Source organism: Peromyscus eremicus, chromosome 1, assembly GCF_949786415.1.
Source record: "Peromyscus eremicus chromosome 1, PerEre_H2_v1, whole genome shotgun sequence".
NCBI lineage: Eukaryota > Metazoa > Chordata > Mammalia > Rodentia > Cricetidae > Peromyscus > Peromyscus eremicus.
The window spans coordinates 27,634,425-27,706,513 of NC_081416.1; the positions used below are offsets into that span (position 1 = coordinate 27,634,425).

Below are 72,089 nucleotides of genomic sequence, written 5' to 3' on the forward strand. Positions count from 1 at the left end.
TTCTAGTTTGTTGTCACATTAAGAAAAAAGCCAGCATAGCCTGACCAAAAATCTGCCCCTTCTGTTCTGTGGAATGCTCTGTCGGTTTAACTTGGGTTTTGGAGATGCTAAAATAGTTCCATTTACAGACATTGACTGAGCGGGGTCATCTACAACCACACACATAACACTGAGTCTTTACTAAATGCTGTTTTAAGCCCTGGTTTAATTGTTTTCTTGTTGTTTTTGTTTGTTTGTTTGTTTTGTTGTTTTTTTTTTTTTCAGAATATTGACAGAGTTGTATTTGTTGGGAACTTTCTCAGAATCAATATGGTCTCAATGAAGTTGCTAGCATATGCCATGGACTTTTGGTCTAAAGGACAGCTGAAAGCACTGTTTTTGGAACATGAGGTAGGTCAGGTTCACGGGGACTTAATTGTCCCATGTGTATTTTGGGTTAAATTGCCTTTTAACTTCGTATTTATTACCTTCCCCACCCCTCAAAAAAGTCATTTATATAGTGGAAGCTTTCTTCATCAACAGTGGAGATTTGAAGATGGTTACTAAAATGAAAACAAAAAGTCATTTGGAATTGTGAATTATTATTAAAACTGTTGTGGGAACAGTATGAAAAGTTCTTTGGAGAACTAAAAGTAGAATTAGATGACCCAGCAGCCACACTTCTGTGTAGTTATCCAACATATGTGAAGTCAGTATGCTGAGGAGATGTCCCCGTGATTGATGATGAAATGATTTAACACATGTAAAAAACTCAGAATAATTTCTAGCATGTGATAAGGCCTCAGCAGCTGCAGTAAAGATCCCGACATATCCGCGCCATCTCTGAGGTAACTGCTGAGCCAGGCAAACGAGGAGCTGTGTCTCCAGCCCTTTCGAGACTAGGTAGCTAGGGACTTGGTATTTGTATGTCCTAGTATCCTCCCAACCCCTTCATACACTAAAATCCTAACCCGAAGACGATTTTATGAGAAGCTGAGGGCTGAGCTCTCTGGAAAGGAATTAGCATCACTATAAAAGAGGCCCCCTTTGCAAAGCCAGGTTAAGGTGACACAGCACTCCACAAGGAGCATGACTTTGACAAACACCATGATTTTGGACTGCCCCGCCTCCAGAAAGCCAGGAAATGAAGTTCTGTTGTTTATAAGCCACCCACTCTTTGGTATTTTGTTGCATTTAGTAGTCCAATGACTAAGACACTAGTTCCTAAAACAGCTGAGTTTTAGAAATGTTCGTTTTCATAGAAATATTAGCTTCTATTGTACAGGAAGGCAGTGATACCATATGCCAGATACAGCCCTAAGTCCTTTCCTATATTAGTATAGATAAATATGCGTTCAGATAAATTATAGTTATTTGATCACTCAATCTTTTTGCAGATCAGCCTTTGTTTGTTTTGTGTTGCAGGAAGTCAACTGCATTGCCTCTGTTATGCTAACCACAGGTCCTGCTTCTAGCCCATATCCCCAGCCATGAATTCTGTTTTTAATATTATACATCTGTAAAGTTCAGGGCAGCATTCTGAGAACCAGTGACAGTAATAGTTCTTTGGCTAAAAGTCGAGAAACAATCCTACAGAGGCTCTCTGTTGTTTTGTAGGGTTATTTTGGAGCTGTTGGGGCCCTGTTGGAACTGTTCAAAATGACTGATGCGCAGTAGATGAAACAGCCTCCTATGGGGACAGGGAACTGACAGACACTGCCAGAGAAGGTGACATCTCCTTGGGACAGAAGCCAAGCCACTGTGGTGGATGAACCTGCTGTATTTGTAAATAACTTAAAATCCTAGATCTTTTGCTCTTAGGTTTCCAGCTTATGATACAAAATGGGGAATATAATAATTTTTTTCTGTATACTGTATTTTTTAAAAAAGAAATTGTGCAGCGTGGCCAAACCTACCAAGTTCATGCATTAACTTTGAAAAGTTGTGTGATGTTTAAGAGGGGCCTGAAATGAAAGCGCTGTTCACTTTTCTTCTGGGGTTTACTGATCATTGTGGTAATTTTAACTTCATTTAGTAATTACTCTAGGAGATTTTACCTTTACTTATATTTTTTCATGACGTTTCATGATTTGCTCTTGGTTTCAAATGAAACTACGAATCTGGCATGTTGCACTGTGAACACTTTGTTTGTTTGTTTACTCTCTTCTCTTATCCTTTCTGTTTCATGTCTTAGGACAAAAAAAAGTCCTTCTCCTGTTTTTGTCCCCCGTGATCTCACTCTTATCTATCTATACGCTTTCCTTGTTGTGATTGCTCATGTCAATCAAGGTGCTGACCAACTCAACACAAAGTTAAACACATAATCTGAAGTTCTAAAAATGTGACCGCAGTGAGAAGACTTTAAAGGAAAGGGTTAATGAAAGTGGCAAACATTGAACATTATATGCAATTTTATCTTTGTCTTCTTACCCCTCACAGTTATAATGTTTCATTGGATTTACTTTACACTAAGTTAAAATAGTCTGTCATAAATTATCCTCATTTATGTATGCTGTATGAATGGCAGCAAATCCCTGTGTAAAGTTTGGAGGAGCTCCCATATCTAATCTGGTCACACTAGATTTAGGGGAAGTCATGAGTTGAGGTGTCAGTTAGAAATAATGATCTGTTTTGTACATGTTTGTACCTAGGAACCATGTAACAAGACATCATGAGTAATAATGTTAAAGTTTATTTTTAAATTTCTGTGTTAGTATTTAAACTGAGATTTGTACTTTATTTCATTTCTAAACTTAAATATAATTTATGATACTCACATATACAGACATTTCCTTCTGAAAGGTTTTCATTAAGCTAGATGGGTCACTTTCAAATGAGGATGTTGTATGCACACTGTAGCCCAAGATCTAACAGTCTTTTGGATTGAGGGAACCCTCACAAGGGCTTTTTGAAAGGCAATACAGTTACTCTTTGGTCAATCTTCACCTCTCTACCTTACGGTGCACCACCTTTCATTTCCATATCCTTGAGTCTTGAAGAAGTTGATGCTAATGGAAGAATTCACTTGTCTGGTTTAAATAAAGCCCGTTTCTGTTGGGATGTTTTTAGTGTATATGTTATTTTCATTTCTTATACCTCGTCTTTATATTTATCTGCTTTATATGTAAAGTAACTGTATGTTGTTGTTGTTGTTGCTACTGTTGTCTTCTTTCTGCTGCATGGCTCATAATAGGAGGCTTTCCCACAAGCGTGGCAAGGTCCAGACAGAGTCTTCAGCTGGAGCTTTAGGCCTACGTAGGGATTTTTTAAATTTAGCTTTATTGCTCTTATATTATTGACTACTTAATGCCAAAGTACCACTGTGATATTTGGTGATTCTGAACCAGTTTCAAATGTCTCTCATCACATATACATTTTGTCAACTTCTGCTTAGCTTTAAAATAGTCAACTACAATGTTCTTGAAAGAGACTTTATCTCCATATTATCTCTCCTAGTGCCTTTTGATGATCTCTCCTCCCTTCTTTGGTGTTTCAGGGGACAGCAGACCTGAGACCTGAAGGTCATGGTTCTGCAAAGGAATCCAGGGAAGTAACCGTGCCTATGTATTTTATTAATTATCTGAAATCTCTTGATCTCTCGTTACAAACATCCAGAACGTTGGAGCTGGGTGTGGTGGTGCACACTTGTAGGCCCAGCACATGGGGCTAAGGCAAGAGGATCAGTGTGAATTCAAGGCCAGCCTGGTCTACATAGAGTTCCAGGACTGTCTGCATAACCCCTCCCACCATTGGATACATGAATAAATAAATTTTCCATTAAATTACCAACTAAGCATTGGCTACATAGAGATAAAGCTAGTATGTTTTTACAAGGAGGAACTTGGATTTTTCACATTTTCTTGAATTACAGAACTCTCCTTAGATTCGCCATCACAAAGAAACCTGGCAAGAATAAAAGAAAAAAAAAAAAAAAAAAAGAAAGAAATTCTGTGCCCTGTGCCCTAAGACTGACGAGATGGTCCAGAGTGTGGCTTGCTACAGTAAGATAGCTTTGGTTTAGATACAGCTTAGCCAGTTACTAACTGTGAAAGCAAGTGGCTAAAATCCTCTTTAAGCCCAAGTTTGCTCATCTGTAAAATACAGCAAATGGTCTTACGTTCATATTTTAATGCACACATTAAAATGTGTCACCCATTTTTTTTAAAGACGTTTTACATCAATGCATTAAATAAGTCATTCCCAACTTTCTCAGTTGTGATCAACTCCATGACAGAACATGGCCGTGATTCCAAAACCCCATGCTCTTAAAGTTTGCCATCACTGTCTGCTTGGCAGCCTGAGCTGACTTAAGCATTATTTATCACGATAACGGGACTTCTCAGATACTCTGAGCAGAACTGTTAATGTTTATGATTTCAGGGCACTTTTTAAGGGAGGTTAAGTGAGAATGATCCTGAGATTTTTGGGGTTTTTATTTTTTATTTTTTTCAAGAAAGGGTTTCTCTGTGTAGTTTTGGTGTCTATCCTGGCTCTCACTCTGTAGACCAGGCTGGCCTCGAACTCACAGAGATCTGCCTGCCTCTGCCTCCCGAATGCTGGGACTAAAGGCCTGAACCACTGCGGCCCGGCGATCCTGAGTTTTAAAGTATATATAGTGTTAAGAATTTCTAATAAGCATCAGTGGAAATACAGTTATATTCTTCAGCTTTTACAATACATAGATTCAGAATCCCTTTCTTGGGAATTGTTAGCAGGTAACTACAATTGATGTCACTCAGTCATATGAGGAGTATCACAGAGTCACTCCAGGTTACTTTAAAGAACTAGGAAGGAGTTGGAAACTAAGATGAACAGTATACATCCCTGCTGTCCAGCAGAGAAAACAGCAAAATTACAAGGCAAAGTGTGTAATGAGACACAGAGACATTCATCCATCATCTTCACCAATACAGCAATACACAAAAAGAAGTCCCATGCTCACAAACCTTACATTCTAGAAGAAAAAAAAAAAACAGATACATTATATAATACATAATAAATATATAACATCATATTACGTCACTGCTACAAAGAAAATGTCAGCTAAGGCTTATATTTCTTCTATTGAGAAGAGCAGTTCTTTTTAGGAAAATGAGAAGGGGAGGAGTTTCTTCAATCAGGGTGATCAAAGATAACCTCTCATTGGAGATGCCCTCTGAACCAAGACCTGAGTGAAGTTGGAAGCATAGTAAATAGCTGGGGAGGATGTTTTTTTACACTCATGGGAAATGGGAGTGGGAGTTTAGGGGACCTGTAAGAAGCTTTATCATAAGGGGTAAAACATGGCAAGAGGGGTGTGAAACTCAGTTTCAGGAGCAGCCCTAGACCAAGTCCTCCTGGAAGAAGGACTTGTGAGAAAGCACAGGGCTGCACTGGAGGGGACTTGGGGCTGGAGGACTCCCCTTGGTAAGGGTGCTTGGGAAGGCTTTGTGGAATTTTAACCAAGAGTGTGTCAGGAGGGGAGGGCTTCTCAGCTGAAGGAGGCTAAGTGATGAGGGGAGAAATAGCCTGCTTGCCTTCTTCAGAGTAGAGTCTGTTTGCTGGAGCCTGGTTCACACATGAGAAACTGGGTCCTGGGAGAGAAGCTGTCAGTTATATATGGAGGGGCTTTTATTCCTCGCTAAAGATTTTAGATCCCTCTGTAGTCAGCCTGGAGCCATTGAAGCATTTCAAATAAAGTGAAGCTAGAAGTAACCTGGCTTCAAAGTAACAGCAAACTGTCCTCTTGAGGGAAATCTATGAACCAGTTACTACACAAATATATAACACCGTTCCATCATCTGGCTCACAGTTCCTAGCATACCAGGCTCAATAATACCTGCACGGTCGACCATGTTTTCTCTGTAGCTACTGAGGGCTACAACTCTTACCATGAATCTAGTCAGTAAATAACAAGGTTCTGGTACCAAGGTTTACCCTAAGCTCTTAATCACTTGCAAGAGTTGTTATAAATTTTCTCCCAACCATCAGAAAATGATTCTAAATTTCCGAGAAAAATTTTATAATGTACCTTGCTTACTAGCCTAACGCAGACCGTGAGAGACCAGCTGCCACGGTCCTCTCAGGGTAAAAAAAGGAATGCCTCAGAGTAGCGAGGGGTAGGAAACTTTTTATCTGAGGGTAATTAGGAATAAAATTTAATATATCTATGACTGGTGAAATAAGGAAACACACATGCCTTCTGATGATAACGTTCTCTTTTACTTCATCTTAAGAAATGGTTTGACTTTTTCTGTCTCCACACTGCTACATATCTCCACAATACTGCACACAGCCACATGTCTTTACATACGTACATATTTCACATGGCTACACATCTCTCTTTTCACACATTTCTCCTCTGCATCTCTTTTCTACACAGGTTCATCTTCCTGGTCTTCACATAGTTACAATCTCCACACAGCCACAGGTGAACACCTTATTTACACAGCTCTCTCCCCAGACAGCCCTTTCCACAGTTCCTAGGCACAGCTCCTCTACATAGCAGCAGCTCTTTCACATAGCTCTCCCATACTTACACACACACACATACTTCTATATTATTCTCTCACTCTTTATTCATTCATTCTTTCACACACTCACTTTTTCACACTTATCTCATGCTTCTTTTTCGTACTTCTTTATCTCTCACTCAGCGCACACACACACACACACACACACACACACACACACACCACCCATTCACATTCTGCAGCAGCTCTCACATAGCTCTCCACAGCCATCTCTCTCCACACCGCTGCTACAGCTTTCAGACAAACTCTGGACAATTAAAAGTTACATTTTCAGGGCCCTACCCATTCTCACAACACAAGATAAGTCACGTAGTTTCTCTTAGGCTAATAATGTCACATTGACCCAAGCACATAGCTCTAAGTTGGTGAAGGGTCCCAGATACTAAACAATTGCTGAACCTTGAGCAGTCAGGGTACATGCAGAAAGGGAGCTACTGCAAGGACTATGTCTTGATGTAAACAGCCTGGCCTTGATTTAGCAATAAACAACACCTGGGAATTAGTCTTTGTGCATATTCTGCAGGGGCAGTTTAGTCTGTATTGAATTTGTTCTAAGGTCTTTGCAAAATGTGTAAAAGGCTGTCTTTGTGACTGAGAACCCTATGTCAGTCTGAGTAATGTAAAATATCCTAGTATTGTTTCTATATTTCAAAATTATACAGCTTAAACAGAAATCATAACCTGACCATCCACAACTGTAAGTGTGCCCAGAGATGTAAAACACACTACCAAAGGGCTGTGGAAAGCACCCCACAGCTCTTCTTATTAGGGAAGCATAGCAGTGGCACCCGAGAAAGTTAGAAAACAACCAGTTTCCACAGCCAGTGACCCCACAGCTTTGCCAGGTGGGGCTCCCCATCAGGGAGTTATACGCCTGGTGGGTCAACTTGTCAAACACTAGTTGTCACCTGCTGTATACTCCCACGGCCCTCGGCACTGGCCCTACTAGGTGCTCATTCATTGGCTTTCCATCATTTTAATGTTTACTGAAAACTCTTCACACAGGAGGCACTGGGCAACATTCAGGATGCCCTCAGCTGTGAATGAGACCGCAGACCCTGGCTTTCTTGGGTTTTCATTCTGGGAGGGTTATAGGCTTTATGTGTGTAAGCCAATACATAGGAAGCGTTCAGAGCATTAAGTGCTCTGAAGAAAGTGAGAAAGTGAGATGATGGACAAGGAGAAGGACCTCCTTGGTCAGGTATGTTCTTGGCGTGCGAGTATGATTGAATCATGGTCTCAGCTTTTGGGAATGACATCCTCAACCTTGCTTTCCTTTTTTAAAACTAATCATATCATGAGACAGTTTTATTTGAATTGTCCACTTGGATCATCACCGTCAATACTTTACCATTGGAATCACTTCATTGTTTCCAGTGTATAACTTCAGCCCTTTGTGAATTTATATGTGATACGTTGGTCTTTTCTTCCTCAGCCATCCCACACGCACCTTCTCTCATAATGAACTCGATTACTGCAGTTTCTGAAAGGTATCTACCAGCGATATGGTGTAACATTTATGTAGAGTCCTTTCAGGTCAGCCTTGGAAGGCTGCTTGTCAAGGATTCATCAATTGCAATATAAAAATAAACATTGCAGTTTAAAAGTCTTCGGCTCTTTCTTTACTCACTAATCACAGATGAACACAGACTCTTGGATCTAGAATCAGCTGCAGTGACTCAGTGTTTCCACCACGCTGTCTTCAACCAGTTGCTAAGAAGTCATCTTTTAAAGTATTTTCAAGAAAAAAAGAAGTGTTGCATACGCATGTAGTTTAATGTCAAATAGATGCACAAGACTGAAGATGAAAAGTGGGAGGAGCCAGGTTTCCCCCTTCTGTTGTTTTTGTTTGATTTAACCATTTTGAGCATACTGGCTTACCAGGAAAAGGTAAAGAGGTAGTGGCAATTTTTTTTTTTTTTGACTACTTGAATGTCTAATAAGAGTATTGGGTGTGGTGTGGTGGTGGTGGTGGGTGTGTGTGTGTGTGTGAATTAAGTGGCTTACAGGCTGTGGTCCGAGTAGTCCAATAATGGCTACTTTTGCTTGACAGAAAGGCCAAGAATCTATAATTGTTCAGACCATGAGCTGGATGTCTCAGCACTCCCAATTTGGTGTTGGAGTCCCATGGCATTTCTAGAGAATCTCCAGTCTGTTTTGGAACCTGAAGCAACAGCTTCTAATACCAGTGAAGAAATGCCTCAGCAACAGGGTAGATGGGCTTATTCTTGAGTATGAGTGCAAGCAGGCCAAAAGCAAAATCTTCCTTCTTTTATGTCCTTTTATATAGGCTGCCACCAGAAGGTGTGGCTCAGATTTAGGGTGGGTCTTTCCACTTCAAATGATCCACTTGAGAAAATCCCTCTTAGGTGTGCCCAGCTGCTTGGGTTTTAGTTGTGTCCAGATGTAGCAGTTGATAATCAAGATTAGCCATCATGCCCAGAGTACTCTGTTACTTAGATGAAGCCGAGATGGGTATGGCTTCAGGTCTCTCTACAATCTGGTCTCTTTCTTATGTTAATCTTGATGTTGGAATCTCCAGGCCCTACTCTCTTATCATATTGCTTTGAGGCTTGAGAGGCAGAGTTTGAAGGGGTGGAGATGGGGGGCACATCAGCAGTTGGCTATTTAAATAAAAATTATTTCATGCTGCATACATGGGCAATGAATGGGTTCATGGGCTGGGGCTCACTGTGTTCTCTGTGCTCTCTCAGCCTGTGAACTTAGGATCTAGACTCATCAGTGGGGAAAGCTCAGGTTTTGCCATGAGCCTGTGAGGCTGGGAGCAGATCTAGTTTAATAAATCTAGCCTCACACTAAACTCAGAGAAACATCCATCACTTGTTGCTAAGGTTTTATCTGTTTTTGTCAGGGACTCTAAAGTGCATGTCCTCCCTTGTGCTGGGTCTAGTACTCTCCTCACTAAGCTTCTTCCTTAGGTTCTCACTGACTTGAATGAGCTGCATTTTATTTAGAGCCTTAATTGTTTTACGGTTTGTCTTTGTCTTCCATGGTGTGAGAGAGAAATCCCTTTTTAATTTTGTTCACATAATAAGCTCACTTTCATCCCCCATGCCACTAGCTTGTGACACTCTCTTTACCATCCAAAATGTCTTCAATATCCTAGATTCTAGTTTGCTACAAATTCTAGATTTCTGAAAAGAAAGATCTATTACTCTAAGCTGTGACTCACACAGCTTACTAGATGAAAACAGCCAAGCATTTGCTACTCCCAAGATCACCATAGGGTTGCCATTGGGTAGAATTCTTCCCTAAACAGAACAGACAGGGAGGAAGTGGTTTCAAAATGGATTTATTTTTTTTAAAAGGGATAGAAAAGCACTAAGCCAAGATCAGAGCCTGGGATGTAGAAATCACTGTTTCTTGCCAAAGATACAGTAGGTAAAGCTAAAGTCTGGTGCTCAACCACCCATCAGTTCTCCACCATTCTTCTGTATGCAGAACTGATGTCCAGCAATTTGCTGGTTTGTGTGGGTCCTGCTGATGCTGCCAGACAACAGAGCTGAGGTGCAGCGGTCCTTTGCTACCATCACCTCCCAGACACCCACACAGCCTCAGGTGTTTCTAGGCCCTAGTCCTCCTCTAAGAGTGCTAGGCTTCAGTACTTCACTGGGAGTCTTCTAAGCTTTAACTAACTAACTCCTAATTTCTCCTTTTCCTCTTTCTATCTCTACTAAAATCCTAACAAGGACAGGTGTGCTTAGATTTCTAGACTGACCTTACACAGCTTGGAGGCCATTGAAGACGGACCCTCCCTGCAACCCCTGACCCACCTGTTATGTAGCTACTAGTGACAGGAAGGAATTGTCATAGCTGTCCCTTCAGAAGATTGAAAACACCGTAGGAAGGGGAGGGATCAGGACCAGGAGCTAAGGTCCCCCAAACCTTGACTAGGCTTTCTTGGCCATGTGGACAGTTGTGCTAGTTGATGGCTCTTCTGCTGCTGGGTGGAAGTACTTCCCATTCCCTGGTGGTATGTCTGAGGGACCTGACTTCCAGGCTGGGACTGGCTCATCTTGACCTTGGCCTCTGGGGCCACCTGATGCTGTGTCTTCTTCCACTCCTGGGATATCTGGGCATCTGCCTCCTCATATGGATCTACAGACACCATGGTTGCGTGCTTTTTCATTAGGGCAGTCAGTTTGGGGGCTACTTTCCACATTCTCCGTACCTGCCAGCATGTCAAAACTCCCAACAACTCATTCAAAGGTGGTATGCTTCTTATCCAGGTAAGCCCAAGGATGTAACATGATAAAGAACTGATATTGATGGGCGTAGGGCCCAGAATTGGCCACATTGAGCACTCCATGGTCTGTGTGTGATAGATTGGGCCAGAACTCATCTTTGAAAGGCTTGCCATAGTAGGACTCACTGCCTGTACCTGTAGGGTCACCCCCACCCTTAGATCACAAAGTTCCTGTGAAAGATGGTGCCATTATAATAGTACTTCTGGCCCAGCTTTAAGCTGTGGGATAATGTTTTTGTACACTGGTTTAATAAAACACTGATTGGCCAGTAGCCAGACAGGAAGTATAGGTGGAGTAAGCAGACAAGGAGAATTCTGGGAAGAGGAAGGCTGAGTCAGGAGTCACCAGCCAGACACAGAGGAGGCAAGATGATAAGGCAGAACTGAGAAAAGGTACCAAGCCATGTGGTTAAACATAGATAAGGATTATGGGTTAATTTAAGTGTAAGAGCTAGTCAGTAATAAGCCTGAGCTAATGACTGAGCAGTTATAATTAATATAAGCTTATGTGTGTTTACTTGGGGGACGCAAGTAGGAGAGATTTTTCCTGACTGCTGGCTGTCCGGGACACAGGAAAACTGCCAACTACTGCTTGATGAAGTTCTTTCAGGCTCTGGGGGGTCAGGTCACAGCATGGTTCTAGGCTAAGGTCTCACTTGTTGGTGGGCAACCTCATGTAGACCTTCATGACAAGCTGGTAGCTCAGTACATCTTCATCTATGACAGCTGCTTCATGTATGGCCTATGGCACTAGGGTAGTGCAGGTGAAGGATGTGCTGAGCTTTCCCTTTGAATAGGGGACAGCATTCAGCTGGTCCACCTTTCTCTTCTCAGGTGCCTTCATGGTGACTGCCAAGATTTCATTTCTCTTGAATCCCCTGTAGATATGCTGGAGTGTCTCTCAGGTCTTAGCATTGGTATATCTTAAATAATAAGATAGATCCTATCTGACCTTTGCCTCATTTGTATGTCTTACTTTTTATGCTCTTCACATGGAAGAAATTTGAGATATTGAACTTGTCCAAGTAGGTGGAGTCCGGCACGGTGGTGATTCCTTCCTTGCCTAGAAAAATGGTTCATCAGTCAACAGGCCCTTGAGTTTGTGGCCTGGATATTTGGCTGCCCCACTGATTCATAGGTGCAGCCATTGCTAGTTGTCCTGACGGCCACAATGTGGGTGTTGTCAGTGAATGCAGAGAACAGCACTTGACAGTGGTACCACCCTTCCCTAGTCTTTGCAAAGTTCAGCTTGATCAGGGACTTCCCACCACATTTCTCTTCATTACCAGGGTTGGTCCTGTACTTCTTAAATCCTGGAACAATGTTAAGCAAGTCAAAGGTGACACCTTCTAGGGTGCAGCCTGGGTAGGCAAAAGGCTACCTGCAGTGGTCAGAAGGTGAACATCAAAAACTGTCTGTGTGATATCTGGCTTCATGCCACTAGAGATGTGAGTGTATTGAGCACAGATAATGTACATCTTGTCCTTCTGGTGCTGTTGTTTTCTGAGAGTGGATGTGGGGAAATGGGCAGTGAAAGGAATTCTCACTTTCTCTCCTTTTTATTTAGTCTGTGACCACACCCTATAGAATAGTACCATATCCATGGTTAAGGCAGGGCTTTTCCCTCTCAGACTAATCAATCTAGATAATCCCTCCCTGGAATGCATAAAGCCGTCTCCTAGGTGATCTTGTCACATTTGTCTTAGTCATCTCAGCAGGATCTTGGCTGGGACTTCAATGGAGAAGCCCAGGAATCATGACCTGAAAAATATTCAGACCACAAAACAAACCACCAGAACCACAGCAGCATTGGGGACATGCTCCAAATGGGGTCACTGTATAAATGCAAGGCAGTCGCCAGCTGCCTCCATGAGGGATACGTAAGGCAATGTATTCTGGGGGGTGAGACACAAGTGAGGTGGGTTCCTTTCTCTTTAATGGGAAGTGTTCACAGGCCCTCTAAACTTGTTTTTATGAGGATCTATCTGTAGCCTGAAATATAACCTCTAACGAAACTAGTCTGTCCTGAAACCCTGGTCATAGAATTGTTTACCTTCAGACAAGGTGGGGAATGTTCCAAAAATCATCCTTTTGTGTGCCCCAGGCAGACTTAAGGCATCATGCTAAGATCTTCAGTCCTTAGGAGCCTGTTGAAAATGGAAAACATGTGGACGGAGTCAACTGTAGAAACAAGTGCGCTACATGTGTCTCTCACAGGAGCAGCCATCATTTATTGCACAGAAATCATCTTGAAACTGTTGAAGAAACACAAGCATTGGAGGGCTCCCTTGACAGGCCCGAACATGGCAAACCCGGGTCAGAGCACGGCAAACATGGCGCTGACAGGTTTTCCCTTTTCTGCTTCTCTCCCTTGCAAAAAACTATTTGGTTGCATTCCTAAAGCTAGCCCCCAAGGCTCATTCCCTTATTTGGCCACTGACTCACTCCTGGGACAAGATGCCAAGGGACAACAATCAAAGTTCATTATTTGGCTACCATGTCCAAGCAGGGTTAACCAACTCACCTAGCACAGACGTCCCCTTTTCTCCTCCAAGACCCATTCTTGCAAAAACATCTGCTGGGTGCTGCTGCTGCTGCTGCTGCTGCTGCTGCTGCTGCTGCTGCTGTCTGTATTTACAGTCTCCTCCTGCCCCCTGCTTGCCCCTCTGGGGTAATAAATCTCCTTTGTGCTAAGAATTTGGTATCTAAGTGTGTTCTGTACTGATTGGGGGTAGGTGGGTTGGGGAGGGCATCATCCTACCTTACAAGCACAGAGTCAGAAAGTTAAAAACATCCATTTTTAAAGGCAGATCATTTGTTGGAAAGCTGGTCAAAATGCCGGTAGACAAGTCGTGAGGGGGAAAACAGAAGCCGAGAGAGTCTCACCACCCAGCCTCAGATGGGCGCCGCTCTTACACACTAGGCATTAAAACAGCAAAGAGCTCATAGGCATTATGGTATGTCTGCCGCTGCACAAGCAAGTTCTGGAATATGTATGTCAAAGTGGAGATTAGTTAATTCTCCACAGAGGTAAACATTTTATTTATTCAGTTTGTTTATTTATGTGTTTGTAGGGTTTTGTTTTGTTTTGTTTTCTAGACAGGGTTTCTCTGTGTAGCTTTGCACCTTTCCTGGATCTCTCTCTGTAGGCTGGCCTTGAACTCACGGAGATCTGCCTCTGCCTCCCAGTGCTGGGATTAAAGGCGTGTGCCACCACTGCCCAGCCGTATTTGTGGTTTTTGAGGCAGGGTCTTACTATGTAGCTGTGGCTTGCCTGGAACTCACTATGGAGATCAAGCCATGCTGGCCTCAAACTCACAGTGATTTTCCTATCCCTGCTTCCCTAGTGCTGTATTTAAGGGTATGTACCACTGTACCTGGCAGAGATGAACATTTTAAAGGAGTTTCGAATAGCCCTTATTTACATGGTATGGATTTGAACTAATGGAATGAGGTCAGTATGCAGACTCCAGAGAGAACTTGAGAACTTGTTACAAAGGAAAGGGTGACAATATAATACTTAAAATACAGAATTGTTGGCTGATATATATATATATATATATATATATATATATATATATATATATATATATATATATAATGTATCCATCAATGTCTTTTATTCTTGGGGGCCAGAAAAAGCATGAGCTGCTTGGCCTTCCCTTTTTCTCATGTTTCAAAACTGGTTTACCCAGATCCTGGCTTAAGAGATAGTGACCTTTTTCTTGGGCACCGCCAGGATAACCAGAGACCAAAAAAAGAAGCAAATCTAATCTAAAGCTAAAGCTAAAGCTAATCTTTGTTGTCAAGCTGACTTCATCTGGCATCCGCTAGAATCCAAGCAGCTGGGCACAGCTCTGGGGAATTTTCTTGATTAGATCATTTGAGATGGGAAGCCCCCCCCCAGCCCCCCCTCCCCGCCCTAAATCTGGGCTACACCTTCCGGTGATAGCCCACATGAAAGGACACAAAAGAAGGACGCTTTTTGGTTTTGCCTGCTGGTCCTTACTGTCTGGAAAATTCATCCCTCTGTTGCTAAGGCAGCACTTTGCTGGAATAGTCTGAGGACCATCTGAGACATCCAGAAGAACCTACTGGATTCTTGATCTTTCTGTCACAGCACAGCCATTGTTGAACTAGCTAGACAAGCCCGTAAGCCACTCCAATAAATCATATCAGTTTTATTCCTCTAAAGAACCCTGACTAATACACCATATAAAAATGTTGCAAGTGGACCTTGAGAGACAACTTTAGGACATCAGCCCGAGTCAGGCCTGTGATTGTGGCCTGGCAGATACCTATCAAATAGTGACTTTTGAAGATGTGAAATTGGGATCAGAAGCTACAAGTGTCCCATCCCAAGGTGGTCCCTCTGAGGACCAGGGCCTCCAATTCTATAAGTGTAGAGATATAACCCCCCCCCCCCCCAGGGAATGTCTGTCCTTGTGGTCTATATCTTGCCCTGACCTCTGCCTGTATTCCTCTCCCTCTTCTTCCTGCCCACCATAATCTGGTGTGCTCTGCTTTGCCCTCCCATCATGAAGGAATCTCTGAACCTCTGAGCCAAAATTTCTCCCAGTAATTCCTTAGGCCTTTTGGTCACAGTGACATGAGAATGATGTCGTAGGATCAGTCATCAAATGGCGAACATACACTAATATGTGATACAGTGTTAACTGTAGCTAAAGACTATCCCAATTTCCACATCTTTGAAAGGTTTATATCCACAATGGAAACCTAGGAGCTGCTTTAATCGAGGTAGTATAGGTATTCTGGTGGTCCAGAGTGACTTTAAGCGTGGAGTAGCTCTTCAAGGAAATTAAAGAGGTGGGCCATAGAGATGGCTCAGAAGTTAAGAGTGCATACTGCACTTGCAGAGGACCCAAGTGCCGACAAATTAACTAGTAATATATATAAGTAATATATATATATTAACAGTAAATATATAAGGGGGACAGACTTTCAGTCTATGGGCTAAGAGACAGCATTTAACTGCAGTTCTGGCTACATTGTGTACCAAGGAATCCACACTGGTCAGAAACCTGTGGTGGTTTGAAAGAAAATGGCCCCCAAAGGGAATGGCACCACTAGGAGGTATGGCCTTGTTGAAGGAAGTGTGTCATTGGGGGGGCTGGCTTTGAGGTCTCTTTTGCTCAAGCTTCCCTCAGTGTCAGTTGACTTCCTGCAAGATGTAGGACTCTCATGTCAGCCTGCATGCTGCCACACTCCCCACCATCATGATAATGGACTGAACCTCTGAAACTGTAAGCAAGCCACCTCAATCAAATGTTTTCTTATAAGAGTTGCTGTGGTCATACTCTCTCTCTCTCTCTCTCTCTCTCTCTCTCTCTCTCTCTCTTTCTGAAGATTTATTTACTTATTATGTATACAGTGTTCTGTCTACATGTATGCCTGCACGCCAGAAGAGGGCACCAGATCTCATTACCAATGGTGTGAGCCACCATGTGGTTGCTGGGAATTGAACTCAGTACCTCTGGAAGAACAGCCTGCTCTTAACCATTGAGTCATCTCTCCAGCCCATGGTGTCTCTTCACAGCAAGAAAAACCCTAAGACAAAACCCTTCTGTAGTGATTTGAATGAAAAATTCCCCCACAGGCTCTGGCATTTGAATATAATACTTGGTCTCTAGTTGGTGGTGTTTGGGTTGTGTAGGAGATATGGCCTTCCTCCAGGAATTATAATGGTGGGGGTGGGCTTTGAAGTTTCAAACCCTCATGTCATTCCCAATGTGCTCTATTGCTCTCTCTTGCTCTGTCTCTCTGTCTCTGTCTGTCTCTGTCTCTCTGTCTCTCTCTTTCTGCTTTGTGCTTATGTTTGAAGATTTAAGCCCTCAGCTTTTGATCCTATAATCATGCCTGCCAAGATGGACTTTTATCTCTCTAGAACAGTGAGCTCAAAAAGCCCTTCTATAAAGTGCTTAAGTCATGGTGTGTGGGGAGTGGAAAAAGCCCTGAGTGAATGTGTTAGGAGAGGATGGAGTGCTGAGTGGATGCGTATAATTAACAAGGACCCCAATAGCTCAGATTCATGGGATTTGGCAAAGTCTGGCTAAGAAAATTGGCAAAGCCTTCCTCTGTTCTGTATGCAATTTCTGAGAGAGTGTACAGAAAGCATCAACATCAGCATCCTTCTCCAGGATGCTTACAGCCTGAGACTGCTCCCCTACAGAGACCTCCTAATGAGATGAGCTGAACCTGTATAAGATGTATAAAATAAATCTGGCTTCTTGAATCAGATGTTCACAACAAATATGCTTAGGTTGCTGCTGTTGTAGTTGGGGCTGCCCCATCAGGGCAAACACAGCCTACCCAACCCCAGATTTTCTGTACGTGTCTGTATGCCTGTCTTTTCTTTGTTCCCTGGCTATCTCAGTCCGGTCTCCAGGACCAAGCCACGCTGAATATGGCAATAGTGTTTTGTCATATCACAGAATAACAAATTGCCTTCTGATTTAAGGAGTGTGGGAAAACATCCCATGTCACATGCTCATTTAATTGAGCATCAGAGAAGCCACATTGGGAAAAACTTCGGCTTTACATTGACTGTATTAGACACCAGACAACCTGCATACAGAAGAAAACTTATGTGGAAAATATATGTGGGAAAGCTCTGAGGACCAGAGTTTAACATCTCTATTATGTTTAGGCTCCAATAAACTGCAGAAAAACTTTAAAATAAAACAGCCTATTCCCTTAAAAAAAATTTTTATGTGCATGAGTGTTTTACCTGCATACCCAAGGAAGTCAGAGGAGGATGCTGAGTACCCTGGAACTGGAGTTACAGATGCTTGTGAGCCGCCATGTAGGTGCTGGGAACTGAACTCTGGACTTCTGAAAGAACAGCCAGCACTCTTAACAGCTGAGCCATCTCTCCAGTGCATCTTTGAAAGGACATTGAGGTGGATAATTGAACAGAAAGGTAAGCTCAAAGAGCATAGATTATCATAAGTAATATTCTTTGAACCTGAACCTTTCTGCTCATATCCAGAAAGTCGTGTAGGAGCTAGCTCTGTGTTTCTGAGGTGGCCACAGTCCATGGACACCTTTAAAAACACTCCCATCTACTAGTTCCATGTACCAAAGCTGGAGGGACTGCCCAGACATGTGTAAGCATTTTGGGAAGTTACCAGCTATCAGTTATCAAGATGCTGGCAGACTGTGCTTAGAGTCACCCACCTAGAGCTGGGGCAGATGAAGCCCAGGAGCTACTGTTGACTGCCTCCTTTGAGCAAGCTAAATCTCAAGAGACCAGTGTAGTAAGTCCAGAAGAGACTGTCCTGTTTGGGGTGAGACAATGTGCTGTGTGTGAATTTGGGGTGTACAGATGCATGCCTAAAGTCATATCACATGTTACATCCTTCCCTCGTGGCTTATTCTGCCTGATAACCACAGGTTAAAGCATTGATTTTTACATATACAAATCTTTATCTTTTGAAAATTTCACAAATGTATATAACATACCTTGACCAAACTTACCTTTCTGTCTTCCCTTTGAACTTGTTCTAGGATGCCCACAGCAAATTTCCTTTCGAAATTCATGTCATCTTTAAAATATTTTGTTTTGTTTAACCCATTGAATCCAGTTAGTGCTCCTTATAAGGACATGACTGTTGAGTCATCTTCTGGGCCACGGGATCCTACTTTTTCAAAACAAAGTAACTGTTACTCCCCCAGCAACCATCAACTGCCAATAGTTCCTCGGCTAAGCATGGGGCCTATGATAGACTCACCATAATTCATGCTTGAATTTTTTATGACTTAATCTTGTGCAGATAATCACAGCTACTCTGAGTTCATGCACACGGTAGTAATGTTCTATGCAGAAGAAAGCATTTCACAGCACCCTTCCCCATCTTCTGGCTCTTACATTCCTCTTTTAAAATGTCCCTTTTTTTGTAGGCAGGGTTGGTTGATATAGATGTCTCACCTTTTACCTGAGCACTCCTAATCATATGTTCTGATACCCACTGCAATAAGAAGCTTCTTTGACCAAAGTTGAGAACAGCAGGAATATTTCCATTGCCAGAGCTAGGGATCAGCCTAAGGCATTGTTGGCTCATGCCACATCCATCTTGGGAGCAGGGCCTGGTCACTCCACACCTGCTTGGCTGTGTGGATGAGGCTCTGCAGGGATTGGGGACCCGGTCCTTCTCACCTGTCATGAAGACAATGTTACAGTTGATGTTTATCTCCATAGGGGTAAAGAGTATAGCTGCTTGCCCTCATGCTGCCTTCCAGTGATGGGCAGGCATCCAATGGCCTTGGTCTCAGTGAGGTCCTTAAAGTTCATGGGCACATGCTAGGTGTGGTGGCACAGGTCTTTAATGCCAGCACTCAGAAAGCAGAGGCAGGTGGATCTCTATGAGTCTGAGGCCAGCCTGGTCTACAAAGCGAGTTCCAGGACAGCCAGAGTGACACATAGAAGCCCTGTCTCAAAAAAAAAAAAAAAAAAAAAAAAGTCTTGGGCACAGACCTGACAGCCACACCAGTGTCTGTCCCTCTGTGCCATGTTTCCAGTCACATGGTGGCCCTGAATGGCCTTATTCTAGAAGACCTTTCTCTGCTCTGTGTAGGTGAGATAGGATATGTTCTCTCTTGCATCTGGCTGCATACAAGCACCAATATTGGAGGACACAGCCCTATTCATGAGATCAAGTGCTCTCTTAACTTGTGCCTGACAGATGAGTGTGTCAGCGCCAGGTCTAAGAACATGGACTTCCAGCCCAGATTGTGATCTCCCCATAATTGAGGCTATCACTGAGCCAAGAGTGCACCATCCAAAGCAAGTGGGGAAAGATGTGCTCTTCAAGGAGCCCAATTAGGCTGGAGACAGAGTCCATTCCTTCTCAGTCTATCACCCAGGAGAAGTCATCCGTGGGCTGCAGTTAGGAGTGGATGATTAGCTCACCCAAGCACAGGCCCAGTGACTTACTCAGTGTTCTATTGCTGTCAGGAGACACCACGACCATGGCAACTCTTATAAAAGAAAGCATTTAACTGGGGTTTGTTTACAGTTTCAGAAGTTGAGTTCACTACCCTCATGGCAGGGGCGTGGCAGCACGCAGGCAGACACGGTAGCTGAGAATTCTACATCCGGATCTGAAGGTAGCAGGAAGAGAGAGACTCTGGGCTTGGGATGGGCTTCTAAAACCTCAAAGCCCACCCTCAGTGGCACACTTGCTCCAACAAAGCCACACCTCCTAATCCTTTCAAATAGTGTCACTCCCTAGTGACCAAGCATTCAAATCTATGAGCCTATGGGGAGCATTCTTATCCAAACCACCCCACCCAGCTTGAGCAAGATATTCTTGACCCTAAAAGCCCCCAGGATTCTGGCATGACAGCTGCTTTCCAGGGCTGCAAGATGAGCTTTGCGGAGGCATCTCTGGAATGTCATTTCTGAAGGGCATTGGACAGTTTGATATAGATTCAGAAGTAGAGTGGCTCCAGGCCATATGAGAGACCTCCAAGGCATGCTACAAGTGGATGGGAATGATATCTATCACAGGATTCCAGCTGTTTACCTCCTTCTGCAGCCTGGGTAGATGTGACCATTCAGGTTGTTTTCCAGGATCCACACAGAGAGGATGTGCACCAGCTGTTCAGGAAACCCACCACAGTATCACAATTTCTGGGCTGCCACTGGGTGGGGACCTTCTGAACAAAAGGCACCTAGATCTCCTACGGAAGTCTGAGAAAGGTATGTGAGGACTGGTTGTCATGGGGCTGTAGCTGGTCATTTTCCAGGAGGCTCTTCTACCTGGAAATGACTTGGGTGCCATAGACAGTGTTCTCAAGAGGTCCCACCCTTTGAAGTACTCCTTCAGTGGAGAATAAACAATGGCCTTGGCAAGGTCATCCAGGGATCATTCCTTGTATTTCTTGGCTGAGTCTAGAAGATGCAGAAGTACTCATCCAGTGTGGAGGGTAGGTGCTACAGAGCCAGCACCTTGCTGAGATTGGATATGACACAGCTCATGGGAAAGGCTAACCACCATATGGTGCTGGTGCTGCACCTGCTGGGCCCTCTGGATGAACTGTTGCTCAATAAGCAGCTGTAGGTAGTATTCTAGCTCGTGGATGGGTGATGTTTGCAGCTTTGACACCAACTTCCACCCTATTGAGCCCTGGGTACTTGTCTTAGTAACTCCTATTGCTGTGAAGAGACACCATGGCCAAGGAACTCTTATAAAAGAAAGCATTTAATTGGAGTTTTGCTTACAGTTTCAGAGGTTGGTCCATTATTATCATGGTGGGGAGTGTGGCTGCATGAGTGGAGCTGGGAAAGCAGCTGAGAGCTTTACGTCCTGATCCTGATTTTGAAATCTCAAAGGCCATCTCCAGTGATACACTTGCTCCAACAAGGCCACATCTCCCAAATTCTTTCAAACATTTCTACTCCCTGGAGACTAAACATCCAAATACACGAGTCTATAGGGTCCATTCTTATTTAAACCACCATTTGCTTGTGACTGACTTGGCTGTAGTTGTTGTAGACATTGATCCTGACCTGTCAAGTCAATCACACTAATCTGACACAGCTTCTTTTTATTTAGTTCAGGACCACACACCATGGCAAGGCACCACCCACAGTTAAGATGTATATTTCTCTTCAGCTAAGCCAATCAATCCACAGATTTTCTCCCAAGAATGCCCAGAGGTTGTCTGCTAGGTGATTTTGGATTTAGTCATATTCACAATGTTAGCCATTTTAGCTGCACACAAGCCTATGACTAGAAACAATGGCAGCTGAAGTGCTCTGAGGAAAGCCAAGAGGCCGGAGGGTGATACAGACAGAGGTCTTGATAGTCTAGAGGAGCATGTTTGGATTTTATTCTGCAGGAAGGCATCTGTACAAACATACCTTCCAATGGTTGGTTGCCTCTAAATTAAACTTAAAATCAAGATGTCATCCAGATGGCTCAGGAGGTATGGAAGCCCTGGTGATCTTTGTGTAGGATCCCTGCCCCTGTCATTTAGAGAGGATATAGATGGAAGGTGGATTCTCAGAGACAAGACTCACCTGGCTAGAAGGATAAGCTAAACTTCAAATTGATTACAGTTTAGTTCTGATTCTCTGGGGGAGAGAGAGAGAGAGAGAGAGAGAGAGAGAGAGAGAGAGAGAGAGAGAGAGAAAGGAAGGAGGAAAGAAAGAAAAGAAAGAAAGAAAGAAAGAAAGAAAGAAAGAAAGAAAGAAAGAAAGGAAGGAAGGAAGGAAGGAAGGAAGAAAGGAAGAAAGAAAGATGTTAAGATCAATCCACGTGAGTCTATTTAATGGGTAATTGGGATTTACTAGGATATAAATTGGGGAAATACACTCACAAATAGAGAACTGAGTAAACAGCTGAAGTTGTCCTCTTTTCTGTCTGGGAGAAAATACACCTGGCCCGCCAGTGTCTGATCATGCCAAGAAAAATGTGACCCCTCTCTCTTTCCTTTTAAGAGGTCATGTGAGAAGGCAAGAAGCATTGCCTCTTTTGGGCTTTATAGCCCAAGGTCATGGGTGGAGCAGATACCATTACACTTACCCTTTTTGTCTAAATAAGAAAGTTCTAAACCTAATACAAACTATATACAGTAAGAATGATTATTAAGTATTGTCCAGGAGAAATAAAGAGTAATAACATAAACAAAAATGGAAATACAACCAATAAGAACATCATCAAACAAGAAACACATACTAAATGTCCAGAAATGTCCACACCATAGGTAGATGGCAAATTACAGAAATTACTCCAATAGCTATCCTATCTTGAAGAATCTAACTCTAGTACCTAATATGTTCTTAGCTAAGATATGAGAGGAATGTGACTGTAACTATGTAGTCTTCAACCTCATCAAAGACCTGAGAAGGAAAATAATATTCCTTGAGTAAACAGGAAGTGCAAGCAAGCAACTTCCAAAAAAAATTGCAAGAATTGACAGAGACAGCTGGCAGCTTGGACAGTCACCTAATGTTTCTCAGCACCATTGGGGCATCCATTTTTGGCTACAGGCCTAGAATATCTGACAGATCATTTTCAAAAGCAGGAATTTTAAAAGACCATCTTACCATGTCTTGGCAAAGTTCAGCAGTTGCTTTTCCTTGTGTCCTGCTCATCCAGGAAGGACAGTGTACATACTGTCAGCAGCCAAGGCAAGGGCAGTTCTTTGCTCAGCAGGCCAATTTTTTTTTTTTGCCAAGAACACAAACTTCCATGTAAGATGAATTGCTGAATGGTCTTATTAATAAAAACAAAAAACAAAAAAACCCAGAGCCAGATATTGGGGTGAAAGCCGAGAGATCAGAGGAACAGAACAAGCCACCGCCACAATTTCTTACCCTAGGAAATCCTCAGCCCAAGAGAGAGCTACTTGCTGTATATTCATGCCTATATCCTTTCTGTGTCCTGCCATCTCACTTCCTCTCTATGCCCAGCCACATCACTTCTTCATTCTGCCCAGCTCTATCACTTCCCGTCTGTCTGTACAGACCTCCAGACCTCTATGGTTAACTAGCGCTGGGAATAAAGACATGTGCCACCACACCTGGCTCTGTTCCCAGTGTGGCCTTGAACTCACAGAGATCTGGATGGATCTTTGCCTCCCAAATGCTAGAATTAAAGGCATGTGCTACCATTGCCTGCCCTCTATATTTAATATAGTGGCTGGCTTTTCTCTCTGATCTCCATGCAAGCTTTATTCATTAGAGCACAAATAAAATATCACCACACTTCCATTTGGAGAGTCTACAAAGTCCAATATTCTCTCAAGAATATATCGGTGCTGCCAGGAGCAATTGCATCTCGTGTCCACAGAATTCTAAGTTATCAAAATTTTTAAATGCTATATTCTCTAGGTCTATGAAGTGTTTGAAGATTACTTATCCATCTGACACACATTTCTGTATATCTGGAAAACCTGACTACATGACTATGATTATTACAAGCATGAGTGACTATAAATCTGTAGTTCTTAACAACATAAATAACTTGACTAAGGCTTCACATTATAAAAGTAAATAACCTGTGAACAGACACACAATACAGGAACAATGACCTCGAAGTTGTGACAATATACAAAATATCTTAATCAGAGGTAGAAATGTATAGTGCAATATGACAACAATATCCTTAATATGTATCAATATACAAAACACTCTAAACAGAGGTAGAATATACATACAGTATGACAAATATAATTTTACATTTGTATCAATATACAAAATATTTCAAACAGGAGTAGGAACATATGTACAATATGACAAATAGTTTTTATTTGTATCAATATACAAATTATCTTAAACAGAAATAGAAAAATAATTTTATATTTTTATCAATATATAAGATTCTATACCACTGCAAATTATCTAAAGCTGATAGTAACTGATTTAGTTTACAAGTAGATACAATAATCTACCTTATTATCCTATCCTATCTATTCCCCATTTCTTCTTTTCCAAAAGAGAATTCTGAGTCTAAACTTTATTGTTCCATCCCCCAACCTTATTACAACTTATAAGCAACTCCTAACAGATGACAATTGTCCATAACCCTGAGAAAACAAAACCTTTGGGAGAGGGGGCATCATTTTCTTAAAATTACTTCCTGTTGTCTAGAGGGCAGTGGTATCTCTGTGGGATGCTGTAAGAAAGCTAAAACAATGGTTAAGTCTCATAAGGAGCTGTAACATTAGCCAGTCTCAGAGCAATGGGTAAGATTTATCTGAAGTTCTGGCTAGAAGTATAATATGATGGACCATCTCATCTTGGAACTATCATGAAGATTTTGCACTCCAAAGCTGATCATAGAGTGGTGTTTATCAGCTGAATGGCATCATTATGGACTGGGAAGAGTCACTGTTATGGGGCCCCATCTTCCTTCTGGAAACTTCAGAGATTGCTACTGGGAAGACTTATTTTTTTCACTGAGGAAAACTTGAACATTATTAATATCAATTGTTAATATCCCACTTCTGACACCAAGTGCTGTGGGAATGGTCTTTCTGTATGCTGTGAATATGTGTTGTTACCATTGATTAATAAAGAAGCTGCTATGGCCTATGGCAAGGCAGAATAGAGCCAGTCAGGGAATCCAAGCATAAAGACAAGAAGAAGGTGGAGTCAGAGGATTAATTTAAGATATAAGAGCTAGCTAACAAGACGCCTGCCATGGCCATAATTTAAAAATAATATGAGCCTGTGTGTTTATTTGGGTCTGAGCGGGCACAGGACCAGTGGGTGAGAGAGATTTGTCCTGACAGTGGGCCAGGTGGGACACAGGAAAACTTATGGCTACAAAGACAGAAGCACAGGATAGCTTCAGGAGGGCCTGGATCAATACCCAACAGCCTCAAAGATTTATTCAAAAGGCTTTTAATAACATGCCAACGGGAGAGGCAGAAGTCTTCCCCTTGCAATATCAAAGCACACTGTATAGCTAAGTGTAGATCCTTCCAAACACATGGTAAACATACCCATGGTCAAATCATCTCCTTAATGCAGCCCTGCTGGGTAAAGCAAGCTCAGATTCTCTGACCCTGAGTGAGTTCGCACTAGGAAATCTCTGTGGGCCCCCATAAAACTTTAGACTCACAAATATAGGATAGATAGTAGAATATTTTCTTTAATATAAATAGACTAGATATTGTAACTGTAATTCTTGCTTGATAACTGTCTTGTTACATGTAATTTTACCATATTAAAATGAAAACCTTCCTTTTTGATTAGACAGAAAAGGGGAAGTGCTGTGGGATGTCTTTCTGCATGCTGTGAATATATGTTGTTTCCACTGGTTAATAAATAAACTGCTTTGGCCTATAGCAAGGCAGAATAGAGCCAGGTGGGGAATCCAAGCAGAGAGACAAGGAGAAGAAGGTGGAGTCAGAGGAGACACTGAACATTTCTGAGACAGCAAGATGTTATGGAACACGGGAAAGCCACAAACCATGTGGCAAAACATAGATTAATAGAAATGGGTTGAATTAAGGTGTAAGAGCTAGTTAGTGATAAGCCTGAGCCATAGGCCAAATAGTTTGTAATTATATAAGCTTCTGTATGTTTATTTGGGACTGAACAGTTGTGGGACACGGTGGTACAGAAACTTCCATCTATAGAAAAAAGAAAGAAAGAAAGAAAGAAAGAAAGAAAGAAAGAAAGAAAGAAAGAAAGAAAGAAAGAAAGGAAGGAAGGAAGGAAGGAAGGAAGGAAGGAAAAAAGAAAAGGAAATCCTGGGAAAGCAGATTTTTCTATCTTCCCAGATTTCCAGCTCAGCTTTTTAAATGAAGCAGTTTTGACACAGGTCACTAAGAATTTGACTTTTTTCTACTCCCCACCCCCACCCCACCCCCCGCTGCACCAGTATAGAAGACTTGAATATGGGGCATTTTGCACACATGGCACATCTGGAATCAAAACTATCTTTGACACTATTAATGATATTGAGCTTGTGACCCTGTACCATGGGTAATTATAGGCAACTTGAGAAGTCTAAAAACTAGAAGATTCTGGTCTATCTGCATGGAAAACATTGATGCTTTGTGGCTTCAGAACTGGCACAGGTATCCTGGATCTTAATTTGTATTCATTGCAGAATTGTTTGGCTTGCACTTGTTGTCAGGCATGTGCTAATATTCAGGAAGTTCCAGTGTCTACTTTATCTACCCTTCTCTTGCTCCTGGATCTTCCAAGAGAGGGGATCCTCCTTAACCATGCTGGGAACCCCAGTCAGCCCCATCTCCATGGGAAGTAAGGAAAGTAAGGAAAGAGGGAGTAAGGTTCAGCCTCTGATGGAGAAAGAAGTTTGGGTCATATATGGCTAAATGAGGATTACTCCCAGGAGAACCCAGGTGGAAGCTCATGCTTCCACCATTAAGCCAAGAGACAATGCAAATTGGACCCTAAAGAGCTGATCATCTTCTCCAGAAGTAAGGGTGGGTGAGGTCAGAATCGCCACTCCATAATCCTGGGAAAGGTTCGTGAGGAAGGTGCTCCTCTGCTCTATTGTTTCCTCATCCCACTCTGGGCTCTTGGCCCATGAGCTGTGAATAGTTCAGTGTAGGCACATAGACAGAGGCTGTCTGGGGGAAGGAAGACTTGCTCACGTTCCTCTCTGTTTCTTGAGCTGCTCTAGCACGTAGGCAAATCCAAATGAGTCCTGAAAATTTCCAGTATAGAGGAAAGAAGGGATACCAAGCTTGCTTTGAGTTTGAGGTTGAAAGTGCATGAAGTACAAGCAGACACTGCTATGAGTTGAGATAAGAGGACAAGTTCTTTCTGTGTAGGAAAACTTTACTGGGTGCTGTCACTCCTTTGGGGGCAGGGCTGCTTCAGCGATTCAGCCAGAACTCACATGGCTACTTCTACGGTGGTAGGACAAATGCTCCTCCACGGCATACTCCTTCCCCTAGCTTTGGCTCTCCTGTGTCCCTGCTGTTTGTGCAAAACTGATGGGTGAGTGGGGAAGAAAATGGTAAGAGTGCTGGACTGTGAGGCTGTGGGTATGGCTCAGTGGTACAAGACTTGCCTGATATACACAAGGCCCTGGATTACATCCCCTTCACTACATCAGTCAGTCCATGAAGTAAAGGGAACTTAAGGGTTTTCATTCCATGTGCATCTAGCACTAAGATGGATAGACCAGGGGAGCTTGTGTGAATTTGCAGCAGCCAACGGCAGATACTAGATGGGCTGCTGCCAGTAACAGCAAGCGGAAAAGAAGGATCAGCCTCCTTGGGTTGGGGCTAGAGATGAGGGCTGCATAATGTACACTCTTTCTTCCCAGCATCTCCAGGCTCACTTTTCTCTAATTGAGATAGACTATCCTTTCCCTCCATGCTGCCTGCTCTTATTTATGCTCCACCACACCCTGGGCACCCCTTCTTCTGTTTTTGTTTTTTACTTTCCAGTTACTGTGACATAAATAAACTAAGGGAAAAGAGCAGTCCATGTTGTCTAGATTGTGGGTATATGTGGCAAATTATTCACCTTGAGCATTTACCATGCTTGCTTACAGATTATAAATTTGAGTGAAAAAAAATAGTCAAAAGAAACATTTACTCTAGGTTTTTGTCTGTTTGTTTTTGTCTGTTTTTTAAGTAGTGGATCTTACAAGGTTAGGGATTCATTAAGGTCACAGGGTATAAAAGAGTCAAATCAGTAAGATCAAATAATCCAATCCGGTACCCACATCCACATCAGTAGACAAGCAACTAAATCTCCAGAGGATGCTTTGGAGATGGAGACAAGATCTGGAAGGCAGTAGTTAAAAGTGCCTGGGTGTTGTAGCTGTCCTGGGTAATCAGCAACTATAAGCACACCAGAGACTGCCACACAGACACTATTAAAGCCAAAAAGAAAGAATTGTTGGCCAGTGGCACTTGCCCAAATCATGCAGCCCTGAGCCCTTTGTCCTTAACGCACAAAAACCACATCCTGGTTGTCACACTTCAGTTAGCAAGAAGCAGAACTACAGAAGCCAAAAAGCAAGGTTAGTACAGTTCCTGGATCTATGGACTAGGTCTTTGATGGATTAGGTCTTTGTTCCCATGTTGGCAGGTGTTGGGATCTATGTGCTGGGTTTTAAGGTCTGGAGCCTTGTTATATATACAACCATACTTGGAGGCTACACTAGTGTTGTCAAATGGATTAAAGGGAGAACATTTCCCTCCTTACTCTCCATGATCAGCTAGTTTCCAGGATACTCAAAATGTCTGTAACTGTACAGAATCAGCCATGGAGATCCATAGAATAGAGATAAACACAGCTCCAGTTCCCAGCCAAGTTGACACAATACTTCACAATACAGCCTCTTTATCTCTGTTTCTATTATTAGGTTCATTCTATGTAGCTTTAAAAAAGATTACAAGACCTTCCCAGAACCAAGAAGAAAAACAGAAGATACAAACACTGCAATCAGATGCTCATGTGACAGATTTTAGAATTACCAGCCAGTGATTCCACACGCCCCACACACAATATATCCTGATTAGAGTTTCCCTCCTACCCCTTCCAGTTCCTTCCTACCTCCTCTCCCATCCAGATCCACTCCCCTTCTGTCTCTCAATAGAAAAGAACAGGCTTCTAAGAGATAAAAACAAAATATAGCAAAATAGAGTAAGATAAAACAAGAACCATTACATTGAAGTTGGAAAGGGCAAATCAAAAGAAGGAAAATAGCCCCAAGAGAATCAGAGACCCACTCGTTCACATACTCAGGAGTTCCATAAAAGTACTAAACTGAAAGCTATAGTATGTACACAGAGGATGTAGTGAAGACCCATGCGGACTCTGTGCTCATTGCTTCCATTTCTGTGACTTCATAAAAACTTTGTTTGTTCAGTTGATTTAGAAGGCTGCCTTCTTGTTCTGGTGTCCTCCATTCTCGCTGGCACGCACATTCCTTTTGCCTCCTCTTCTGTGGGGTTCCCTGAGCTCTAAGGGGAGGGATTGGATGGAAATATCCTATTTAAAGCTGTGTGATCCAAGATCTCGCGGTCTCTGTAATGTCTGGCTATGAATCTCTGTATTGGTTCCCATCTGTTACAGGAGGAAGCTTCTCTAATGACGGTTTGAGCAAGGCATCAACCTATGAGTATAGCAGAATATCCTTTTGTTACCTTTTTTTAAAGTATTTGATTTTTACCCTAGTCTTTGGGCTATCTAGTCTCTGGGTCTTGGTCAACCAAGCAGTGTCAGGCACAGGTTCCCTCTCCCGGAGTGGGCCTTAAGTCAGATCAGACATTGGTTGGCTACTCCCACAGTTCTGTACCACAACTGCCCTAGCATATTTTGCAGTCTGGACAGATTGTAGATCAAAGGTTTTGTGGCTGAGTTGGTCTTTCTGTTTTCCTTTCAGTAGCCTGCAGAGTACCAAGGACACTAGAACATGGGGGTGAAGGGTCTAGGTAGGCACCAGGTCTACTTCTCCATGTTCAATGAGTTGTGTAGGTGTTGTCCTCAGCAATGGGGCCTTACTGTCAGTTTTTTGGGAGCAACCTATAGTCTTGGCAACAGTTGGGTTGTTTGGGGAGTCCCACGGTACCCCTTTGGCCAACAACTCAATTGGATGTAACCCAGTTCCAGTACTGAAAGCTTCATTTGGTGACAAGAGATGGCCAGTGCCAGCCAGTGATATTTAAAAAATTGTGATGTATACATTAAGGGGACCAATGAAAAAGTAACATGCACAAACAGATGACAAAGCAGTCAGAGAGATGGAAACTCTAACAATCAGAAGTAATGCTAACTAAAGAAAACCACTGACAGAGGGCCACCGAGACGGCTCAGCTGATAAAGAAAGCATTGCTGCCAAGCCCGATGCTCCTGAGTTCAGTTTCCAGAACTTATTGTAGAAGAGAAAAGTGACCCCTGAATGTTGTTCTCCTACTTCCACACATCGGGTGTGGTATGCATGCCCTCCCCACATCATGCAAACACATACACACAATAATAATGAAATTATTTTTTTTTCTTGGTTTTTCGAGACAGGGTTTCTCTGTGTAGTTTTGCACCTTTCCTGGAACTCACTCTGTAGACCAGGCTGGCCTCGAACTCACAGAGATCCACCTGCCTCTGTCTCCCGAGTGCTGGGATTAAAGGCGTGCGCCACCGCCACCGCCGCCGCCGCCGCCGCCGCCGCCGCCGCCACCGCCACCACTACCCAGCTGAAATTAATTTAATAATAAATAAAAATAACTAAAGATTTTAAAACCCAATGACACAGTAAAGGTGTTTTCCATGGGTTCAGCATCTCAGACGCGGCTATAGTAAGATCTGTGGAATGTATTCTTGGGGAGAGAGAGGCCTCACTATGTAGTCTAAACTGGCTACAAACTTGCTTGTAATAGTGGTTGGCCTTGAACTTCCAATCCTCTTGTTTTTGCTAGAGCATAGAAGTCCTCCACCACAGGAGTCCTCCACCACACCCTGCCAGTGGAACAATCTTAAAGCAGGTACTATTTATACAGTGGGAAGAGAGCAGAGCAGAAGGGGTGCTCAAAACACCAGCTGAGGATTTCGAGAACTATCGGCAGATGTCAAAGCACAGACCCGAGAAGCACATGAAACACAAAACAAGACAAATACCAAAAAAGTTATACCTAAGCACATTTTTAATCTGCAGAAAAATCAAAGACAAACAAACAAACAAACACAAAACAAAAACCTTGCAAAGAAGCCAGAGGAGTGAGTCAAAATCTTACCTGTAAGGAAACAATGATACAAATTGCAGATTTCTCCCGAGTGACCACCCAGGTAGGTAGACAGGTTAACTGTTCTCTACATCTCCAGTATTCTGACAGTTTGTGGTGACAGTACCTGGGATGATTGTGTGCCCAGCCACCCTGCTGGTCACATGGTGGATCTCTTTAAAATTGCATCTCCTTTCTCTCTGAAACACTTTCTCATGCTTTTCCTCTGGTAATTCCTTCCCTGCCTGCTCTATCTGGAGCTAGTGTCTGGATGCTGACTTTCCTACACTGGCTCTCTAACAGTCACACCATTTCTACCCTGTTTTTGCATTCAGTTTTTTTTTCTTCATTTAACTAACACAATAATATGCTGTATCAATAGAATAAGAGAAACCAAGCCCAACATAAACATCTCCCTGGAGCGTAAAGGCATTTTAGAAGCACACCAACCTCTCCTGATACAAGACCCAACAATAAAAGTTCAGCAAAGCAGACTAATAGGAAACCTGTCTGGCCTGATAAAGACACCCATAGAGAGCTCACACCCTTCCTCAGATTCAGGGATGAAGGACTGGATCCTTTCTACTAAGACCAGCAACAGGCAAGGATGATGTTCTTAGCACCTCTAGTCAATGTTGTCTGGAAGCTTCCAGCCAGGGCAATCAGGCAAGAAAGGGAAATAGAGTAATCAGGATTGGAAAGGAAGAAGTAGAACTCTCAATTTTCAAAAGCCTATGATCTTTTATGTAGTAAATTCTATTAATCCACTTGTCAAATAAGTTATGCAAAGTTGCAGGATTAGAAGAATTGATTGCAGTTTTCTAAGTTAGCAGTGAACAATCTAAACATGAACCTGACACCAATTCCATTTACTATAGCTACAAAGAGCAGAATATTTTAGAAATTAAGAGAAAGCAAGTGCAAATTTGTACTCTTCAAACTATAAGGCATTGTTAAAAGAACATTTTAAAGATCTAAATAAACTAGTTATGGTGACACACATTTGTAATCCCAGCAGTTGAAAGGCTGGGGCAGGGGGATTATGAAGCTCAACACACTAACCTGAACTACATACATATCAGGACCTGTTTCAAAACTAAACTAAACAAAACTAAACTAAACTAAACTAAACTAAACTAAACTAAATTAAACTAATGATATAGGTAAACAGATAAACATGCTTGCCATTTAAGACTGACAACCTCAGTTTCACACATACCCACACTAATAATAAATAATTAAACAAAAACACATAAAGAAGTGGAAATATTTCATATATCATAGATCCAAAGACTATTTATTTATTGATGTAAGATTTTTACACTCAGAGTGGCTAGACTAGCTTCAAACTGTGGCCATTCTCTTGCTTTGACCCTGGGAGTATACACTACCAGGTGTGGTGAGTTAATATTAGTGAGATAAAAATAATTCCTAAATAATTCCTAAACTCTTATCAAAATCTCAGATGCTTTCTGTTGTTCTTGTAGCAGAAATTGAGAAAGGATCCTACAATTTGTCTAGAAACTCAAGGAACTAGATAGCCATCAAAAGGAATGGAGTCTATGACATCCTGAATTTGAGCACAGTATGCAGATGAAAGCAAAGAACACAGAGTGTTTGAGTGTTTATGTGAAATATGCAGACTAGGCAGGTCTACAGAGATGGAGGGCAGATTAGTGGTTTCCTAGGCTGTGTTTGAAGCAAATGAGGAACTTCACTGCTAACGGATCTGAGGTTCTTTTTGTGGTGAGGAAGATGTTCCAAAATAGACTGTGTTTGATGGGTACACAACTCGATTGAAAAAGTGTATTCAGTTGTACACTTGGAATGAATGGATTGAGTCATGCATGGATTATATTTAGATAAAGTTGCTTTTTAAAGGAATTTAAGACAGTCCATAGGAAAAAAAATCACTTGAAAGTGGTGCAAAGGGGCTGGAAAGAGAGTTCAGTGGTTAAAAATACAGGCTGCTCTTCTAGAGGTCCTGGGTTTGAGTTCCAGCATTCATGTGGTTTGCTCACAACCATTTGTAACTCCAGTTCTCAGGGATCCAACGCCTCTCTGGCTTCTATGGGCATCATACACATGGAGTGCACAGACTTATAGCCAGGTAAAACATCCATACATATAAAATATTTTTAAACAGAAAAAAATCAAATTTTTTCTTTTAAAATTAAAATTATTACTTCATATGTTAATCACTAAAAAATCCTGATGGGAATCACTTTCAATTAATGAAGTATTCTGTTTCTTTTGCTTTTCTGCTGTTTCTCCCTATACATTTCTTGAAATTATTACTCTTTTTATTGTTGTTTGTTTTTGAGATAGGGGCTTGCTATGTATCCCTGACTTATACTTGACTTATACTTATACCTGAATTATACGTAGTATAGGGCCCAGGTGGGCCTTGAATTTGTGGCCATGCTTCTGTCTCAGCCTCCTGAGTACTGGGACTGTCGTTCAACTTATCATTTCCAAACACCGAGTGCATGTTTTCCAATATTTTGTGGTCCAAAGCTAGTGTACTTTACATGTGGACTCCTCTGAAATAAATTCAGAATGCCCCAGTTGTGTGAACTATCTTTCTCTCCACTTCCCTCTCTCTCTCCATTCCACCCTCCCCTTTCCCCTTCTCTCCCATGTTGTCTTGTTAGAGTTTCTGTTAGCATTCAGGCATCCGTACTGGCCTACCCTTAGGGTCCTGACAGGGTACATCCTCAGCGGCAGCAACCAATAGCACCCCCTGTGCACATTCGCTACTCTTTCCTTAGAAAAGGCGGGCCTTGCCCACCTCTCATGGTTTTCTCTTTCTCTTCCTTCACTCTTGTCTCCAGGGACTGGTCTCTGTCCCCTTCTCTCCCCTCCCCTTAATAAATCTCCCACGTGGGCTCTGTTGTATGGTTTGACTCCTTTATGCCACTTTAAAAATACAACAGTTTCTATTGCTGCCATGAAACACCATGACCAAAGAAAGCAAGTTAGAGAGGAAAGGGGTTATTGGGCTTACATTTCCACACTGTAGTCCATCACTGAGGAAGCCAGGACAGGAACTCAAACAGGGCAGGAATCTGGAGGGAGGAGCTGATGCAGAGGCTGTGGAGGGGTAACTGCTTCCTGGCTTTCTCCTCATGGCTTGCCCAGCTTGCTTTCTTACAGAACCCAGGACCACCAACCCAGGGATGGCACCACCCACAATGGGCTGTGCCCTCCCCCATCAATCACTAATTAAGAAAATGCCCTCCAGGCCTGCCTACAACTCTATCTTTTGGAGGCATTCTCAACTGAGGTTCCCTCCTCTGATGACTCTAATTTGTGTCAAGTTGACATAAACTAGACAATACACATGTCTCCATTCTCCTCCTCTTTCTTCCCCATCCTCTCTCCAAATGGATTTCCTCTTGAATTTTTGAAGGCATAAGGATAAGAATTCAATATTTTCTTAGGCTATAAAGCATCCAGAAATAATTGTGACTATTTTTCGTTTTGTATCAGGCTTTTCTTTCTTCTCCTCTTCCCCTTCACTACATATTGTCTCTATGTCAACAAGATAAGGAATCTAAAGAACGTATGCAATTTGGTCCTTGTGACATGACTGTTTACCACCTTCCATAAGAAAGGCAGAGGGTCTAGCTTCTCCTATATCTTTAGGAGATACATAAATAGTAATTTTCAAGAGAACTTAAATTAAAAGCACTTCTTTCTTTTGATATGGCCTTGCTGTGTAGTCAGACTGGTCGCAAACTCTATATTAGTGTCTCAGCCTCACCAGTGCTGATATTACAAGCATGTAACACTACACTTGAATAAAAGAATTGCTTTCTATTATTACTCAAGCTTATTTATCTGTGTTTTTCTAGTATTTATGTGGTATATGAGTTTGGCTGAATATATATTTATAGTATATCTCACAAATTAATCCTCTAAGTGAAGGATGTATAGGTTATACTAAAACTATTTAGTCAGAGCATATGTGTTTATACATACAAACATACATAATACATACATACACAGACCACACACACACACACAGAGTCTCTCTATATAGCCCTTGCTGTCCTGGAGCTTGCTATGTAGAACAGGCTGGCCTTGAACTTACAGAGTTCTGCCTGCCTCTGCCTCCCAAGGGCTGGGATTAAATGTATACCATGCCTGACAAAGTGCATGTTTTTAAATTTAATAGCTGAATAGTTTTTAAAATATCACATTATTTTAACTATAATCTGGGAGTATTTTTGTATCAAATTCTGTAAGTGCATGCATGGACTGAAATTAGATAAGTCAACACCACCATGAATTTCAACTTGAGCACTTTTAGAAATTCTCCTATGGGGTTCAATTACTATTTATGTTGGATTCTAAATTCTAAAATGAGCAGTCATTTTCCTGACTGTCAGTTCAAACGCTGACACCAAGTAGCTACAGACTCAATGTTTAGACAGGCAGAAGGAAATGGAGAAGTGAGGCAATTATCTGCATCTCCCTCCCACACAGTTTTTGAAAACAGCAGAGCAAAGAGCTAGTTGTCTGTGCCAGTTGAGTTCTGTTTCCTCTGCCTGGGATGTGTAAGTAATTGCAGAGTTCTTTGTGTACTTTAGCCTGTGTTCTGAACTTCACATTTGACTTCAGCTGTTCAGAAGTCTTTTGTGCTCGTGAAATAAACATGAGGATTGCCTTGGCCAAATCCAGCTGTGAAGATCCACAGCCATTGTCAAGCTTGAGCTCAGAACATTTTAAGGATAATTTCATCGGTGGCATTTTAATGATCATCAGTAGAGACATCATAATAATATGGTCTTACATAAATATAGAAATTAATCTTTTAAAAAAAAATGTGGCATCAAGATCTGAAGTTGGGATGGGGGTGCACGTTCCCAAGGCTTGAAGGAGGCTTAAAGTATATTAACGGCGGCTGTACCATTTAGTTACACAGCTAGTCTCCAAGACTTATATGTGTGTTATGTGTACATAGATGTGCATGCACAGAAGCGGGGGTGGGGGTGGGGAGTTAGATAGACATCAGGCATCTTCCTCAATTGCTTTCACATTACTTTTTGAGACAGGATCTCCTATTGGTCTGGAACTTACCTAATTAGCTTAGCTTGGCTAGTCAGAAATCCCAAGGATCCACCTATCTCTGCCTCCCCAGCTCTGGGATTATAGTGGCACAGTGCCCCGTCCATCTTTTTTTTTTTTTAATTTATTTTTACTTTATGTGCATTGGTGTTTTGCCTGCATGCATGTCTGTGTGAGGGTGTCAGATCTTGAAGTTGCAGACAGTTGTGAGCTGCAGTGTAGGTGCTGGGAACTGAATCTGGATCCTCTGGAAGAGCAGTCAGTGCTCCTAACTGCTGAGCCATCTCTCCAGCCCCCCATCCAGCTTTTTATGTGGGTGATGGGGACTTGAATTCAGGGTTTCATGCTTATGTGACAAACATTTTATGGACTGAGCCATCTTCTTAGCCAAGTCCTAACTTTTTTTTTTTTTTTTTTGGTTTTTCGAGGCAGGGTTTCTCTGTGTAGCTTTGCGCCTTTCCTGGGACTCACTTGGTAGCCTAGGCTGGCCTCGAACTCACAGAGATCCGCCTGCCTCTGCCTCCCGAGTGCTGGGATTAAAGGCATGCGCCACAACCGCCCGGCCAAGTCCTAACTTTTTAAAGTGCCAAACTTTGCACAATTTTGGGATCCCACACAATTTCTAAATATGTTGCCATGCAAACTTGAAGACATAGTTTTACTAATTATGCTATAGTGTTTTGTTGTTGTTGTTTTGTTTTTAAGGTGTTTTGTTTTTCCAAGACAGAGTTTCTCTATGCACCCCTGGCTGGCCTGGAACTTGCTCTGTAGATCAGGCTACCCTCGAATTCACAGAGATCCACATGCCTCTGCCTCCCAAGTGCTGGGATTAAAGGTGTCCACCACGACTGCCCACAAATCCTTCTAAAGTGTTAATCATTGAATATCTGTGACTTGTATTTTAGTGTGAGCTTTTGTTTAATGGCCCTGCCCTGCTAGATGCCTTGGAAACAATAAGAGTTTCACATTTCAACTTAGGAGAAGTTGATTTTTATCACTAAGAGGTAAGTTGCAAAACCATGTTAACATTCTCTTCCAAAGTAAGACTATCAAGTAAAAGAAGGGGAGACCATACTCTTCAGTGTTTTTATAATGTTTAAATTCTTAAATAACAGTTGAACAACTGTGTAAAGAATGTCAGCCAGGGAAGGTATCTGCACTCAACTCTTACCCATTCTGACCTAGCAACAGATGGAGAAAGTGAGCTTGGATCAGAAATGACCTTTAATGTCTTTTCCATTGAATGGAAAGTATGTGCTTGTCAAACTGCCATATAAATATTTGTATTTATTATTTATGTCCATAGACTAGTACTGCTGTCAGTTTTGGTTAGAGGAGCTTCTATATTCAGTGGGAGGTAGTCACTGCAGAGACTCACGACTGGTCCAAGTCCTGAGAATAAATGACTACTGAATGCTTGACCCTCAGTAGGACAGACAGTATCACCTGCTCCAAGGCCAGGGGAACAGAAAACATTGCAGAAGAGCAAGTGGAAAAAACGCAGGAGACCTAGAAAAGGGAGTTATCTTTTGGAAGGCTGTCTTTCAGACATGACAGGACGTGGTCATTTCATATTGAACTCTCAGCGGCTGTGACTACCTGCATAAGATCTTCACGAAACCAGGTGCTTCAGCTGGTTGTAGATAGGGGAGGGGCTTACAAGGCCCCAAGACTCACTGAGAATTTGCAGGCAGTTGATGGTTGCTAGGGAGAAGGGATTCACTAGCTGTCCTTCCTACTTTCCACTTTAGGCAATTGGCTCTTCATGTTTATTGATGAAGAGGGAGAGGCTGTTTCCAGTGGTGTGGCCACAGCTAAGTTGTCCATGTGCCTGTAAGTAACTCCTCCTTCATGTTCACCCCCCCACCCAATGGCATGAAAAGAGAAGGAGAACTAGTTTGGAAGAGAAAACAGATCAGCACGTGTGAGAGCGGGGCAAGAGAGAGTAGTCAGGTATAAATATGATCAAAATAAGTTGTATACACACATGAAAATGTAATAATGAAACCTACTGTTTTTGCATAATTAATATATGCTAATAAAATCAGAACTCTTTGCCAGGTGGTGGTGGCACACATCTTTAATCCCAGCACTCTGGGAGGCAGAGGCAGATGCATCTCTGTGAGTTCGAGGCCAGCCTGAGCTACAGTGTGAGTTCCAGGAAAGGCTCCAAAGCCACACAGAGAAACCCTGTCTCAAAAAGCAAAGCAAAACAAACAAACAAACAAACAAATAAACAAACAAACAAAAACTCAGAACTCTTCAAACAGCCTTCTAGAAATTAAGGCTTTGGGCAGGTGAGATGGCTGAATGGGCAAAGAGCTTGTTGCCAAGCTGATGACCAGTCCCTGGGATCCACAGGATGGAAGGGGAGGATCAAATCCTGTAAGTTTTCCTTAGACGTCCACACATGTGTTGGGGCACACTGGCTCCTGCTCACCCAAATAAATAAAGTATAATTTATAAACATTTTTTAAAAGAAAGTTAAGATTTCTAAAGATTTTCCACCATCCACTAGAAGGGATGTACACAGAGGCACTATTTAAATATGCAAATGTCACTTCCATAATTTCTTTTTACTGTGTGAGTGAGAGTGCAGTCCCTCAAGATGGCAAATTGTGCGGTGGAGTTCCCCGCATTTGAGTAGCACACGGGGCAGCACGTCCCAGATGCAATGGAAAAGCCTCACTGAGAAGGTGACATCATGATCATGGTGTCACCTCTGCAAGGTAGGCCACTCTCACACTGTCATCACATTGAAGTGTCTGCATGCCCAGGTTAACATTTCATCCCAAGGATCACTTCCAGGGTCGTTGATCAAGTTCCTTCCCCCCATCACTCCTTAGTTGCTATTAATAGTCCTCCGTATGGCCACCCCTCTTCTTTCCCTCATCACACTTCTGATGCCATCTAAATGGTGATGACAGACTAGACTTCATAAGCTTTTTATAATAAAAACAAGCAAACAACGAACTTACTGACTAAATTGCTGTTGGATTAAGTTAACATGTCCTGTTTCATCCAGGAGGAAATATTTGCATCACTTTAAAGACCTACACCAAATTATCTTTGAAGCATTGAAGGCGAGGCTGGGAAGACGGCTCAATCAGTAAAGGGCTTACCATGAAAACATGAGAACCCAAGTTCAGATCTCCAGCATATACATAAATGCCGGCAGACATGGCTGCCTGCCTGTTGTCCTGATACTCAGGAGGTGGAGACAGGGGTATGACTTTTGGCTTTAGCAAGTAAAACTCCTTTAAAGGATTAATTAACTTTAAAATAAAAGACAGTTTACCGTAGTCTAGGTGGGCCGCAGACTTGAGCTCTGTAGCTGATGAAGACAGTGAGCTTTGGATCCTTTGGTCTGTAACTCCTCAAGTACAGGGATAACAAGTGCACACCACCAGGCTTGGTTCTAATCATCCATTTATTTGTTGTACATGTATGCAGTGTTGATTTGGTCCCATTGTATGGCAGGTCCTGCTGAAGTTATCCCATTTTTCCCTAGAAATAGTGTACAAAATACTGTACTTCTTAATAAGCTTGCTTGGCATAAGGCATAGTTTATGCAGGGCCTCCAGACCCGAAACTTCTCATCTTCTCATCCCCTGATCCTCTCTCTCAGAACCTTATTACTGAACAACAACCTGCTGGTCCAGGTCTATACAACATATTTCAATCATATCCATCTCAATATCCTTCTAATTATTTTTAAATTTATACTGTAGATATTAAAGTGTGTGTGTGTGTGTGTGTGTGTGTGTGTGTGTGTGTGCATGTACTCTTATGAGCATGGGTGCCCATGGAGGCCAGAGGTGTCAAATCCACAGGATCTGGAGTTACAGGCAGTTTTGAGTGGCTGACAGAAGCTGGGAACCACACTCTGGTCCTTTAGAAAAGCATTACATACTCTGAACTACTAAGACATCTCTATGGCCCCCTGATTAATTTTTAAAATGATTTATCATTTTGCCCAGAATACAGTTTGTATTATGAAGTTTGTCTCCTAAATTCATCATGATCTTTCAAAAATAGCTTTAAAAGAAATTGTTTTTATTCTTGCTCAGTATTTTTTATCTCTAGGAATGATGTAGGTTGAAGGTAGTTAAAAATTACACTTATTTATTTATATGTGAGCAGATGTGCATGCAGCAGCACCACAGCACACGTATGGAACTCAGAGGACAGCTCCATTCACCATGTCTATCCAGAGAGCCAACTGTGATTGCCAGGCTTGGCAGCAAACACCCTTCCTTATTCACTGAGCTTTCTCACCAGCCCTAGTTTGTATTTTTAAATAGAATTTTGTGTTCCCAACAATTTAGCACACCACCACAGCGAAAGTGAGCACTCATTCTATGTCAAATAACTTTTGTTCAAGGGAATAAGGCTGGTAACAGTGAGTGAAATGTAGTTTAGACTTGCATGTTCTACTAGAACCTCCAAATTTGTGCAAAATGTCAACCTTATTAGGTCTTAATCTCTAGGAATTGTGTGCCCCAGAAAGCATTTTTAAAAGCTTCCATGAATGGTTCTTAAACATTATCTTGCAAATGTTCTTTTAAATTTACATTATTAGAGCATTAAAAGTCATATCTAGGGTGCTACAGGGATAGCATAGTGGTAGAATTTAGACTCTTAGCTTGCAAGAGGCTCTGAGTTCCCCAGCATCCACCCCCAAATCTTTTTTTGTTTGTTTGTTTGTTTTTGTTTTTGAGACAGGGTTTCTCTGTGTAGCTTTAGAGCCTTTCCTGGAACTTTCTCTGTAGACCAGACTGGCCTCGAACTCATAGAGATCTGCCTACCTCTGCCTCCTGAGTGCTGGGATTAAAGGCATGGGCCACCACTGCCTAGCTTATCCCCCAAATCTTTAACCACATCTACAAAATGCTTCTTGTTTCTGTAGCTGCTTATGCCTAGATATAGAGAAGCAGTTTCTACTGATAACTCACTACTAACTATACCACCTAACCCCACTTGATTTCTGTGTTCAGATGATTGCATTATGTCAGTGCCAATCAGCCACAGCTGTTGGATGCAGACTAGTGCCTCTTGACACAACACAGACGAATTGCTTTCCCCTACATTTTATAGAAAGTGATTTTGTGGTGTGCTTCTTTGGTTTCCCTACATTTTTTTCTAATGTCTCCTGTGGTGCTAGGAAGGCAATGTTCTGCGTTTACTTTGCAGGGGAGAAGGATTGCTTGGTGGGTAGTTACTCTGCTCAAGATTCTCTAGAGTTCTTCTCAGGTGAGCCGTTTTCCTTCAAGTGCCGAAGTGACAGAAGACAGCCTCCCTAGGTCAGCCTGCCCTACTGTAGCCGCCATCTCTAGAGACAGCAGAATCTACACTTTGCATTACTGAAGCACCCTTCAGGCACATTAAAAACTTGAAGGACAATTTGCAATGAAATTTTCTCATCTCTTTTCTCACAAATAGACTGCTATGCTAAATGACAGAGGTACTGTTTTCTTATGGTTATTTGAGGTTGTGGGAACACAGTGGGCGTGTCTTGAAATATGTAGTTCTTTCTCATTTAGGAGGTCCCCAGATTTTCTCTACCAATAGAAAAACAAAAATCTGTGACAAATCTTCAGCTTTCTAACAGCTACAGAATGTGTTTCTAAAGGTCTCATGACAGGCGCTGAGATGGACCCCTTGTCTGTTCACCTCCAGCCTATGAAATGGGTGCTAACTTCAGCAAGTATTTATATTTGCCTGTTAGGAGCCAGACTCTGTGTTTAGTTCCCAAAGCTGGCAACCCGGAACCCTCTCAATTATCTCAAGAAATCTTTACATTTTTCCCACAATTGAATCATCAAATTAATTTTAAAAAGCATTACATATTTAAAAAACTAAGTTGTGTTCTGCCTGCATAGAAGAGATGGCAGATGTTCTTAAATTTCCAGGCTCTGGGATGTCAAAATCCCCAGGTGACTGAATGTCACGTGTTCATTTAGATATCTAGATGATCTTTACAAAGTTCTAATGCACAGCATATATATCCTGAAACCATATTACCTTGAAAAGACCTGAACCATACTAGAATAAAGTCATAAATAAATGAACACAACAGGGGTTTGGAGAGATAGTTCAACAGTTAAGACACTGGCTTGCTCTTCCAGAGGACTCCAGTCCAAATCCCAGTACCCACATGGTAACTACAACCATCTGTAACTCCAGTTTCTGGAAATTGGATGCCCTCTTCTGGCCTCTCAGGCACAAGCAACCCATGTGGTATGCACAGATGTACATGCAGGCAAAATACCCAGGCACATCAAAACAAACAAAACAAAACAAAAAACAACCAACCAACCAACCAACGAACAAAACCAAAATCAAACAAACCCATTGTCCTTAGCTTTCACTAGGTAATTGCTAAAAATTTCCCCCTAAGGTCATTTGCTTTATGACATTATAATTCATTTCCAGATTAAAGGGACCAACCTCCCCCTACACACACACACACACACACACACACACACACACACACACACACACACACAAAATGGGGCCATAAAGGAAAAAAAAAGAGGAAACAAAGATGGCAGGGGCTGCAGAGGAGCTCCAAGGAGTCTGACGTGGTGGAGGCAAAGGGGGTCTCTGAAGGGTGATGTGGTGGAGGTAAAGGAATCTTCATGGCCTGCTACAGCTCTAGAACAACTAAGGAAAAAAAAAAAGAAGCAAGTCTTATGGGAAGATGCTTTTAAAAAGTGGACTCACAAAACTGGAAAGAAAGATGGCTGAACAGAGCTGAGCAGTGGAGAATGATGAACCTATATCCTTCAACACCAAACCTTGCACAAAGCTTGTGCCAGATGAGCTATGGTGAGATGTGCTGAGGCCTAGATCTCCCACAGAGACTGGTCATTACTAAATAGGAATGACCCTGGGCCCACCAGCCAGTTCCCGGCATGGAGCCACCATGGCTGAGGCCTGTGCTGCTTGCCCTGCTGGGAGACAGAGAGTACAGAGCAGCAAGGCTGCCTGCAGGCTACAAGCACAAAGGTCCAGCCCAGTGAGGCTCAGAGCAGCAGTCAGCAAGGGCGGGAGGTGTGTGGCAGCCAGGAGCTCACCCAGAACCTGACCCTGGATGCCCTACCTTGTCACAACATCATCCTCATTCTGGGCAACAGCAGGATATCCGCCATGAGTCTCAGCAACAGTCCAGTATTTATGGTGCTTCAGAAACCGGAGGCCTTGAACCAGACCAACGACTCTTTGAAATGAATACTGGCATGTAAAGATGTTTGGGCAATCACATATACTATGTCACACACTGCAGTTTCTAATGCCACTATGATGGACTAACGGATGTTCAGTGGAGAGAAGACGAGTTTTCAACAGTGGTGAAATGGAGGAATGGAGTGGTGTGAGCATGGTGGAGAGAGGCAGAGCCAGAGACTCGAAGATTGACAGGTATGAGAGAATCGACAGGGAACGTGTTCCTGTTGAGTAGAGCCCATAGAACGGTGTGTAGCATCCTGGAGCTTACACAGACTCAGCACACACACACACACACACACACACACACACACACTCCCCCCACACACACCCATACACACACACATACCCATACACACACACACACACACACACATACACACACATCCATACACACACACACCCATACACACACACACACACACCCATACACATACACACACACACACCCATACACATACACACACACACACCCATACACATACACACACTCCCATACACACACACCCATACACATACATACACACACACTCCCATACACACACACCCATACACATACACATACACACACACACTCCCATACACACACACACACACATCCATACATATACACATGCACACATACACACTCCCATATACTGCCCAGCCACATGATCACCCTGATTCTGAACAACAACAGGATGTCCCAGATGAAGAACAGTTCATTTTCTGGACGGCATCTATTGGAAAAACCTCTATGGTTCATGCTGCCCCTGGAGGCCACTTTGGTATCTGTGGTCTGCTGCTTCAGGCCATGATGAAGCCTGAGGTTCATATGGATGTCCCTGGTCTTAATAGCAGTTAGGGGAGTGTTGATATTTGTGGCCTGAGTTACCACAGAAGGCCATTTGGATGTTGGAGATCTGTGCCTGAGGCCGTGCTGATGTCCGTGGGCTGTGCTGCCACCAGGGGCCGTGCTGATATGAGTGACCTTTGTATCCATTTGGATCCATGTTGGTGTCTGTGGGCCATGCTGCCATTGAGAGCAATGTCTGCGTCTGTGGTACCACTACAGTGGTAGCTATGTTGGAGTCTGTGGCCCGTGTTACCATGGTGCTGCTGCCTGAAGCCAAGTTGATGACCATGGGACTTGCTGCCACTTGGGGTCGTGCTGATGTGAGTGGCCTAGGTTACCACCTGAGGCTACGTTGATGTCCGTGGTCTGTACTGCCACCAGAGACCAATGCTGAGGTCTGCGGCAAGTGCTGTCGCCAGAGACCGTGTGGATGTCAGTGGTGCATGCTGTCTCCAGAAACCACGCTGAAGTCCATGATCTTTGCTCTCACTGTACAGGGCAAGGAAACTACTTTTGACATGATCTTTATGACTGCAGACTCACAGTTGAGAAAGAGGAACATAGAAGGCTTCTGTGACAATCCTACCCTCACCCCATGCCCCCAAACAAAAAAGCAACAGCCTAGGCAGAAATCCTTCGAAGCAAACTTTTTAAAAAAAATTGTCATGAAGATGTTGAAGTGTAGCTCTCCACAAATGATGGCCTCTGGTGGAGGTGTGGGTGGGGGAAGGACTCAGTTTCCTTTAAGGACTGGCCACCAGGAGTTTGACCATGCTCCAGTGAGTATCTTCTTCTTCTTCTTCTTCTTCTTCTTCTTCTTCTTCTTCTTCTTCTTCTTCTTCTTCTTCTTCTTCTTCTTCTTCTTCCTCTTCCTCTTCCTCTTCCTCTTCCTCCTCCTCCTCCTCCTCCTCCTCCTCCTCCTCCTCCTCTTCTTCTTCTTCTTCTTCTTCTTCTTCTTCTTCCTCTTCTGGTGTGTGTGTGTGGCCACAAGGGTGGGGGAGCAGGCCTGGGAGGCCTGGGAAGTGAGCGCGATTGGGGTTTATGATGTGAAGTTCCCAAATAATCAATACAAATATTATGTAAAAAGAACTGAAAAAAATCGAAAATTTTAAATCTAGCCTGGTTTACATAGAGTTCTAGGCTGTAGGACTAGAGTGAGATCTTACTTCAAATATACCAAAAAAGAAAGTTAAAAGGGAGAGAGGGAGGGAAGGAGGGAGGGAGGGAGGGAGGGAGGGAGGGAGGGAGGGAGGGAGGGAGGGAAGAAGGAGGAAGGAGGCTTGAAGGTCTTTATTTTTAATTTTTTCTTTTATTGAAAATAGCTTATTTTCTCATACAATATATCCTGATTGCTGGGCAGTGGTGGCACACACCTTTAGTCCCAGCACTTGGGAGACAGAGCCAGGTGGATCTCTGTGAGTTCAAGGCCAGCCTGGTCTACAGAGCGAGATCCAGGACAGGCACCAAAGCTACATAGAAACCCTGTCTCGAAAAACATCCATCCATCTATCTATCTATCTATCTATCTATCTATCTATCTATCTATCTGTCTGTCTGTCTGTCTGTCTGTCTGTCTGTCTGTCTGTCTGCCTGTCTATCTATCTATCTATATCTATATATATCTATCTATATATCTATCTCCTGATTATAGTTTTCCCCCTCTCTACTCCTCCCAGTTCCAACCCACCTCCCCTCTCCTCCAGATCCACTTCCTTTCTGTCTTTTATTAAAAAAGAACAGGCTTCTAAGAGATAACAACCAAACACAGCAAAATAAAATATGATAGAATGAAACAAAACTGTCATGTTGAAGTTGGCTATAGCAACCTAACAGCCGGAGAAGAGTCCCAAGAGCAGGCACAAGGGTCAGAGACCCACTTGTCTTCATAGTCAGGCGTTCCATAAAAATACTAATATAATAGCTATAAAATATACACAGAGGACCTGGGGCAGACCCATGTAGTCCCTCTGTTTGCTGCTTCAGTCTCTGTGAGCTCATATGGACCTTGCTTAACTGATTCAGAGGGCCATGTTCTCCCAGTGTCCTCCATCTCCTCTGGATCTTATAATCTTTCTGCCTCCTCTTTTTCAGGATTCCTTGAGCTCAGAGGGGAGGGATTTGATAGAGACCTTTAGCTTAGACTCTCTCTACATATAATGTCAGGCTGTGGGTCTTTGCATGTGTCTCCATCTGCTACCATCTATTTCCATCTGCTATCAGGAATCCTCTCTGATAATGACTGGATAAGGCACTGATCTATGAGTACAGCAGAATATCTTTAGGAATCATTTCATTAATTTTTTTTGAGCAGTAGTATTTGGTTTTGCTCCAGGTCTCTGGACCATCTAGTCTTTGGTTCTTGGTTACGCAACCAGTGCCAGGCATGAGTTCTCTCTACTGGAGTAGGCCTTAAGTCAAATCATACATTGGTTGGCTACTTCCACAGTTCTGTACCATGACTTCCCTAGCATACTTAACAGTCAGGACAGATTGTAGATTAAAGGTTTTGTGGCTGGGTTGGTGGTCAGGTTTCTCTTTCGATAGCCTGCAAGGTACTTTCCTGCACCAAAGAGACTAGAACATGTGGATGAAGGCTCCATGTAGGCACCAGCTCAACTTCTCCACATTCAATGAATTGTGTGGATGTTGTCCTCAGCAATGGGGCCCCACTGTCAGTTTGTAGAGAGCAAACCTTTTGTTAGCATCAGCCTGAGTTGTTTGGGAATTCCCATGGGACCCCCTTAGCCAACAACTCAACTGAATGCAACTCAGTCCCTCCACTGGAAGCGTTGCCTGGGTACAGTCCCCATTTTCTGTTGGATATTCAGTAGATTTCTCATAGAACAACATACTCACTTTTCTCAGGAAGCCAAGGCCATTCAGATGCCTTCCATCATGTGACAAGTTAAGTCTGCCTAAACGTTTGGTCTATGATATAGTTGCTAATGAGCGTAGGAAACACAATTTCCTTGCCCCATCTCCAAGAGGTTCCAATGAGTTTACTGGGAAAGGGGCCAAGTGTTCAGCATTTAACAATCTCACTAAGTGATTCTAATGTGTGGTCTAGGATGAGAACCACTGGATTGATGGGCAGGAAGGAACACTAAGGGTCAGCATGCCAAAGATTCTGACATTGATAAATGTTTAATGAAGAGGTGCTGGCTGCAGAGTATTGTTGGGGGGTGAGGAATACCAACTGTGTTTTCTTTTTCTGAGCAGAAAGATGATGTGATCAAAACAGCATTTCTTCATGTTCTCCAAATTTAAAGTCATAAAAGCCACACAACCGTCTTGTGGTAACAGTAACATGCCACGTGAGAATTCTGCTTTCTGCTTATCCTGGCCTTTCTTTCCTAGTCTCTCTTTGCTTCCTGAGGTAAGCTCTAGGGTTAATTCAATGTATTTTCCCCGTTTACTTACATTTACAGGTATTCATGGAAAATACACAATTTTGATGCCATAGACTGAGTGCAAGTACACACACTCATTAGAAATAAAAAAAAATGTGGAATTGTAAACAAGACATTACAATGAGAGAGGAAGAGTTTAGAAGGGGAATGGCTACAAATGTTGACAATTAAGCTCCGTGGTGGTGCTGTCCTGGAATCCTGTTGTTCTTGAAGTTGAGGCAGGAAGATTGCAAGCTCAAGGCAGGCCTGAGCTACCCAGTGAGATCAAGGCCAGCTTGGGCAATGCAATAAGACCCTGTCTCAAAACAAAAAGTAAAAAGAGGGCTGGTGATTTAGCTAAATGGTAGCGTTTGGCTTAACATGCAACAAGCCCTTGGTTCGATTCCTAGAACTGCAAAAAACACTGAGAAGTAAAATCAGTTTTGCATAGACAAATATTGGTTATTTCATTTATTTTTTTAAGATTTATTTTTATTTTAAAAGTTAGGTGTCTACGTGTGTGCCTGTGTGTGGGTTTGTGCTTGTGAATGCAGGTGCTTTTGGAGTCTGGAAGTGGGCATCGGGGCCCCAGGAGCAGTTTGTGTTCTGAGCCACTGAGCCATCTCTCCAGTTCTGTCATCTATTTTTTTTTTTTTTAAAAGAGAAGTAGACCTTTCTTTCCACATTTCCCAAATAGATCTGGCTGAGTGGTTGATTTGGAGAGATTAATCAAAGAGTGAATTCCATGTCCTCTTCTGATTCCTCTGACTGTATCTTGCCCTCAGCTTTGGCTGAGCCCACAGGAGCAGCTGTGGTGACCGTAGACTCAGGGACGACAGCTACACATGCAGATGGATCCATAGAGAAGGCTTTGACCTTTTCATCAAGTGGGAAGATGTACTGAATCTCCAGAGACAAAGCCAGGACATACTGGTATCTGCCATGATAGAACATGCTATCAAGGCAGGCAACAGTCAGGTAAGCAACCTGCAGACAAACGCTGTATTTGAGATGCCATGGGATGGCCCATCACGGCATTCTTGCCCAGCATTAACACAAATACCCTACTGTGGGCCTATAGGTCTGTGGCATCTGCTTGGGGACTGCTTAATCTGCCCTACAGAAACATTTCAGGTAATCACCCGAAGTTGGATGACCTTTACGACTTCCAGGACTTTATGACTTTGGACTTCCAAGTCACCCTGTCCTTCAGAGGCTTCATGGAAGGATGTTGGGGACTGCCACCCAGGGTTTAAAGATGATGTCATCCTACTGAGGATGCTTGGTGAGATAAGGCTGCATATTACTTATGTTAATTACATTTCTCCGAATGTGTGAGATGAAATAATTTATGCTTTATGTTAGTATACATTAAATATACTTTTTTTTTTTTTTTTTTTTTTTTTGGTTTTTCGAGACAGGGTTTCTCTGTGTAGCTTTGCGCCTTTCCTGGAACTCACTTGGTAGCCCAGGCTGGCCTCGAACTCACAGAGATCCGCCTGGCTCTGCCTCCCGAGTGCTGGGATTAAAGGCGTGCGCCACCACCGCCCGGCTATACTTATTTTTATAACAGTCTCGAATATTTAGGAACAAGGGTAAAGGTGGTACAGTGCTCACACGCCTGACACTGTCTCCCTGATTACTATCTTCTATTATGGTCTCATGTTTGTCACGATTAATAAATTATCAACACATTCTGCCTAGGCCCATACTTTATTCAGATTTCTACACTTTCACCTAATCTCCTTTTTATATTTCAGGATTCCTGTCATATTGTGCCTAGTCATCATTTCTTCTTACATGCTGTTTGGCTATGACAGGTTCACAGAGTTTCCTTGTTGTCAAAGACTGAGAAAATTAAGGGAAATATTCGAGAAGTATTTAGCAAATCCCTCAACTGGGATTGTCTGCTACTTTATGATTAGGTTGGGTTATGGGTTTGGAAGAGGGAAATCTCAAAGACAGAACATCATTCTTATACTGTCTCAAGGGTATAAACTACCAACCTATCTTACTGTGGTGACGTTGACTCTGATATCTTGGTTGACGTAATAATTGCCTGGTTTCTCTCCTGCAACACTTTCCTTGCTTTTTGCCCCATTCATTCAGCCTCTACTCATTGGAAGACTGTATGTAAGGACTCCCCAGATTGTCCCCAGCTGTCTGCTGGAGCAAGAACCAAGAGATTTCCTTCTAGATATTTGTCATGTGTTCTCAAAGTTGGAGCAGACTATTGGTGCCTGGATCTCTGTGCTGGAAGAGCAACATAGATGCATACCACTGCTCCTGTAGGCTTCTGATTTTTTTTGTTTTTTCGAGACAGGGTTTCTCTGTATAGCTTTGTGCCTTTCCTGGAACTCACTCTGTAGCCCAGGCTGGCCTCAAACTCACAGAGATCCGCCTAGCTCTGCCTCCCAAGTGCTGGGATTAAAGGCGTGCGCCACCACCGCCCAGCTGATTTTTTTTTTAAAGATACATTTATTCAGCATAAAGATAAGACTATTACATTTAGCAGTCGACAGCATGGGTGAAAAAAGGTCTTCATTAAAACACTTTGTCAGAGTGAGTTATACTTTGCACAGAACTGCTGTGGGATAATGCTTTTGTACATTGGTTTAATAAAACACTGATTGGCCAATAACAAGGCAGGAAGTATAGGCAGGATAAGCAGACAAGGAGAATTCTGGGAAGAGGAAGGGTGAGTCAGGAGACACCAGCCCACCATCCAGGGAGCAACTTGTAATGGCACATAGGTGAAGCCATGGAAAACATGGCGATATATAGATTAACAGAAATGGGCTGAGTTTAAGTATAAGAGCTAGTCAGTAGTAAGCCTGAGCCTATGGCTGAGCAGTTTTAATTAAGATAAGCCTCTGTGTGTTTACTTGGGTTTGGGCAGCTGCTGACTGGGTGGGACACAGAGAAACTTCCAACTACACAGAATAGATGCTAAAAAAAAAAAAAAACCTAAAACACTTTGCTATCTAATTAGTCACAAACACACTCTTGCAGGTTTTTTGTTTGTTCATATGCATGAATATTGACTAAAGCATGTCTTCTTTATAGTGAGTAGCTAGTCCCTGCCACCTGTGCATGGCGAGTTCACAAATCATTTGTAACCTGTAGCTTCCCTGTGACTTCTCTGGCTCTCATTCCCCACTGAGCTTTCTTTCCTGGCAGGAATTAGAACCATCTGCCACTGCCAGAACCACTGCTGCTGCTAGAACCACCCCAGCCACCTTGGTTTTGTAGTTAAACAAAATACTTTCCTTTACCATCATAAGGACCAGAGCTTCTGCCCCCACAGTTTCCTCCCTTCATCGGTCCAAAGTTTGAAGACTGATTCTTGTAACTGTAATCATTGGAGCTTCCACCACCTCCAAAACTGCCTCCATTCCTACCACCCAAAGTCTCCACCTCCTCCATTGTCATAGCTGTAATGGTTGCCACTCTTGCCATAGCCTCTATCCTGCTTTCCCAGACCCTGCTCACCACTTCCATAGCCCCTGCTTCCTCCAGAATAACCGAGATCATCTCCTCCATAACCACCATCGTTACCAAATCCATTATGGCCATCTTCACTGCTGCCGTCTATCCACCACCACCATGGCTGCCATCAAAGCCACCATCACCATTAAGGTTTCCTCCTCAACCAAAAATGTCATTGCCACCAAAATCACCTCTGGGACCACCACCAAAGTTTCTGGAAACACTAGGACCTCTTTGGCTGGATGAAGCACCATCTTTTGCTTCTACCGGGCTTATTTCATTTCACAGTTGTGGCCATTCACAGTATGGTACTTCTGAATGACTGTCTTATCCACAGAGTCGTGGTTGTCAAAGGTGACGAATGCAAAGCCCTTCTTTCCCCCACTCTGTCAGTCATGATTTCACTCGCTTCAATTTTCCTGTACTGTTTAGAATAATATTGTAGGTGATATTCTTCAGTGTGTTCTCTAATGCCACCACCTAAAAACCTTTCACAGTTAAGTAGGCACCTTGCCTTTAAGAATCTTCTCTTGACAAAGCTCTGTTCCGTCCCTCAACTCCTCCATCCACCCTGTGTGCCTTGTACTCATAGCTGCATCCACTTCTTCACAATGGCATACATAACAAACCCAAAGCCCCTGCACCGCTTGGTGTTTGGATTTCTCATTACCACAGTCAGTGTTCCCCATTGCTCAAAACGGCTCCTCAGATTCTCACCAATCCTTCCGGAGGTCAGCAACCCTCCCCTCCCCCCCCACCCCTCCCATACCCCCACCCCTCCCACCCCCCACCCCCCACCCCCCGCCATGAAGAGCTTCAGCAGCTGTTCCCACTCCTTGGGAGACTCTGACTTAGACACGATGGCAGGGAGATGAGAGCCTTCCACCATGCTTCCTTACCGCATCCACAGGCAGAAAAGAGAAAGCTCAGGGATGTGTGGGGCTTCTGAGCTTGAGCTGATGTTCTGGGCGGAATGGTGATTCCCTCCTGCACCAGATCAGAATCCACCTTCTCCAGATATCTCTCTGTGCAGTGCTCTGCCTGGACCCACACTGAGAAGTGCCAATGTCTTGCTCCAGTTGCCCAGAGAAGTGGTCTTTTCTGTCCCTGTGCCTGGATCACATCCTTCCTTTTGCTATTGTTATCTAGACATAGGACTCTTCGCCACTGAAGTTCAATTTTTAAGGAGAGAAATTGGCTTTTACACCTTCACTTTTTTTTCTAACACTTAGGATGTAAGATAGAACAGTAGCTAGAACATTGTAGAGGAGGGTCTAGTATTAGATATTTTCATCAGAAGAAAGGGTCATATTCGTGAGTGTTTAATCCCCACTCTGAGCCCCTGACAAGCCTCCATCTGTCTCCATGCATTTACCTATTCTAGACATGGCTTTATAAGTGGACTCGTGTTCTGTATGACCTCTGTGTCCGGCTTTTCTCATTAGTACAGTGTTTTCGTGGTTCGTCCACATTTGTAGCATGGCTCAGCATTTTGTCTGGCCCCCAGTTTTCATTTTTTTGCTCGCTTTTCAAGGGAGGAGACATTTATTTTGACTCATGATTTAAGGGATGTAGTTCATTGTGACAGGGAAGATATGTAAGTGTGGCTCTGTGGTGACCAGAGCAGGAGGAGACAGCATGTATCTCCCTAGTATCCAGCATTTCGCTCCCTTTACACGGTGAAGAATTGTACACACCTTATCTGCTGCAGGAACGCTGCCGCTGCCTAGTTCTACCACTAGATGGCATCACTTTCCTAGGAATTTTGTTTTGTCGCTCGCACAAATAAATGTGAAGTTTTGTTGAGTCAAGAACTGCTTTCACTGCACAGCTGATTAAGGCCTAACAGATTAGTTATGGTGGGTCCATTGATGTTCTAGCACACAACATATATCCTGGATACAGCTAATATATATGTGGGTTAAAGGCAACAGTGGCTTCTACAGAAGTAAATGCTATTGATGGATATGCTTAAAAATACTTCTCTCATTCATATTGAAAGAATCATTGTATTAGTAGTCTTTTAGAAACCTTTTGATGAATAATTCCTATCAAGACTGGAGTAAGCAATTTATTGGGTATTTTGTAATGCTCCCCCTATGCCATAGTGAAATCTATGTGAGACTTGGCCCGAAGAACCTAGCTGCCCATCAACTGCAGGATCATAGGCAACTTAACTCCACTAGGCTTTTTTTCTCTTCTTCATCTTATCTATTTTTATTTTATGTATATGGATGTTTGCCTATATGTATGTGCACTATGCCTGGTACCCACAGGGGCCAGAGCAGGTGTTATAACTGGGGTTGTAGCCAGTTATGAGTCTCTGAGTGTGTGCTGGGAACTGAAATCAGGTCTCATGCAAGAGCAGCAAGTGCTTTTAAACACTGAGCCACCTCTCCAGCCCCTCAGTAGGCTCTCTTAAGCCTGTACAAAACACTCCACACTCCTATTGGTATTTGCACGAGTATAGTCAGAATAATTAAGTCTTATAAATTTTTTTTTTTATTTTTCAATACAATTCAGTTCTACATATCAGTCACGGATTCCCTTGTTCTCCCCACTCCCGTCCCCCTCACCTTCCCCCCAGCCCACCCCCCATTCCCACCTCCTCCAGGGCAAAGCCTCCCTCGCGGACTGAGATCAACCTGGTAGACTCAGTCCAGGTAGGTCCAGTCCCCTCCTCCCAGGCTGAGCCAAGCGACCCTGCATAGGCCCCAGGTTTCAAACAGCCAACTCAAGTCTTATAAATTTTATCAACCTAAAACAAAATGACATTTTTAGCATCTTCCATGGACCATCGCTAGGAGAGTGTGGTTTGAAAAGATTCCACGTGAGACAGATGACATGAATGTGGACAGGGAGATTGCTGGGGGTAGAAAGGTTTAAGTGTGGGGTGTAGCTGGAGAATTTTTCTCCAGCTCCCGCCACCAAGTCCCGCCAGTCCCAGAGCCCACTTATAAAATAAACACACAAACTCTTATATTATTTAAACTGCTTGGCCATTAGCTCAGGCCTGTCATTGTCTAGCTCTTACTCTTATATTTAGCCCATTTCTATTAATCTTTACTTTGCCACATGGCCTGTGGCTTACCGGTACTTTACATCTTCCTTGTCCTGATGGCGGCTGGCAGTGTCTCCTTCACCCAGCTTCCTGTTCTCTCAATTCTCCTCTCTGTTAGTCCCGCCTATATTTCCTGCCTGGCCATTGACCAATCAGTGATTTATTTGTTGACCAATCAACAACATATTTGACATACAGACCATCCCACAGCACTTCCCCTTTTCTTTTCTTAAAAAGGAAGGTTTTAACCTTTATATATCTCCAAAGTCAGCTTGGTATATTTGGGAATTTGGGCGTAGCTTCTCTTACTACTTCCTGCTGGAGGGGGGCGCTGTATCTTATGGGGATACAAAGAAAATTTTTAGGATTATGGAATAGTCCATGAGAGTGTATTGTCTGAGCCAGTTGCCTTCAAACCATTCTGGATGTTGGATCATCTCAGCCATGGGGTCATCGGAGACCTTTCAGGGGGTCTTGGCTGGTCAACTGGATGTATCTTAATCTGGAACAAATCCATAGCCTCTGGCTTTCTGTGGAAACAAAAGAGACTCTTTTCCAAAGCAACATATCCTTACATCCAAACTTTGAAGTCAAGGTACCTTTAAAATACATATTTTGGCATAATTCAACAGCTTTTGTAATCAAATGTTTTTCTTCAGTTACGAATATTAAAGAGAACATAATCCAAATTATCTGTGTGGTAGCCATCTTTACGTGGCTTATTTTTTTTTATATTAGCTTGAGCCTATTGCTTTAAACTGCAGCCTTCTAAGCCTGAAACAGTGCTGGCGCTGTGGCTGCTGGCTCCGCCCATTTCAGCTTCCCAACATGGCGGTGGTGTGTGTTTACCGCCAGCTCTGGGAGCTATCGTGGGTCAATGCTTTTATCCAAGCAGCATGCAGCCCAGAAACCTCTGTTTTTGTTTTGTACTAGCAAAGGCTAAATCCACCACATAGCTTAATGTGTCACTTGCAGAGGCCTCATTCCTGCCATACGGCGGCAGGTCGAGCACATACGCTAGGAACCCGCCAGCAGTAGCTCAAACACGCAGGCTGCCGCTAACTTGAAAGAGACAACTAGGAACTGTTTTCAGCTCCGTTTTAGAATCTTTTTACTCAGGTTTTAGGTGGAAACTCTTGCCCCACGTTGGGCGCCATTTGTAGCTGGAGAATTTTTCTCCAGCTCCCGCCACCAAGTCCCGCCAGTCCCAGAGCCCACTTATAAAATAAACACACAAACTCTTATATTATTTAAACTGCTTGGCCATTAGCTCAGGCCTGTCATTGTCTAGCTCTTACTCTTATATTTAGCCCATTTCTATTAATCTTTACTTTGCCACATGGCCTGTGGCTTACCGGTACTTTACATCTTCCTTGTCCTGATGGCGGCTGGCAGTGTCTCCTTCACCCAGCTTCCTGTTCTCTCAATTCTCCTCTCTGTTAGTCCCGCCTATATTTCCTGCCTGGCCATTGACCAATCAGTGATTTATTTGTTGACCAATCAACAACATATTTGACATACAGACCATCCCACAGCAGTGGGGAGCCATGGGAAAGGAGGATGGAGGAGGGTGTGGGGGATGGATAACTAACCCTAAGGAAGTGTGAAAAGCCATATGTACACCTATTATTTTATAAGTTTATTAAAAACATAACTTAAAAATAGTCTGAATGGAGATACCCTGCATGAGTGAGTGAATCACACTCCTCCAAGGAGCCATAGTTTATAGATAGAAATCCCAGTGTCAGATGTAGAACATGATTTAGGGAGGCTCCAGAGGCCCCCAAATAGTAGAGCTATTGCCATTGCTCTCGGTTGCCAGGTGATAAGACCCTATGGCTGAAGACACCATATACTGAAGTTACAGGACACCGAAATCCCACTGGAACTCAGCTACACGCTTCTCCTGACGGGTGTTTTTCACAGTGCTCGAAGGTGCTAGGCAGATTGCTTGAAGAACATGTCATTGACAGTCTTATTCAAGCTGTGAGCCACCACCAACATGCCAGGCAAAGTGTGCCCACTGCTGCAATAGCGGCATAAATCTTATGAGGGCAACCGACTTCTTTCATTTTGGATTTGATGCCCAGTTCACAGGAGAGAATTCATGCCTGGTACTGTAAACTAGGTTAAGAGTCACAGGTTCTGGTAGGGGTGGAGTGGGAGGGCTACTACTATCACCTTGCTAAATGGCTATGCTGTCAAACTGCCTTCCAAATACTCATGTTTATACCCACTGGTTAGTACTGCCATCAATCTTCTTCAGAGAAGTTTCTTATTATATCAGCAACCATCAATGCAGAGACACAGGACTACAGTGCCAAGAATAGGGGATAGTGGAGTACTTGCCTCTAACTGGGACATCTCATCACTCATCGAAGGCTTGGGCGCTATCATGGAAGAGGGGCAGAGGAAAAGGATGGGGAGGTGTGCTGTAAAAGCGTTCTTCCAGACGTGACATGGAGATTGCACCCATGACCTCCCTGCAGCTGTGGTGGCCTGCATAAGACCTGTGCAACAGTTCATCATAGGAAGGGGAGGAGCTTAGACGGTCCCACTCCTCCTCGAGGGACACTGGTGGTGAATGATTGTTGGAGGAGAGGGAGTCATTTTCTTCAGTGGTGTTGTCACTGGTAAGTTCCCATTGTCTAGTAGATAACCCAAGTTTGGGCAAGCAACTCTAGTGAACCTCAGGGGCCACACACACAAATATAAGGCATGGAAATCAGAGGGGACCTTGTAGGGAAGAAGGATTTGAGATGGAGAGGAAGGGGCATGAGAAAGAATAATGGGGGGGGGAGTAACTAAAATTCATTATGTATGGATATTTTTGTGATTATAGCAATTGTCCTTGGCTTTGCCTGAAAATTCATTTTTTTTACATTCATTTACTTGTGTGTGTGTGTGTGTGTGTGTGTGTGTGTGTGTGTGTGTGTTTCTGTCTGTATACATTATGGCATGCATGTGGAGGTCAGATGACAACTTGTGGGAGTCAGTTCTCTCTTTCCACTGTATAAATTCTGGGCATTGAATTCAGGTCATCAGACATGACAGCAAGTGCCTGGACCTACTGAGCCATCTTGCTGACTCTGCAAATAAATTTAAAAATCACTAATTTATTATTATTATTATTATTATTATTATTATTATTATTATTAATGTTCCTATACGTGTTTGTGTGCATGCACCATGGTCCATGTATGGAGGCCAGAGGACAATTTGATGGAAGGAGTTGGTTCTCTCCTTCAGTTTTCTTTCATATTTTTATGGGTTCCAGAAGTTGGACTCAGGTCACCAGTGCTGACTGCCTTACTAGCCCCCAAAATAGATTTCAATATAGAAACATTTGTCTTATTTGGGGGTTACAGTTCATAGCCTCTTTGTACACTTAGTGCCCAGTACAGAATTTGACACTTAAAGAACTTTAAAGAAGTACATAAGGTAAAGTCATAAGGGAGTGACATTTCCTTCAAATGACACTGCAAAAATTGTCATTGTTCATCAAATATTTCTTCTTGGACCTCAACCAACTAATACAGGAAGTGTTTATTTGAGTCACAGGTAAACTGATAACTGTATTACTATTAAAATACAGAGTATTTGGGGTTAAAAAGTGGAAACTATATTCTGAAATTATTATCAGCCAAATTTCAAAGCTGTGTATTCTCCTCTAGCTGGCACAGCTGCTCAGGTAAAGTCACCCAGGAAGTCTACAGGTGGTATACATAGCCACCTACAAATAACTCAGATGGCCTAAATTTCCCCCAATGCAAGCCACACAGAGCTCTTCCAATGTGTAGAAAGCACTGTGATTTTGTGAATTGAACAGGCAGATGCATGGATTAAATGAGGCAGTTAACACAGAGCTTCCAACTCAGTCAGTTTTCAGCCTCTTTGGGCTACAGCAGCCCTGCTAGATTAGTAAACAAACAAGTAAATGAAATGGTAAGATGTCGGAGTGCTTCCCCACGACATGACCTGATGCTTAGTGAGAAAACTATTAAATCTCTCTGGGCCTTGGTTCCTTGCCTGTATGAGGAGCCATTATTAACACTCCCCTACTGGGTCCTGACAAGGGAATGCAAGTAAGATTCAGAAGAGTGATGACAAATGTATATATTTCATCAAGGGTTATTATTGTTACACAAATAGACTCATTCCCAGTGACGGACAAAACTGCACACATCAAACCTTTGACAGTCTTGAGGGATGGCTTCAGTGGGCGAGGCTTTGAAAGAAAGAGGGCCCTTTTATACAAAGTTCTCCATGGGCATGTGTGAATGAACGTTTCCTGTCCTGACTGCCCTGTCCCAAATAACCTACTCAGAGGATGAACATGAATTATAAAAGCTAGACCGAAAGCTCAGGCTTGTTACTAGCTAACTCTTATCTATGTTTAGCCATGTGGCTTGGTACCTTTTCTTAGTACGACATTCTCATCTTGCTTCTCCGCATTTTCTAGCAACTCTCTGACTCTGCCCTTCCTCTCCCCAGAATTCTCTTAGTCTGGCTCTCCTGCTTAATCTCTTCATGCCTAGCTATCAGCCAATCAGTTTTTTTTATTAGCCATGAGCATAATCCACAGCAGGCATGTGGTCTTGTAGAGAATTGTAATATTTAAACGCAGTTGAGATTATTAGAAGTGAGGAGAGGGTGGATTCCCATGATTATACTCACTGTCTTCATTCCAATGACTCCCGTGCCCTTAAGTATTCATTTGGTGGGCCTTTGAAGTAACAAGAAATGCCTCCAATCCTTGCCCTCTGTCCATCCCAGCAAGGTAATTGGTACAGGTTCCCAGTCTGCTCAGAAGTCTGCAAGGTAGGTGAGGCAGTTGAGATACCCAGCGTCTTACTGTGTGATTTTCCCCAGCACTTTGATTGTTGTTCTCATCTGAACTTTATTATTATGAATATTCCTAAGACAACAAGGAGTACAAACAAGCTCAGGAATTCAGGGGCTGCCTTCTGCTAGGTTTTGACCTTCTTATCATGAACACAATGAATTAATAGTCTTTTGGTGCAGTTGGAGGTACACAGTAGAGGAGTCTTCCACCATGACCACTCTATATCAGAGTGCACATTTTTCACAGTTGAAGAACTTTCACAGGCACACCACGATCAGCTAAAGACCGTGGATTGCCTTAGGGCTCCTTTCTACTGTGCGTTCTATGAGTTTTAACAAATGAAAAGGACATCTAGACATTATTGTAGCATCACTCAAAGACTCTTTTATCTAAAATGTCCTGTGCTCCACCTGTCCAGGCCTGCCTCTACCCTTCTAGAGGACCACTGACACTTATTTTTAATTTTGTCTTTTCTTTGCTCTGTTGTCTATGTATGTAATGTATGTATGTATGTACATATGTATGTATGTATCTATCTATCTTATCTATCTATCTATCTATCTATCCATCTATCTATATATCTATAAGTTTGTAGCCAAGATCTCTGTGTTTTTCTTTGTTGTACCCCCATGCTCAGTGCAGGGTAAAGTGTTGACTACTCACAGCCCATATATATGATGGGGCAGAAGTTTTAACAGTGAAAACATGAAGCAGCATACAGCTTCTCTAACCAGCTCAATTTAGAAGCAGGGTTTTTTTCTCTTTCTCTCTCCCTTCCTCCCTCCCTCCCTCCCTCCCTCCCTCCCTCCCTCCCTCCCTTCCTTCCGAATTTTCATTGTGTATATTCATTGTACACTGTGCTGTGTTACATAAGGACATTTTCATACACGTATATATTGTCTGTTGAGTACACTCTCTTCACAAGCCTGCCTTCCCTTTGTTTACCTCTCCCCATACCCTGATGTTAGTCCCCTTTCTTCCTATATAGAGCTTCCCTTCTACCCTCATGTTCTGTGCATCAATATAAGATGTAGGAACCACAAAAGAAAGAAATCATGCCATGTATGTCTTTCTGAAACTGCTTTAACTCACTGAATGTGATCATTTCCAGTGGCATTGATTTTCCTGCAAATGCCATAACTCTGCTTTTTATGGCTGACAAAAATTTCAGTGTGTACATATATCACGTTTTCTTTTCCCATCATTCTTTCTTGGGCACTGTCTTAGTTAGGGTTCCTATTGCTGTGAAGAGAGACCATGACCGCGACAACTCTTAACAAAGGAAAACATTTAATTGGGGCTAGCTTACAGTTTAGAGGTTTAGTCCATTATCATCATGGCTGGTGGCATGAAGGCAGACATGGTGCTGGAGAAGGAGCTGAGAGTTCTGCATCTTGGTTTACAGGCAGCAGAAGCAACTGTGTGTCACACTGAGCATAGCATGAGCAAAGGAGACCTCAAAGCCCACCCCCACAGTGACACACTTCCTCGAATAAGGCCACACAAACTCCAACAAAGCAGTATCGCCTAATTGTGCCATTTCCTTTGGGGGGCCATTTTCTTTCAAAGCACCACATTCCACTCCCTGGCCCCTATAGGCCATATCATAATGCAAAAAATGCATTCAGTCAAACTTCAAAAGTCCCCATAGTCTATAACAGTCCCAAACTTATTTAAAAGTCTAAAGTTCAAAGTCTCTTCTGAGATTCAATCTCTTAACTGTATTTACCTGTAAAATCAAAATAAAAGAGCAGATCACATACTTCCAACATATAATGGCACAAGATATTTCTTACCATTCCAAAACATAGGGAAGGGAGCATAGTGAGGAAATACTGGACCAAAGCAAGACTGAAGCCCAGCTGGGCAAACACCAAACTCTGCGTCTCTTTGTCTAGTGTCAAAACGCTCTTTAGATCTCCAACTCCTTTCAGTTTTCTTAACTACAACATACTTCTTTCTCTTGGGCTGGTTTCACTCTGTGTTGGCAGCTCTTCTCAGCAGATATCCCATGGCTCTGGTATCTCCAACATTCAGGAGTCTTCAAGGGAATCCAGGTTTTACCTTCACAGCTTCATTCAATGGCCTCTCTAGGCCGCCACTCAGTGACATCCAGGCACCTACCTGGCCTCTGTAGCTTTCCTTAGTAGCGGAGGTAGATTCTGTAACCTCTTTCTTGACTCTAAAGCCAGAACCACATGGCTAAAGCTGCCAAGTTCTGCTGCTTGTTGGGGCTGGAACATGGCCCCCTCGTTCAATTATATCTTCACCAGCTTTCTGTTTTCTATGGTTACCTTCATTGCCTAAGTTCAGCTGTCCTGTGTATGTGTGAGGTCACACATGTGGACATCAGAGGATTACTTGTAGGAGTTGGATATCTCTTTCTACCATGGAATTCCAGGGAGGGAACTCCAACTATCAGTCTCAGTGGCAAATGCCTTTACCTGCTGAGCCATCTCACTGGCTGTTTGAATTTCATGAAGGCCCATTTATCAATTATTGATGTTATTGCCTGAGTCACTGCAGTCCTATTCAGTAGTCCTTACCCTTGTCAGTGTCTATATCTAATTTAATGTCTATCTATAATAGCATATAATGATGTCTATATGTAACAGCATTTCCCCTACTCTTTCTTCTACTTCTAGAGTTTCAGGTCTTAGATCAAAGTTATTGATCATTTGGAGTAGATTTGGGTACAGCACTAGAGATAAAGAAGTACTTTAATTCTTTGACATGTGATATACAGTTTTCCCAGTACCATTTATTGAACATTTGCCTTTTCCCCAATGAATATTTTTGGCACCTTTATAAAAATTCAGGTGGCTGCAGCTGTGTGGTTTCATACGTGAGTCCTCTACTCTAATGATCAGTGTGTCTATTTTTGAACCACTTTTTGTTGCTCCTGCTCTGTGGTAGAAATTAAAATCAGGTATAGTGTTACCACTAACGTTATTGTTTTTGCTCAGGAATGCCGTAGCTATATGGGGTCTTTTCTGCATCCATATGAATTTTAAGATTTTTTTCTACATCAGTAAAGAATCGCATTAGAATTTTGATAGAATTGCATCGATTTTGTAGATTGCTTTTTGTAGTAAAGCCACATTGATAATATTAGGTCAGCAATCCATTACCAGAGATGTTTTACTCATTTTGGTGACTTCCTCAATTTCGTTCTTCAGTGTCTTTTAATATTTATTGTAGAGGTCTCTTACTTCCTTGGTGAGGTTTATTCCAAGGTGTTTTATTTTTTGAAGCAATTATTAATGTAATTATTAGGTGTGCTTGTCATTGTTACGTGAGAAAGCTGTGATTTTCTGCACTAATTTTGTATCCTACAACTTTGCTGAAAATCTTTACTGGCTCTTGAACTTTTCTGTCAGTTTTGAGTCTCATGCACTGACTCTTATCATCTGCAAATAAAGATACGTCGACTTCTTCCCTGTTTTTATTTCTTTTAATTCCTTCTCTTGTCTTATTCTTCTACCTAAAATTTCAAGTACTAGTGTACACCTTGTCTTGTTCCTAATTTTAGTGGAAATCATTTGAGCTCTACTCCTTTTGGTGTAATATTGGCCACAGATGTGCCGTACACAATCTTTATTATGTTGACTTATGAAATTGATGCATCTGTGTTTGGTGCACATGTTTCACATTGTAATATCTTCTTGATGATTCTCCACTTAATTAGTTATGAAGTGATTTTCTTCATCTCTTCTAATTTTGACTCAAAGTCTATTTTGTTCAATATTAGAACAGTGGCACCTGCTTGTTTCCTAGCTGAATTGCTTAGAACACCTTTTCCACCCTTTAATCTTAAAGTTTCCTCTGTCTTTGGTGGTCAGGTGCACTTCTTGGAGGCCACAAATATGTGGATCCTTTTTTATTTTAAGTATAACCTGATAATCTGTGTCTTTTGATGAGGCGAATTGAAACTATTATCATTTATAATTATTATTGAAAGGTATATATTCATTTTCAATATTTTGTTGTGTTTTCCTGTTTCTGGTTTTCTGAACTCATGCTCTAGTGTTATTTATTCTTTCCTGTAGCTTCACAGATGTGTTTATCTTGCTCTTGAGAATGAAATATTCTTTCATGAATCTTCTGTAGAGCTGGCTTGGTGGTTGTGATTTTTCAATCAAGGAAAGCAGTCCTTTCTCTATTAACTATGACAGATAGTTTTTCTGGGGATCGTAGACAAATTGTAGTTTGTAAGCCTTTATCATGAAATCCTTATCTTTCTATGCCATTGATTCATAGTCTTGTTCTTTTTCATAGTGTCCCATAGATAATGAATGTTTTGGTCTCTTCTTATTATTTTATCTTTATTATTGTCTGAATGGTCCAGTTCCTTTATCTTGTCAGAGAGCCCTGGAAGTCTGTTTTCCCCTTGATCAATTCTGTTGGTGAAGGCAATAATAATGATGATAATAATAATAATAATGAAAGCATAGAACCGGAGGAGATGGGTTGGTGGGTCTTAGTAGATTGGAGGGGAAAAGAGCATGTGTGTGGGCATGGATAAGCTCCAGTACATTGTATACATGTATGAAATTCTTGAAGAATAAATAATAAAAATATTATTTAAAACTAATGCAACCAGATAACCTAAAACAGTCCCACCTCTCGAAAGGCTGAGACACAGAGTCCTGGCAAACCAGGCCAGCCTGTGTTTTTTGGGAAGGCCTATCAAAAAGAAAATTAAAGGAAAAAATAGAGAAGAAAAAAAGAGGAGAGACAAAGATAAAAAGCAAATACTGAATTTATCCAGAGTACTGAGATTTTTATTTTTCAAAAGAAATCTGGAGTTTTGTGGACACTCTTCTAATTTAAAAGAGTTAGCAGAATTATCCGTGGGTGAGATTTTTTTTTAATAAAAAATATTTTTAGACAAGAGTTCCACTGTGTAGCCCTAGCTGGCAGCCTCTAGAACTCACCTCTGCCTCTGCCTCTGCCTCCTGGGAGCTGCGATTAAAGGCATGTACCACCATCCTAGGCAAAAAGGTTTTTTTGTGTGTATTTTGAGAGTTTTTTTTGGCAAAAATGTTTTTAAGACAAGATCTCTCATGTCTGGAACTTGCAATGTATCATGGTCTAACCTTGGACTAATCCTGTCTCAGCATTCTGAGTGCTAGGGTGTAGGCGAGAGTCAATTCCAACTCACCCGAAGCAATAACATTTGTCCTGTAGTCTGTAGTTTAACCTGGAACCTCCTAGTTCAACCCCTTGACTTTACAGATGAGGTACCAGACTCGGGGAAGTTAATGACCTTGCTCTACCTTATCATAAAAATCTATGTTTTTTCTTTCACTTAGTCAGACAATAGCCACAAAAAGCAGAAGTATGTCCGACAAACAGGGAGACAACCCACTGTTAACTGGAACCAATTGAGGATGGAAAGGGGTTGTCATGTCACTTGGCCATCATTTGAAAGTATAAGATTTACCCAAACGGTGAGTGTACAGTGGTATCTAATGTGGAAAATGATGATTATCACAGAGAGGCTAATGGGGAAACAGAAGATACGCTACGCTGGCTGAGTCTTAAGCAGGCCCTATGACGACTCTGCTAAACATGCGTAATTATTAACATGACTATCAACTGGAAAACAGCTATCAGATGACGTTGCAAGAAGTTCTGGGCAAGCCAGAAATTCTATTATTTCATAAATCTAATAAAAGAAGTGCATATGAATTCTACTATTAAATTAAGAAAAACTGCAATATCACATAGGAAATTTGATAAATATGTAGATGTGAATGAGCAGATGAGGAAACATTTAAATGAATTCCATGGGTGGCCGCTATTCAAATGAATTTGATGGTTACTTCATGGAGCTAGGGACTAAAAATAGTTTGGTGATGTTTAAGAAAGTGATATTTCTTTGAATCTTCTTTACTAATACTTATTACATGGTTAATTCTTGTGTCAAGCTGACAGCGCAGTAGGAAAGCCATATGCAGACTTTACCATCTAATCCAGCTAAGTCTCGGTTCCTCTTCATTTTACTGGCTTTTGATTTTATTAGAGTGGAGTTAATGTCCAGCCTCTTCAGTGGCATATTTTTAGATTACTTCCTGGCTCTTGGGGAGCTCTCAATAACTGGGTAGTTGGGCTGGCTTGACTAGCAGGAATTGTAGAACCAGAAGCCATTGAAGGGACCCGAAAGCTAGTTTTCATCATCTACCCACTGCCGTCCTCTCTAGTCTGACAGCCCTCCCTTCTCTACTTCAGTACACCCTAAGCCACAGTGGGAGAGTAGCCAGCTATAACTCAGCTCCTCTAGACCTTTTGCAGGTAATGCTGAAGAGGAGATTGCCATATCCCTTAACATTCATTAGTTCGTAAGTGACGCAGTTTCCTGTAGATTAGCTAGCAAGCAAGCAAGAAAACAAGCCGGGTGTAGTTGAGTGGTGCATACCTGTAATCCTATTTAGGAGTTCAAGTCATCCTGGACTATGAGGAGTGAGGGGTCAGGTTTATAAACACTTACAGTGAACATAAGATAGGAGTAAAGCAACTCAAGATGGTGGTGTAGTTAGGGTCCTGGATTAAGTTACAGTTTAATATAGTACATGCATTTTAAAGAAGCTATAGGAAGAATTAAAAAGCATCCTAGGCTTTAGAGGCAGGACTGTTGCAAGGAAGACATTGGCTCCCAGGTGCAGCTGGTGCTGCTGCCTCTTAGCAGATGAGTGAGCCTTGGAAAGCACTTTCGCTCAACACTCAGTTGTGAACAGTGCTCACTATCTAGCCTTTGGGACCCTGTCTTACTTTTTGATGAGCAGGGAGTTCCCTTGTGCTTTGTCCTCATCTCCCTCTTTATACTTGGGGGAGAAAAATTTTGGTTTCTTTTCTAACTCCAAAATAGATTGTCAGAATATTTAAGGCCCAAAGTCTATATTTTGAAAATGATGTTACATGGATTCACGTTAAATAATGTTTTCATAAAAACCACAATAATTAATAGCATTTGCTTTATAGTCAGTTAGCATTCTTCCACAGAGTTAAAATCCTTCCTTCTTGCTATGATGTTTCCCTCTTAGAGAAGAACATTAGTGTATCCTTTCCAAAAGAGGCAAAGCAAACTCTTATCACCATAGAAACTTCCCAATAGCATTGTGATTCATCTCTACGGGATTGGAAGAGCAATGGACTCAGACAATTTAGTTCCCCAGTCACTAACTGTAACCCTGGAATCTAGTTTAATTTTAGAATACATAAACTTACCATGTTGAAAAGGAAGCTTCTAACTTGTCTATTTCAGGGACTTCAACACTGTGAGAACTTCGGATCCTTTCTTTCATTCGTCTAATCATTGAGTTCATAATGTATGCCAAGTATCATCCTGGGTTCTGCGAACACAAAGATGACCATGATGGACGCTCTTCCTGTTTGCCTTGGGGTTTTTGTTGCAGGTATGTCCAACTTGTGGCTTCCAGCACATATGCACATCAGAATAGGTGTGAATGCCGCCAAGCACAAAACCATAAACTTACTTAAAATGTCATGATTTTTTTTGTGTGTGATTTAAACATTTTTAAATTTTGTATTATTTTACTTATGTGTTCACGTGTGTCTGTGTGAGTGAATGATACGTGTGTGGAGAAGCCCTCAGAGGCCAGAAGAGAGCATTGGATAGCCTGAAGCTGGAGTTATAGGTGGTTGTGAATTGTGCAATGTGGGTGCTAGGAATATAACTCTGTTCCTTAAACACTGAGCCATCTGTCTAACCAGATGACGTTTTTGATAACTCCACAATGTGGTTCTTGTGTGTGACTTTTGTAGATGAAAACTTCCTGTCATGGTGTCAAAGGCTGGACATGAAACAACAGGATCAAAATTCTAGGACAAGCCAAGCCTGACAAGTGTGATCTCAGGAATCCACATGATGGAAGACAAAAACCAACTCTTAAATGTTGTCCTGTGGCTGCTACATACAGAGCATGGCACATAAACATGGGCCCCATTCAAATAAGTAAATGTTTCCCTTTTCGTTCCATTGTGATTGACATGAAGGAATAAAAAGGGCTTTGATGGGAAGGAACGGAGCTAAGAAGGCTGAGCATCAATGAATGGGGTTGGATGTTCCTCTGGGAAGGAGACATTTGTAGTGAGGCTTTTATAACAGGACCGGAGAGTGTCTTAGGCAGATGGAGAAGCTCTTCCTGTCCCCTGCACCCCTGACCTGGTGCTGAGTGAAAGGCCATGCGGCAAGACAAGAACCCTGGCATCTGGGGAGTGTGGCACAGATGATGTGGACAGCCAACCTGTGGCACAGGAGCACAGGAGAGTGCAGACTGGCACAGTGCACTGGGAACCAGGGGAGTAGTCAACTGTGCCATCCCAGGTGGGCAGTGTCATCCACGTTGGGTTTTGAGCACACCCTACAGAGAATGGACAGCAGACCCTAAGGACAGAAGCCAGCAGACCCAGCAGGAGGTGACTGCAGTTCTGGGGAAGAGAGCACAGGGAGTGGACTGGGGGCGGAGTAACAGAGCTAATTGAGGAGGCCGCTGATTTGGAGGTTTACTTGGATGAGATAGTTGGCCTGACTGACCCAATGAGAAAGAATGGAAAGGGGGAAAGCTGGGTGCTATGTACTAGATCCCCCTCCTCCTTTCCAAAAGCCGGTGTCTCCCTGAAGAGTTCCCAGGCCACAGCTTCAAACTGAATTGTGTTGAGTGAGTCACTGGGAAAGGCTTTCCTGATGTAACTGTCTTGGAGTGGAGCATGGCGTCAGATTGGCCAGCATGGCTGTGTTTGGTGTGAGAAGGAACTGAAAACAAAGTAGAATATTTTCATGTTGTTCTTCATTAGTTGTATATGAATGAAAATGAAGTATGAATAATAGCTGTTATTTATATTGGTAGAAACACTCTGAGTGGTTATTCCATTTATTTACATAATATTATCTAAAGCCATAAGGATTAATTAATGTACATAAGTCTGTATGTCTGTGGAAGGAAGTCAGCACAATAAGATACAGTAATTTGCTGTTTTAAAATAATGAAAATAGTAATAATAATAACAATATAATAATATCAACAACAACCTGATTGTATCGTTAGGATAACACTTAAGATGTACTTATAGGGACTTGGAGAGATGTCTCAGTGGTTAAGAGCATTCATTGTTCTTCTAGAGTTCAGTTCCCAGCACTCACATCTGGCTGCAGCTCATAACTGCCAGTTAACTCTAGTTCCAGGATGTCCAACACCTTCTCCTAGTCTCTGTGGACACCCACATATATTCACACAGCCAACCACACTTGCATGTAAACAAAGCTAAACATAAATAAATCTTTATTACAAGATGTGCTAATGGTACAGAAGCTAACCGGAGATTTGGCTATTGTTCATTGAATACTCTTGTGGTGCTGGGCACTGATCCCAGCAATTTTTGTTCAACACTACTGAGCTATAGCCCAGGAGACTTTGTCTTCTTCAACTTGTACTTTTTAAATTTATAAAATGAAGAAGGGGTAATTAATTCATTAAGTTCACCACAGAGAATCCGGAAGGGTTAATTAGTCCTAGATGAAGATGGCTGTGTCCATTTTCCAAACAGATCCAATCAGTCTCCCCCGTGTTTCCTTCATGAGTAGTCCCATGGGAACCATCCCAAGACTTAGAAAAGGCATCTGGCATTGTGAACAGGTCTTGCTCATTATCATCCTTCTTTTGAAGGAGAACGTTTCCTGTCAGCTGCTGCGTGGCTCTCCCTTCTCTACGTGGTCACCACACTGTGGACCTCACATGGCTCTGGCTGCATCCTGCTTAGCTGTCAGCTCTGCACTTTCCTTATCTCCCCCACTAGACATGGTTGGCATTCCCCAAGGGCCAGTCTCTCCCACTGCTTTGCTTTCATCTCACCTCTCAGACACTGAAGACTTTCCAACCATATCGGAAACCTGGACTTTCTCCCCTGGCCCCTGACCTGAATTTTCAACTGCTAACTGGATGTGTGACTCCTATCCCAACATTAAACAGTTTCACAGACTGTTAATAATCAACATGCTCCTGGCTGGCTTCACCTGCCTCTTCCACTCTGTATTGATTCCATCACTTTGTTCTGTCGATTTTTTTTTTCTGTTCTCATCAAATTACTCACTTCCAAATATACCATGCACTTTCCAACTGCAAGTATCACCACCCCTATTTCCACCAACGAAGATGGCTTTCTTGACTACTTTATTGGAATATTTTAATCAGCCAGCCTCCATCTTACTAGCTTCATTCCCATTCATGTTACTTCTCAGAATTCTCCTATGAAGAGTTGCTTTACTTTACCAAGATGATCTAATCTCTCTCTCTCTCTCTCTCTCTCTCTCTCTCTCTCTCTCTCTCTCTCTCTCTCAACAAAATGATCACATTTTGCTTTTTATTTGAAGTTTTAAAAAATGTTTTATTATCATTTAGCTTCTCTTACTTGCATGGCCATTGATATTTCCAACTAGACAATAAAGTCCTTTAAGACAGGACCCATGTCTTAAAACACTATCGGCCTGTTTGTACGCTCTGTGTTTGCCCAGTAGTGGAAATGGGGCACCAGATGCTATGGTTCAGTTTGTAAGTTAGCACACATTAAATTGGCTCATTCGAGACAAATCATTTCTTTTTTCTTCTAATGTATCACTCATAAGATATTTTATTTTCCTCTAGAGTAACTGAGAAAAATATAAGAGCATGAGTGAAACATGAAAGAGGGGTGGCAAGACGGTTCAATAAGTAAGGCCCTTGCTTCCAACCTTGACAACCTTGAGTTCCAACCTTGAGTTCAATCCCAGTACTCAATGAAATGGGAGACTGACTTACACAAGATGTCCTCTGACCTCCATACCTGTGCTTGACATGCCTTCGAATAAGTAAAACACGAACGAAAACCTTCTGATAGATGCATTTGCAAATTTTTTTCTCTTAGTACTACTGTAAGGTATATTTAATAGCTGGAGCTCGTGTGACTTATGTTAACTAGTGTTGAACAACAAACAGCCATATCTCAGTGGTTACTTATTTTGGACATGAGCCGGTAGTTGGCTGAGCAATTCTGTTGATCTGATCTGGTCTTGGTGGGCTCACTCATGCATCTGCTGTCTGCTACAGAACAGCTATGCTGTTTCTTGGCTGGACTCACTCAGTGTGTGGGCCTTGGAACTAGGCTGACTCAAGCTGGCCCACGTGAAGCCTAATAGTTCAATAGGCCAACCCCACCGCCATTTCTCTTCTCTATTTGCTAAAACAATCACAAGATCAGCATGTAAGGGTTGTGGAAATAGGTACTATCGCTTATTGGGAGGCGCTACAAAGTCACACTGCAAAGGGTGTGGAAGCAGAGAGGATGGGGAGAACCTAGTTGTCTTTGCAATTGATTACCCCAGAGCTAGACCTGTTTCACAAACCAGTACTGTTCGCCAGCCACACAATATTGTATTATTTCTTTAACCATTTGGAGTTACTTTTCATCAATTACCTAACAGGTATGTTGAAAATTGAATAAAATAACATATACACAAAGCATGGGACATCACAGGCACTTGATATTTATATTTATAAATATTAATAAATACCTCACAACTCTCCCTTTAAAGGACTGTTCTTAACATTAAGAAAATTAAATAACTTTATTTAAATAAAATGTGAGAAACAAAATACTAAAACAAAACAAATACTTGGAGAAAAGAATAAGCAGCATAATGAATGATTTTGAGTATAATAATGGGAAAGCTATGCCCAAGTCATTGACACTAGTATAGATACAAAGCCTAAGTACAGATCTAGTGAGATCAAGAAAAATGAGTCTGACAGTCTATGGGTCAGGCGTTGGGGAATTGGCCTTATTATTTCCACATTTGATTTGGGGGTGATGATATAAACAAACATATGCTTTCCATTTCACATAGAAGCATATATTTTCAGTCTCGAATTATCATTAAATGGTTTTTTTTTTTTTTTGAGACAGAGTTTCTCTGTGTAGCTTTGGAGACTTTTTTGGAATTCACTCTGTAGCCCAGGATGGCTTTGAACTCACAGAGATCCACCTGCCTCTGCCTCCCAAGTGCCAGGATTAAAGGCATGTGCCACCACTGCCTGGCATCATCAAATGGGTTTTATCTTTGTCAGAGAATTCTGAAACTACATAGAAGTACCCAACTTGGAAACTTCTGATTTCATTAATAAAGAATTAGGCTAGGAGTGGGCCTGTCAGGGCTCTGCATAGGGTTGTTGATGTTCATAGTAGTTGCTTCATAAATACTAGTTGAATGGATCTACTAGAGCAGCATCAGAGGTAATCAATAGAATGATACATAACTAGTGCTCACTTGTTGTGCAACTCATTCTGTAGCAATTAATTAAATTAATACTCTGACCCACAGCCAAACAGGCAGAGAGAGACTCACTCAATTGGAGGTTTCCATCAGGCATAGAGAGCCCAAATTGGAGGTCTCCATTGGGTTCCTCTCCTCCGAGCTCCGGGAACCCCAAGGAAGAGGGGGGTGAAAAATTGTAAGAGCCAGAGGGGTCAAAAACACCAGGAGAACACAGCTCTCAGAATCAACTGAGCAGGGCTCATAGGGGCTCACAGAGACTGAGCAGTAATCACAGAACCTTCATGGGTCTGTGCTGGGTCCTCTGCAAATATGTTATGGTTGTTAGCCTGATATTCTTGTGGAACTCCTAATAGTGGGAGTGGGGGGGTGACTGTGACTCTTGGGACCCCTTTCCTCCTCCTGGGCTGCCTTGCATAGCCTTGACATGAGGGTTTATACCTAGTCTTATGGAACTTGTTATGCCATGTTCCCTGGGAGGTCTGCTCTTTTCCGAAGGGAAAAGGAGGAGAAGTAGGTCTAGGGGAAAGGGGAAGTGGTGGTGGGGGACTGGAAGGAGTGATTAGGGTGGATTGTACGAGAAAAGAACAACAACAACAAAATCGGTACTCTGCAGGCATCTGAGGGATGATGACCAGGACAGAGATACTGTTTCCCATCAAGTAGCAAATGCCAAGGTGTTCAAAGGAGAAATGTTGGTCTTTATTTTTCAGCTAAAGTGTATTTAGTGCTAGCTTCAGGTAGTTTGGCAAGTACTTCACAGTTCTATGTGCTGTTTAACCTTCACAACTGTCTTAGGGAGAAGATAAATTAATGAAGAAATTAAAGCTCTGAGTTGACATGTAACACGCCCAAGGTCATCCAGTAGACGAACAGTGGATCTGGGCCTTGAACTC

At 42.4% G+C, this 72,089-nt stretch overlaps 1 protein-coding gene and 3 pseudogenes across 5 annotated transcripts in view; 1 reads left to right on the plus strand and 3 right to left on the minus strand.

Annotated features, from left to right (window-relative positions):
- Pank1 (pantothenate kinase 1) overlaps window positions 1-1,911 on the plus strand; it is a 66,990-nt gene extending 65,079 nt beyond the window's left edge. For all 5 annotated transcript variants that reach the window (XM_059258832.1, XM_059258823.1, XM_059258839.1 and 2 more), the window contains 2 exons: window positions 265-390; window positions 1,597-1,911. In XM_059258832.1, the coding sequence (XP_059114815.1) occupies window positions 265-390; window positions 1,597-1,656 (186 nt within the window). In that variant the 3' untranslated portion in view covers window positions 1,657-1,911. The remainder of the gene's footprint in view (window positions 1-264; window positions 391-1,596) is intronic.
- An 8,457-nt stretch (window positions 1,912-10,368) lies between these two features.
- Window positions 10,369-18,318, minus strand: LOC131902792 (RING-type E3 ubiquitin-protein ligase PPIL2-like; annotated as a pseudogene).
- A 550-nt stretch (window positions 18,319-18,868) lies between these two features.
- Window positions 18,869-44,369, minus strand: LOC131902793 (tuftelin-interacting protein 11-like; annotated as a pseudogene).
- A 6,283-nt stretch (window positions 44,370-50,652) lies between these two features.
- LOC131902794 (heterogeneous nuclear ribonucleoprotein A1-like) lies at window positions 50,653-51,847 on the minus strand (annotated as a pseudogene).
- Between the last annotated feature and the right edge of the window lie 20,242 nt (window positions 51,848-72,089).